At 40.2% G+C, this 72,089-nt stretch overlaps 1 protein-coding gene and 1 pseudogene across 5 annotated transcripts; one reads left to right on the top strand and one right to left on the bottom strand.

Annotated features, from left to right (window-relative positions):
• Positions 1–36,292: 36,292 nt before the first annotated feature.
• On the bottom strand, positions 36,293–39,926 carry LOC148030494 (putative serine/threonine-protein kinase PBL11). Of its 5 annotated transcripts, XM_087686838.1 has the most exons (9): positions 39,383–39,926; positions 38,877–38,994; positions 38,590–38,768; positions 38,169–38,273; positions 37,960–38,067; positions 37,726–37,861; positions 37,371–37,513; positions 37,155–37,278; positions 36,293–36,986 (listed from the first exon to the last, which is right to left on the bottom strand). In XM_087686838.1, exons 4-9 carry the CDS (start codon positions 38,196–38,198, stop codon positions 36,382–36,384), a joined length of 1,146 nt encoding a protein of 381 aa, XP_087542964.1. In that variant the 5' UTR covers positions 38,199–38,273; positions 38,590–38,768; positions 38,877–38,994; positions 39,383–39,926; the 3' UTR covers positions 36,293–36,381. The 5 variants fall into 5 exon arrangements, with proteins under 5 accessions (XP_087542964.1, XP_087542961.1, XP_087542962.1 ...); XM_087686835.1 differs by having other exon boundaries at positions 37,960–38,273; XM_087686836.1 differs by lacking the exon at positions 38,877–38,994 and having other exon boundaries at positions 37,960–38,273.
• Positions 39,927–44,135: 4,209 nt separating this feature from the next.
• LOC148030493 (protein translation factor SUI1 homolog pseudogene) lies at positions 44,136–44,809 on the top strand (annotated as a pseudogene).
• Positions 44,810–72,089: the final 27,280 nt, after the last annotated feature.

The raw sequence follows: 72,089 nt of genomic DNA, 5'->3' as shown, positions 1-72,089 counted from the left end.
CTTAGCTTTAGCCAGACCCCTCCGAAGCTTGGCCACCATTTTTTGCAGCCCTAGGACCAGCATTTATAGTTGGCACAATCATGCAGCCCTCCCATATGTTTCTTCAGCATTGATAGTCACAACAACAGCTCTCCCCCTCCATTGGCACTTGGAAAGGCTCTATTTCGGGCATATGAACATGCTTTGATGCTTGGTTTTGATGGTTGATGTGTTGGCATAGCTTTTGGACTAATTTAACGCTATTTTGGGACTGTCATAACAATTCGCAGGCAGCCTATGACAGTGTTACACTAACATTTGATGCTACAGCTTGTTTGGCATTGTCATTTGATGCGCGGTTGGTCCCGTTTGATGCCTGGATGTTAGGGGAATGTATGCCTATTGTTTGGCAACCATTTGGAGCTGATTTTTGTGCTGAAATTCTCCATTTTGAACAGTAAATCACTGCTGTACACAGTTGTGCTGAAGTCATTTTACTCATGTATGCTTATGCCTATGCTTTTCGAGCTATGTTTCAGGCGTATATGGTGATGTATTGACACTTGGGGCTCGACATAGAGATTGGTTTTGATTCGAGATCATTGGTTGAGCTTGAGCTCACTTTGCAAAGTATTTGGATGCTTTGTCTTGGATGTACTTATGGCATGTATGCTGCTTATGTCTGACCGGTCTTGACATGCTTAGCCTATGCCATTACTACATGCTAATTACATTGTTTGGAGCCTATTGCTACTGGAGCTCGGTCTTGGCTTGACCTTGGATTCCTGGAGCTTACTTGAGCTATTTATTGGCTTACCAGAGTTATATCTTGGGATGTACTTGATGTCTTACATGCTTATGGATGCTACATACAAATACTCTACCACCTACATGTCTGGGATGTACCATTGATGCTTGATCTTGGACACTCGTCACTGGTGCTTGTACATGCTTTGTTCTTTTGTTGCTTGATATTTATGGCTTTTGTGCCAATGGAAGCATCTTTGGATGCTTGACAGCCATTGAGCAGACAGTCTATGCTCTTTGAGATTTTGAGACTATTTGGGATCTTTTACCCTTCAGGATGATGCATGGTTCATATGTCTTGGTTCCTCTAATGCTTATGATCTGACTCTTTGCTTTGGGTCCCTCTCTTTGTGAGCTGACACCTACTTCTGTCAAGTCTTGGTAGTGGCAGGAACACTTTGCCCCATTAATTGGGGGTGTGCCTACTCAGTGGTAAATGTTTGTATGACATGTTTGGGTGTTGGATTCATGCTTATCGACTGTCATATGTCTATGTTATGCCCACATGATGTCGGCTTTGGTCTTGGCAGTATCTGATTGACTTGGGATCCGATTTTGGCACTGTTAGCTCTCATTTACTGAAATCTGTAATTTATTACAACAAGCATCTATGTATGGACTGACATGGATTTTTCATGCTGAAATATTCTGAAATGATGTACTTTCACTAGTACTTGGTGGGCAGCAGCTTTGGTTACACTTTTCTCGCCATTTTCTCTCGATTTTGGTGATTTTTTTGTCATTTTCTATAGTAAACAACAAGCAGTTTTGAACTGTCTACAGTCTTCTAGCCTGCATTATGGCGAGTTCATCCACTGAACATGCTATTTTCAATATCACTAAGCTTGATGGTAGGAATTACTCTTATTGGAAGAGCTAGATTTTGCAGGTGTTGGTGCAAAAATCGCAGATCAAACCTTTGAGGTTGAGCAGGCATCCGCCTGCAACTATGCCAGATGAGGAATGGCTTGAGCTTAATGAAAGTTATGCAAGTCCACTATTGTATTATCTCTCACAGAACAGGTTCACTACAATGTATTTGAGGAAGAACGGAGTGCATGGTAGTTGTGGGATAAAATCAAGAATCTCTATGACAAGAAAAGTCCAGCGAGTCATATGTATTAGCTAAAGCAGCTTATGGATCTGTGCATGAAGGAGAATGTGACCATGACTACTCACTTGAGCTAGTTCCATGCTATACTCAAGAACTTGACTTCGTAGGACATCACTTTTACAGAGGATGTCACTCCTCTTTTCTTGCTTGGTACTCTTAATGAGTCATGGGATGTATTTCGCACTGTATTACATGCCTCTACTCCTACCTTGAAATTATTTGATGTTGAGAGTGCTCTTCTGTAGGAAGAGATTAACCGTAAGAATTTGGATGCCTCTCGTGTGTCGCATGCTATGACAGTTAGAGGTAGAAATGATAGATATGGAAAGCATGGCAGTGGCAGTGATAGTGGCCGTGGATGGGATTCTCGGAAATCTAGGTCCAAGTCTCCTGAGAAGTCACGTAGCAAATCCCGTGGCAGGAATGCAAATGTTACTTGTCACCATTGTGGGAAAAAGGGCCATATTAGGCCACAATGCCATGAACTGCATAATGAAAGGCACAAAGATAAGGGGAAAGACAAAGTGCAGGATAAGTCTTCTGATCGCAGCATAGTGCCTGCAAAGTCCAGTGTTAAAATTGAAGAGATCAATGTTATGCAATCTGAGGATGCTGATGATGATGATTATATCCTTGCCGCTTCTTCTAGTGCTTTACAAATGACAAAGTTACACTCTATGTATGCACAATGTTGGCTCTTGGACTTGGGTGTGTCCTTTCATGTGACACCTTGTCGAGAGTGGTTTCATTCATACCATACTGTTTCGGGTTCTATGCGCTTGGTTTATGACAGCTCTCTTGACATTGTGGGCATTGGTGATGTTAGGCTGCAGTTTCCTTCTGGCAGCAGTTTTGTTATACACGATGTACGTCATGTACCTGCTTTGACACGTAGTCTCATGTCAGCTAGACAGCTTGATGATGCAGGATATCATGTATGTTTTGGAGACTCTGCATGGAAGATCACTCATGGAAGACTTGTGATTGCGAGAGGTCCCAAGGTTGGCAGCCTCTATCCCTTGATTGTATCAGCTTCTTCCCTTGATCATGTTTTGTCTGTGGGCTCTATCCCACATGTATCTCTTTGGCATGCCCGTTTGGGCCATATGTCTTTGAAGGGAATGAAAATTCTTTCTGGTTTGCAGTACTTACCGCCCCTTGATTATGCATGTTTTAATTCATGTGAGCATTGTCTTTATGGTAGACAGACTAGGTCTACACATAAAAAGTCTGGTAGGCCACGCATGAGTGAGCCCTTGGCATTGGTACATTCGGATGTCTGTGGGCCCGTGCCTTGTTAGTCTATGGGTGGTGCCAAGTATTTGTTACTTTCATAGATGATTTTTCACGGAAAGTTTGGGCTTATCCCATTAAGCTGAAATCCGATGTTTTGGCTTTGTTTCAGAGATGGCTTGCATTGGTTGAGAACCAGTCTGGGTATAGGCTAAAATGCCTAAGGATAGATAATGGGGGTGAGTATGTCTCACGCGATTTTGAGCAGTTATGTGATGAGAGGGGTATTAAGCATTAGTTGACTGCCCCCTACACCCCCCCTAGAATGATTTGGCTGAGCGGATGAATAAAACCATCCATGAGCATGTACGTAGTATGCTTAGCCACGTAGGCCTACCACAGAGCTTTTGGGGTGAGGCAGTTAGTACAGTTGTGCATATCATAAACAAATCACCTTCTAGTGATTTGGATTTCCAGGTTTCCAAGGAGGTATGGAAAACCTCCCTCTTATGCGCATCTCCGTGTCTTTGGATGTGAAGCATTTTTCCAGGTGCCCAGGGACAAGAGAAGTAAGCTGGATCCTAAAAGTGTCAAATGCATTTTCCTTGGTTATGGGGATGCAGGCGAGATGGGTTACCTTCTCTGGGATCCGCAGGCACGGAAAGTCATCCACAGTCATGATGTAGTCTTCCATGAAGACAAGATGCATAGGCATCCTGAGAGAGTTGTTGAGATCCATAGGGTCATATTTCAGGAGGAGCCGAGAGCTCCCGCACAGCCAGTTGGACAGCCTACAGCTGCAGTAGATGCTCATGGTCAGGGTGTTGGACAGATAGCTGGGCAGGCAGTAGAGCATGCCATGAGACGGTCTACTAGAGACAAACATCCACCTGATAGATTTCAGCCCTCGATGCATTATGTCTTGGTTACAGATGTAGAAGAGCCTTTCACTTATGATGAGGCTATGCGCACGGGTGATAGTCACTCCTGGGAGAGGGCTATGCAGTCTGAGATAGACTCCTTACATAAGAATGAGACTTGGGATTTGGTTTCCTTGCCTAAAGGCAAGAAGGCTTTGCCATGAAAGTGGGTGTACAAGCTGAAAAGTACCCCTAGACACCCCAAGCCAGCATACAAGGCTAGATTGGTAGCAAAGGGTTTTAAGTAGGAGCATGGTGTGGACTTTGATGAGGTCTTTTTCATGTGGTTAAGATGACTACCCTGCGCTTAGTCTTGGCTTTGGTTGCTCAGCTTGACTTGGATTTATACCATATGGATATCAAGATGGCTTTCTTATATGGGGACTTGCATGATGAGATTTATATGGAGCAGCCTAAGGGCTTTGCAGAACCTAGCAAGGAGCACCTAGTGTGCAAATTGAAGAAAAGTCTTTATGGCTTGAAACAGGCACCTAGGGAGTGGTATCATAAGTTTGATGCCTTTATGCAGTCACAGGGCTATAGCAAGAGTGCTATGGATCCGTGTCTTTACACGAAGAAAGCCCGTGATGGTTCTTTATTGATTTTGGTACTCTATGTGGATGATATGCCGATAGCAGGGAAAGCTCATGATGAGCTAGATGCTCTTAAGGCTCAACTCAAGAAGAGCTTTGAGATGAAAGATCTGGGACATGTCGCTCACATACTTGGTATGTACATTAGACGCGACAGGCATTAGGGACTCCTCTACTTGTCACAGAGGGAGTACATTCATAAAGTCCTTGAGCGCTTCCGCATGCAGGACATAAAGCCTATTGGCTGTCTATTGCCTTCTTATGTGAAGGTATCACAGGCTAATTATCCGCAGACAGATGAGCAGAGGGCCGAGATGGCCAAGATTCCCTATGCATCTGCAGTGGGAAGTCTTATGTATGCCATGATAGCCACTCATCCAGATATTGCCTTTGCAGTAGGTGTTCTAGCACGCTATATGGCTACACCTGGCAAGAAGCATTGGGATGCCGTGAAGGGTATCATGAGGTACTTGAAGGGCACTGTAGATATGTGCATACGCTATGGCAGCCAGGATACAGGAATCATGGGGTACACTGACTCTGATTATGCAGGACATGCAGACAGTAAAAAGTCCACTTCCGGCTATGTATTCACATATGCTGGAGATGATGTTTCTTGGATGTCCAGGGTGCAAAAATGCACGGCCCTTTCTACTACAGAGGCCAAGTATGTTGCCGCCACTAAGACTTGCAAGGAGGCCATTTGGTTGGGTCGTTTGGTTGCTGACCTTGGTATTGATGCTATCCCTACACTGCATTCAGATTCTATGAGTGCTATTCAGTTAGCCAAGAATCCTCTGCCGGTCTTCCATGCGAAGACGAAACACATTGAGGTGAGGTATCACTTCATACGTGGGGTCGTTGAGGACAAGTCTGTTGATCTTTTCAAGATCTCGACTAACCAGAATCCTATAGATCTACTTACGAAAAGCCTCTCTACAGAGCGCTTTGCCTTCCTTAGAAGGTTGATGGACGTGGGATGAGATGACGTCTTTCCTCATCCTGTTGTACATGTATACATGTTGTACTATCTTTTTTATTTTTCTTTTCACTCCTCACTAGGGCATATTTGCCTTTAAGTGGGAGGTTGTTGGGGGTAAAGGTGCCTTCGCCTAGCAGCCTTTGTATTACTACACTGACAGTCACCGCCACTGCACACTGCAGGTGGTAGGCGCCCGTCACCATCACTTTATTCTTTATTCTTTTAGTGACAGTTTGAATAAAGGAAGGCCCGGTCACACATTTGTGACTGTTGGAGTTCCCATTTCTTGCCTCTCTCTTTCTTGATCTTGCTGTCCCGCCATAGCTCTCGAGTGCAAGCTTCGATCCTTCTCACCTTTCAATGTAGTAGATGAAAAGAATGAAGAGATGGATGCATACAGTTTGTTGCAGACCATATTGTGGATTGTGAGAGGATTTTGACACATCTAGAAGATGTGCATTTAACTCTTTCTGGACAAAATTCTGTCTTTGGAGTTGAAGAGGTTTTGATTATTGGGCATATGTGTGGGCCTTATGGGCGAAGGTCATCACCAACAAAAATAGATGGGATTGATAGAATGCAAGATGTATGCACAAATGTATCAGAGGTGTGTAGATTCTTGGGTGCATATGTGTTCTATTTGATATAGATTCCTCACTTTGCATATGTAGCCGATGCTCTTTATCAGCTTCTAAGGAAAGGTCAAAAATTTCATTGGGAAAGGAAGCATCATAAAGCAATGAAGAAATTGAAGCAACTCTTAAAAACTGCTCCTACATTGAGAAAGGCTGACTATTCACATGGAAATCCTATCATTATTACTGTTGATACAAGCCCAATTGGGATTGGATGGGCAATTGGGCAAGATGATGAGGAAGGGCAAAGATATGCAATTTGCTTTGGTACTAAAGTATTGACAGAATGATAGAGAAGGTATCCACAGGTTAAAAGAGAATTATGGAAAATTGTGACAGCCCTTAAATGTGACAAGGATTATTTTATGGGTGCTCATGTAGTCATTGAGACCGATTGTTTGCAGGTATTGGGTATGATTACTAGTTGTGCTACTCCAGACATTGCTATGCTCCAGTGGATTGCATACATCAAATCTTTGAACCCTAAATTTGAGCATATTGCAGGAAGAGATAACCCAGTGGCAGACATGTTATCTCAAGCACGTTATGAGAATGAAGATGGGATGATGGATGAGGAGGAGGAAGGTGACTTTCTTATGGTTGAAAATGATGTTGCAAGAGTGAATTTAGCAATGCAAGGTGTTGCTACAGCATTAACAGAAGCTTGGACAACAAAGAGGAGACACTTTAGATGTTTTGCATCTTATGTAGAAGTGCTTCTGGAAGACAAATATATAGGAGACTGGCTGAGAATTGGTCAATACCTTAGTACATTAACAAAGAGAGATGAATGGTTAGATGAGGAGTTTAAGAAAATCAAGAGGAAAGCGTATGGGTTTTTCTTAAAAGATGGATACTTATGGAAACATGCTAAAAAGAAACAGGGTATGCCATTGAGAGTTTTGGGCGACAGAGCTTCACAAGTAAAAGTAATGCAAAAATTTCATGAAAGCTTGTGGGCTGGTCATAGAGGTGTTTGGGGTACTTTTACAAATATCAAAGAAAGATAATGGTAGCAGGGCATGTATAAGGATGTTGCTCACTTTGTGGAAACATATATGACATGTCAAATGTACTCATCTGTGAGACATCGGGATGGATTGCAACCCACATATCCATTGTCTCTTCATTTTAAGTGGGTGGTGGATTTGGTCACAATGCCTACATGTCTTTGGCATATGAGGTATCTTGTGCTTGCTCATGAAGACTTGACTAATCAAGTGGAAGGGAAAGCTTTACGTACTAAGATAACAAATGCTATGTGTACTAAGATAACAAATGCTAATCAAATGGAAGGGAAAGCTTTACGTACTAAGATAACAAATGCTATGTGTACTTTTCTTTTAGAAGAGATCTTTTGTTGGTATGGCTGTGTGGGAAAAATTATAGTAGATAGGGGTAAGTTAGATGTAGATGAAGCTCATAATTTCTTTGCATGGTTGGGGATAAAGCTTGCTTTAACTTCAGCCTATAACCCTCAAGGAAATGGAAAAAGTGAAAGAGGTCATCCACCTATTGTGAAGGCATTGGCAAAAGCATGTGGAGAGAGAGTAAAAGAGTGGCCACGATTACTCCCTTATGCTTTGTGGGCCGACAGAACAACTCATAGTACTGTTATAGGATATATGTCTGCAGAATTTATGTATGGTCAAAAACCTATCATGCCGATAGAAGAGATGACAGTCACATGGAGTGTGTTACCTTGGGAGGAGGAGTTGAATCGAGAGGAGTTGTTGGCCTTACGCATTAGACAGTTGGAAAGAAAGTCAGAAGACATAGAGATAGCAATTGTAAAGTTAAGGGCAGCAAGGATACAGAACAAGAAACGGTTTGACAAAAGGCAGAGTGAGACCAAAAACCATACAAGGTGGGGATTGGGTATTAGTTTATGATAGCAGTTTAGACAACCAGCATAATGCCATGCGTAAAGATTCCAAAAGATGGTTTGGACCCTATGTGGTAAGACAAGTGTTTGATAATGCTACTTATGCATTAAATGAATTGGATGGGACAGCCATCAAACTTTTGGTAGCAAGGAAAAGAATCAAATTATTCAAAAGGTAGGAATCTACTGCCTATGAGTTGCCAGAATTGGAAGAAATAGTGGTCATGACACAGGGGCTAGCCAAGAAGATATGGAAGATGAAAAAGTAAAGGATATGGTTACAAAGGATGAGGAAGACTCAAAATCTAGTGACAACTAGGATTTTGGCACATACCGGAGGATATGCAGGTTCAAAGAGGGTGGATGTCGTAATGTTATGAGGACACAGTGTGAAAAAGTATGAAATACATCATCATCTGGCTTCTTTATTGATCTAGAGAGTCAATGTGATCTGAGCCATTAGTACTAGTGTGAGTTGCATGGATTATCCAAAAATACTAGATTTTTGGATAATTTTAGCCTATTTTTATATTATTTATTGTAAAAATTTGAAAAAGTTAGAAAAAGCTTCTAGATTAGGATGGCATGCAAAAAGTTAGTTGCTTTTTTCAGCCAATTATGGGATTTTCACAAGAGGGACAGATTGATGAAATCGCACGCGTCGCAATCGCTGTAAACAGGCTAAAATTTGTAGATTAAAATGAAAGAAGAAGAAAAAGTGATCTGGGAGATCCGTGACCAGGAGTCATTGGGTTTTACCCCCCTTTCGGAGCCAACGGAGCCATCAGATTTGGGTTCCGAGCAACAAAGAAGGAGCTGTAATTTTGATGCACGTTTTGTTCTACAAAGAAGATCCACGAGATCTAATGCTTGGAGATTGCTTTTGAGTAGTGTAAAGATTCCATGTTCTTTCAATACATATTGATTCAATTCATTGTGCTTTGTCTTTGTAGTGTTTACCACTTGGGTATTCTCTATCTTCTCTTCCATCTCCTATCTCTACTTCTGATCCCCGATGGATTCGACCTTTCGACAAAAACCCCTCCGACAATGTTTGTAGTGAGGAAGACTCATGAGGATCTACAAAAATGTTTAGAAATGATAAATTAGGAAGAGAATGAGGAAGTTTCTAAATTTATGTTGAGAGTGGAAAAAGATTGAATTTCTGATTGATTTTTGTTGTTTTTGAGATCTGAATGATAATTTTTTATAGATTTAGAGTAATGTATGGTTGTTAATGGAAGTGTTTGAGAGTTTTTTGGATGATATTGATTATGTTTTGGAAGTTCATGATGATTCTCAGTAGAAATATGAGGCTTGGTTATGATTCTGATAGGTTCTGTTAAGGTTTTGATTGGTTCTGATACCTTCTATATAGCTTCTATTTTGTTCTGATTTTCTTCTGTATGAAGCATGGATTGATGATTGATGAAGGTTGAAATCTTTTGAAAGATTATTGAATAGTTTTTGATAGTTTGGAATGGTTTTAGTATGAGTTATGAGGATTTTATATTCTCTGATGACCTTCTGTAACCCTTTGTAAACCTTCTGTAAAGCCTTTGTCTCTGTTCTATCTCTGCTCTGTTCCTGTTCTATTCTGTTCTGTAGATCTTTTGTAAGTGTTCTGTAGAATGTATGTGTGACTTTGGAAAATTTTTTAAACTTTTGAAAAGGATGAATCTAAGTTCAAAAGAGCTAAAACAAATGGAAGAAGCAGCTGACTGAAGACTGAAGCGAAGACTGAAGTGACAGTGACAGTAGTGAGCTATGAAAAGACATTGTAGTGGCTATGGTGCCTCTTCGCATCAAACATACCTCTTGTGAGGTGTATCCAAGACCTAAGAAGTATTATTGAGAGTCATTATTAGAGTATTGTAGTGAGGAGATGATGTACTATTGAGAGAGAGAGAGAGAGAGAGAGCCAGAGATAGTCAATTTCTATCAAAACAATGTATCTGTATATGAGAGATTGAGAGAGAAAACTATGAAAACATTGAAGATGAATACTATGTGATTGATTTTCATTCAAAAATGGTGTATTCTTTTATTTCCTTGTCTTATTGATGGATTCTATGAAGATGTTGAAGATTATGGTTGATTCTATCAAATCCGTGGGAGATATCTACTATGATACTACGTGAAGAATTGCTATTTTCTTTATTTTGGTCATCAAAAGAATGAAATAAAAGCTTGTTGATGTTACAAGATAGATTTTCTTGCAGTAGAATCCTCTTTTCCTTGGTGTTCCTCTTGGGGCTCCATGTTTTTGGTGCGCAGTCAGGGAAACTTTCCATCAACAAGCATCAGAAGAGGCTGAAAATGAAGGAAATGGCATTGCCAAGAAAAGAAGAATTCAATGGATGCTTGCAAAGTTCCTTCTTCCATTGAAGAGTTGGAGATTCTTATTTCCAAAGCCGCTTTCCACAAGAAGTTCACCCCACATTGGCGGAAACATATTACCATCATGATTCAAGCTCTATGCGATGGAGTGTTTCCTCTTCCTGTTGAAGCAACATAAACTTGCATCTTGGTGGCAAATTGTTTGGGAACAAATTTCAAGAGCAGAAGCAGAGAGAATGACTATCTATGGAAGATTTGATATTCATTGAGAAGTTTCCATATATCATCAAGTGGGAGATCGTGAAGAAGCTTCAGGAGTCGTGGTCTGTGGAGGTTCACGAAAACAAGAAGGAAAAGAGTTGGGATTTGTTCGTGGATGCTCAACAGCAAGGTACGTGGGATGCTTGGTTTTTTTACAATCTTCTGTTTGTCCAATTAGCAATCCACTAGAAGTTGGTGGACAGAGTGTTTTTCACAACATACACTATTGAAACCTTCAGAAGCTAGCATTATTATAATGTTGGCACAACAACGATCCTAAGAAGAATGAGTTGTGATACTTTCAGAATGGAATATCTCCCCCTCTGTAGTGGTTTGAAAGCCAAATTCAGAGATGTTGAAAAGAAGTAGAGGAGATGTTGGCCAAAGAATCCCCCAGAGACTGAAGCCCTCTCTGATTCTATTTTGTTGAGTATTGAACAACTGGTTGGAGCCAAGCCCTTGATGAATGACGCAATCAAGAGGCAAGCGTTAGAACGAGTCCAGAGGTATGTGAGAAGAGAGAAGGCAAAAATAAAAGCTGAGAACGAGCTCGCAGCAGAAGCTTCCTTTGACGCCCTAAAAGCACTCTTTACAAAAGTCCCCATGGCAATTCAAGGTCCCCTTCCTAGTCAAATTCATCCTGGAAATATTGATGACATGCCAACAAATGTAGTCCCATTGCCAGTTTTTAAGGGAGAGTACAATGAAGACCCTGATCTTCATGTAGCAAAATTTATGGTAGCATGTGTTGCTAACAATGCTAGAACCCCTGAGCATTGGTTAGCAATATTACCCGCCACTTTCAAAGGCGCAGCATTTCAGTGGTATGAGAGACAAGAAGCAAGAACTTTTGGCACATGGGATGTTGGCCTTCCTCACTAAATTCGGGCATAAAGGTTTTGAAGAGCGGATGCGAGAGGAGTTCATGAACCTAAGTCAGTCCTCTGGAGAAAGAGTAGAAGCTTATGTCTCTCGAATGGAATCCATCATGAAGAGATGGACTAACCATCATTTGGACGAAGGCATTCAGAAAGGAGTGTTCCTTAGAGGCCTACAACCAGAAGTTTGCAAGTTCGTGGAATTGAGAAGGCCAGTCAATCTGCAAGCTACAATGGAAGGTACAAGATTGTATGACGAAGTTGAAGAAAGGTTGTCAATGACTCCAGGTAGATGAGTCTTACCTCCTCCCATGCCAGGAATGGTATATCCACCAAATGCAAATCCAGGGACAGTTCCCTACTCCTATCCCCAGATGCAAACAGTGCTACAGTATAGTGCACCTAATCCATTGTGGTCACCATAGATGATAGTGCCTCAAATGACGGTTCAACCACAACAACAGTGGCCTCAAACAGTTCCTCCAATGGCAACTCAACAACAGTGGAACCCTACCAACTGGAATCAACAACCCCAAGTCTTAGCAGGAGCTCTGAATCAAAACCAGAACAGAGGACCTTCTGGATCAACCCAACTAGTGTATGAAGTAATTATAGAAGCTTCAAAAAACTCTACTACAAGTACTTTAAGAGGTGAAAATCTGAAGGACTACTTATCCAACTCTATTGTAATTATCAAGAAAGATCTTATGGATGTGATTACAGAGCAGCTACAGACGCTGAAGGTGAATACCACCAATATATCCACCCCTACGAGAGCTGAAAGAGATGTGATGTGCTCTAATACATGGTGTGAAAAGTGTCATCAAGCAGGATATTTAGCCACTGAATGTACCCAAAAACCAACCATTCCTGGAGCCTTCTGTTCCTACCATTTGCGGAAGGACCATATAGAGGATATTTTCTCTCTAAAAGAGATGCATGAACGAAGACAGAAGGATGAAAATGTAAGATTCAACTTGCTAGAATCCAAAATGACAACACAAGATATTAGACCAAAGCCTAGGGGGTTTGGTCCTAATTTCAATCCAAGGAGGTTTTCCTCTCAAAGTTACAGAGGACGACAGTCTGGCGATGGTCAGAGATCAAAGGTGGAATGTTATAGGTGTGGAGAAAAGGGTCATATCTCCCCAAATTGTCCAAATCCTAGACAATCTGTGGATTACAAGTCCTTATGTAGCCATGCAAAGAAGAAGGCCACACTACAAAGGACTGTCCAAGTCCAGCCCCTGTCAAGGCCAATGCTACTGATAGCCAACAGAAGGCACAAGAGCCTGCCTCCAATTTGGTAGAATTGGAAGTTGTCGCTATTATGCGCGCCAAGAAGAAGGAACCAGTTGTTTAGAACGAAAATAATTCTCCTTCTAAGACTATGAAGTTCAACTTGTCAACAGAGGGACAGAGCACTACAGGACAGAACAGTGCAATACAGAGCATTGTAGTGCCATAGAGAGTCACAAAGACAGTCCCAGAAACCGGACTAGAGGTCCAAGAGATAGACGATGCAAAAGCACCTCCAGAAACAGAAGAAGTGCCAATGCTGCCATTGTTAGAAGAAAAATGAAAGATAAAAATGGGTGTAGCCCCATTCCCTAGTAGGCTGGAGAAGCCTGTGGATCCTATCAAAGATTATGACTTGGCAAAAGACCTAGATACTTTTAAATCTAACTTAACATTCCAACAGCTCTGCTGATGCTGTCTTCCAGCTAACCGAAAGAAATTCAAAAGCATCTTGACAAGAAGACGCGGACTAAGGATTATTCCCCAAACAATAATAAAGTCCAACAGAGCCGCAAAACCTGCGAACGAAGTAGATGTGGCTAACGCATGTTGAGATATTGAGCTCCACTCATGATATGCCAGGGTGACTGTTGTGCATTTATGTCACCGACTTGTCAATTGCAGATGCGGTTGGTACACCGCCCATGAATAATACCTAGATGACAGCTATCCTTATCTACTCTAGTTCATGGCTCAGTTAGTATGCCACCTTAGTTAGTTGAGTTTGGTTTGAGACCCATATATAGGGTTCTTCTATTTCTATGTACTTGAGTTCTTTTTGGCTTACACAACTAAGAAGAGAAAAATTGTTTTCAGCCTCCACCTTTTGTGTGTATTCCCCCATTGTGCAAGCAAGAAAGCTACAAGTGAGACTCCTTCCTTCTCTCCCACAATCTTGACATGGTATCAGAGCCTTGTTTGTGGTAACGAGCTCAAGAAAGCAAGCCAAGTTCGCGGTGTTCTGGTAAGAGGACCAGTGTTGCTTTCATTTTTCTGTTCTGGGAGCAAGTCTCTGCAGGTAGCACAGCCGGAAAGTGCAAGAGTGCATTGTCTCAGATTGAGACGCCCTTCGCTCTGTTTTTTTGATTTGAGGCCATTTCGAGGCCTATTTTGGAGGCAGAAGTTTTCTGCACACACTCAAGAAAAGGCCCAGTTTTATGCTGTGCGACCACTGTTCTACAGGTCGGTGAAAAGTTATTGTAGAAATTGCATCGTATGCTTGTGCGCAGAGACATTGGGAGTTACAGAATCATCCTTGTTGCCTGTTGATGCAAAATCGTCACTAGGAAGTGACTGTGTGGTCAAATACCACTTTCGTCAGTTTTGCAGATTTGCCCTTATGAGCCTGAAGCTATGTTCTTTGTAGTGACAGAATTTTTTGCAGTGTTCTGTAATGGCGTCTGATTCTCTTTCACAGATTGTCAGTGAAAAGCTTGACAAGAACAACTTCCAAGCATGGAAGTTTAGAATGACGAATTTCCTTATGGAAAAAGGATATTGGGAATTCGTTGCAGGAAATGAAGAAGAACCAGTTCTTCCTGATGTTCCCAATCAACAGCAAATGCAGGCATTTAAAGCATGGCATGAGAGAGCCAGGAAAGTTATGTATTGGCTGTCTATCAGCATTTCAGACTCTATGATTGTGCATATTCAAGATGCAAGTACACCAAAGGAGGCATGGGATACTTTGTCAAAAATGTATAGCACAAATACACAAGCCAGGAAAATGCAGCTCAAGCAAGAGTTGCACAATGTGCAAAGAGAAAATATGAGTATCAATGACTACAATCATACACATGGTATCTATCCTTGGCATGCATAGCAAGTGGTTGAAGTATAAATGACCCACGCTAGAGAGAGTAAGGCACCCAATCTGTAGGTCTAGACGATGGGTCCAAGGGGACAAGTAAGTGAGGACTGGTATATTCCTGGAATGATGTAATAGTGGTACCAAGAGTGGAGTCTGTTTCATATGTGTTATATGTGTTAGCGACGCATCGAGGGGCCAATCCCCAAGGTGTAGGAGGGTCGCAGTGGGGCTGTGGAAATCGGCCGAGGGGTGCCTCCTATGTTGTTCTACATGGTGAATTACACCAACATGTGTAGGGTCTCCCTCTAAGGAGTCTGAGAAGGTTAAGGGTTGGACTATAAACACGATACAAATGCAAAATGTACGTATGATGGTAGGGCAATGTGTCTTGTAGATGCTCCTAGCCGTGAGGCCGTGGGGTTGTCTTGTGCATGTTAGAGGTCTAGCTAGTGCTTTAGCCAATGCTTGCCCATTGTAGGTCCCATCAAATGGTTGCCTCCTATTCACTATAGTTCTCACTAGATTTTAGGATATATATGTATCTTCTTGTTTTAATGATTGGGTTGTAGTTTTTGATTATTCTTGTGCAAGTTAGGAAGTGGATATGGGTTAATGTAGCTTTGATATACTCACCAATGTGATAGTTGGCTATAAGTTTCCTAGTAGTTTGGTATTTCTCAATCAGGCTCTCGAGCTTGGTCAGAACTCAAAACCATACTAGGTGGCCTACCCCCACATGATTGCTTCCATTTTCTATTATTGTCTCTACTGGGTAGAACATTGTCTCATCCATGTTTAGTGGACTTTGATAAATACGGGCAACGTTATCAATGAGAGGAATGGGGCATGTGTGATTGCCATCTACAAAAAAGAGGGAATATCAATTAGATTCATTTGTCAAGAAAAAATCAAACCTTTAAATTACATATATCTTATTTTACCAGTTTTAACCTTTACTATAAACAATTGTTGTCTCTATTGATGGTCACTTGTGTGGAGGAGTTAAAGGGATTGAAGATCATTGAGTTGGAAGAATTGGAGAATGCTTGAAGCTCTTCTCCCCCTGTAGAACAAAATGCAAGCTTTCGATCTTGGAAAATCGGTTAAAAAGTGTGGTGATTTTTGAGGTTTTGGTCAATTAATAATGACAATTTTATCGATATTTACATCAAAGTGATTTTATTTATGTATAATGGGTTATTGGGGAACCCACCAATGGTAGAAATCTAGATTGTAAAGCTCAATGAGGGTGTCTAAGTCTGTAGATTAAACTATTAGCACAAGTAGGACGTAATGTCACTAAGTAGAAAAGATCCATTGAAGTAACTGGTAATGTGGAGTTCCTCTTTAGTCATTTTCTAGTAGTGGGTAATCTAGCAACTCCTTTGACGCATCAAGATTGTAGGATTCAAGTATAGATCATAGGGATGTAGATTTCAAAAGGTGGAGTCACTTTTTAGCAAACTTAATTCCCGACATTACATGGTGAAAAGGTGGTTGCCTTGAGTGGCCATGTCATGGTGCAATTAATATCACCTCCACATAAAATGGCTAGGAGAGACATAGCGATTTGTGCATGTCAACCTTGGATTGTTCTATAAGCTATGTAGTCATTGCGTAAGTCAAAAGGATTCAATATTTTTGCAAGTATGTTTCTAAGAGTTCTTATGAGAGTTGCTCTTGAATAGAGATGCTTTTATGATATAAATACTATTGCTCTTCCCATGTGGAATTCCATTGGGATGTGAGTATAATCATGTCAATGTTAGCTAGACCTAGATCAATCATGATGAGAAGTCTCGCCAAAGTACCGAAAGTGGAGTCTAGTTGTAAAAAGCACTCGATGGGAGATAGCTTAGTCTATTACACTAGTTTCTCCACCATTTTATAAATCGAATGTTGGTGTTGAGTCTTTTTTAGATGGCTTGAAGGAATTGGCTTACATTCACAGATCTTGAAGGGAGAGAGAAGGGAGATTTATTGAGGTCATGCCCATGAGGCAAAATGGTTGAGGTTGATGGCATTGACTGATCGAAGAATATCATGGTCTGATTGTTGGTAGCTAATGCTAATTGTTCTTTTGAGTGCATAGATGTGAGTAAGGCAGACTCCTAAGAGAGAACTAAAGGGTTCACTACGGGGTGTTTAGATCGGTAAACCAAGGTGAGCCTAGAGTTATCTTTCAACATAACATTTTTGGGTTTTCTAGGATGCATCTAGTGTCGATGTTTTCTATGGTGGGATGGATTGGCTTGATTGTCCTGTGATTTCTTGTTAGGGGAAGTAGTGGTATAAAGTGGCTTTTGGTGTGTTTTTTTATTCTAAGAATTTGTGCTAGATGATATAGAGAAAGGCTTTTGGAAATATGATTTCAAGGACAATGTTTACTTGGGGAGACAAAGGTATCTATAAGCTTGATAATATGCTTGGATGTGTCAAAGAGCCTTGGAGACCCATCGAGGTGTGGTCTACAACTTGCAATGATAGTGTCTATGCTTATGGCTTTTCTATCAAGAGGAGACAATTGTCTAATTAGAGCAGGATCCTGATGGGACTTTTGCCTCCATTGGAGTTGAGCTGGTGAGGTGTTGGCACTTACACAAGAAGTTGATTTCGAGCTTATGTGATTAGGAGGGTTGTTTCAATTGTGGGGATGCTTTGTTGAGGCTATGGTGTCAAAGTTCTTTTTGGAATGGATCATATAGTTAGTTCCCCTAGGCTAAAGGCTGAGGTGACCCTTGCATTTGGAAATTTCAAATGTATGCACATGTCAATGTAGTTGACATGGCAATCCATGATGAATTTAAATGAGCATTCAAATAGGATGTTGGTTCCCTGCTCCTTTGGTGCTCATGAGAACATAGAAGGAGATAGGAATGGTCTTTGTTTCCACACTCAATTATATTTTACACTTTCCCAATAATAAGTAAGGTTAGCCTCCATAGGGTTGTAGCTTTGTGGTAGTGGATTGCAACATTGGTTGGCCCAATTCTTGCTAGTACAAGTATGGGAAGATAATGTAATCAACACTTCATTAATGGGTGTATTAGCTATGAGGTCTTTGGTAGTTGGAACAAGCATAAGTGGTGGTTCCATCTCAATTTCTTCTATGCATTCCTACTAATTGCAACAAGGAGGAAAGAAATAAAAGAGGCATGCAAAACTTTAACAAGAAAATAAATTTTACAACATCTTATGCAATTATTTTAATGAGAGTCAGGCTCCTACCGATTCAAGTTTTAATAACCCATTGATACTTTGAAGTTGTCAAGTGCATTACTTAATTTTTTGTCATAGAATGAGGTTGATAGGCATGTAAAAAGAGCCATGACTAGCTAGAAAAACCAAAAAGGGGTAAGATGACCAAGGGAAATTGGAAAAAATTAGCCCTAAATTTTATGTATGTAAAGGATGAGAAAGAATGGAATAAGTTATTCATGTGTGTGCAAACTTGGTATTCTTGCTTTCTTGTTCTTGCTTTTGCATCTTGAGAGAGAGAGAGAGAGAGAGAGGGACCATGGCAAGTGAAGCTCCTTTCGTTTCTCTTAGAGCTCTTTAATCTTCTCTTATGCCTTCGTTGTGTGGAGCGAGAAGAGATGAGAAGCGAAGGGGTGCACACTTGAATCGTGGAGTTTGTAGCTGTTGTATGGCAGCAAGCTTACTACTACAAGCGAATTGTGGAGTTGATCGATTGTGTGAGTGGCTAGGTGAGAGCTAGCTTAACTACTTCGTAGGTTGAAACTCTTGAAATAATAGAGTGTCCACTAGTCGCAATGGTTGAGCTCATGTAGCACAACATTTTGGTTCCATTGCTACATGTTTCATGTTGCATAGTGGTAGAAGGTACATGTATATAAACTCTGAAGTGTACACAAAATAGTTAGGACATGTATGAAATGGTTAGATCTTGCATGAAATGAGGATTTTTGTTGGCCCGGTTTAATTTAATAAAATTCATCATTTGGAAAAGCAAGCATTTTTTCTCATGAGGTTGCACTTACAACAATTGTCATAAGCACAACACCTATGTTACATGTGTATACGAATGGAGAGAAACACAAGAATTATCAATGAAAGGATTCAAGGAGAGACATACACGGAAAAATGATTCAAAGGACAAAATATTGAGTATAACAATAATACATTGAGTGATTGGAAAGATCCCCTCTTAGAAGAGAAGAGAAAAGATAATTGAGGTCGAGACATCCCATGTTGCATGTGTGGAAGGTGGAGGGGATGGGAAGTGAGCTCATTGTGTGAACAAGGGGCTTAGCCCACATGTATTTGTATTTATTTATCATTTAATATAACAAAAAAAGAAGCAATAGGAAAGCCAAGCGGGAGTTCCAGGGAAGAACCCCCCCTTTCTTTTTGTGGACATCATCAACAAGTTGTTGTTCGTCCTCCTCACCATCATTGCCAACATCGCCATCTCCTACTACCTCATGCTCTTCATTGCCATGATTATCATCAACATCTGCACATGTTGTTGCTGTTGGTCAATGATCACCACCATCACCTTCATCATTGTCATAGTCACAAATCGTGCACACCACTCTGTTAATTATATTGCAGATCGTCCTCATCATGGTCATCACCATCTCCGTTGCTAGTAGTATCTTTATTAGCATCATCATCATCATCATCATCATCTGTATCAACAAACATGGTATGACGTGTCTTATGCCTGGATTTGGAATTTCTACCCTTAAAGATTGCACCTACAACCAGGATCTCATTTTCATCCTTTGCATCAGGCTTGGTTTATGTCCATGATACTATAAAAGAATACATCGGATATCATCTTCATGGCTTGATTGTTATCCACGCTACCTACAAATGCAAGCCACCCTATCACACTCATCATTGTATTCAACATTGCGCCCAATCTGTACAGGTTTTCAACAATGCCATCATCATCATGTTGCTAGATGGGGGGTGATACCCAACCGTCTTTACTATCTCTACCTTTGGCCCTCTTCTCTTCTCCACCACAAGCTTCATCCTACCCACCACTTCTTTCACAAAGGAAAGCCACACTTGGCTATTCTTACTCCCAATGATTCAAAGGGAGGGTGGCCTCAAGTTCATCGATTGTTTGACATGCTTGATTAAGGTCAAGAATATGGTTGGTTGGCATTTTAAATTCCTCTGAGTTTTGAATTTTTTTCCTTTCTAAACATTGTACATTGCATAGTTCACATGCACATTAACTAAGAGTGCTGCCACACGACGTGCCTTCGACTAAGGAGAACCTGAAATTGGAGGAGTTGCCACATGTCCATTGGCATTCTTCAAGTTTACTTGCACTCTCGGCCACTCTCTTTCCTAGGAAATATTAGGCTGGGATGTCACCTACAATAGGTAGTGAGCTTGATTCCTACTTGCAAGTCACCAATAATGGGTGGTAGCTCTCATGCAGCTCAACACTTTTTAGAGTTAGTCTCAGAATGAAAGACTCTAGGCCGCACATTATGACTTTGATGAACAAGACTTATAAAATTTCTTGTTCATCCATGTGTGGCAGCACTCTTACTGCACACTAACCTAGTGCACTTGCACTTACACACTTGTGCACATGTAGTAACACATACACTGTATACTGGTACACACACCAATACACACATTGACACATGCACCAGGCCTACCACACACCACCATGCACAGACACAACCGTAGGTGCCCACATATTGACTCAAACTCTTGATCGGTCCCTCCTTCCTATTTTTCTTTTTTTCCAAGCACCGCCCTATTCAGGTGGGGGCTCTCGATTGGTCCCTCCTTCGTTTTCTCTTTTTCACTAGGCCCCCACCCTGTTCTAAAGAGGGAGTTAATGATCGAAAGGATAAAGAAATGAGTCGCCTCATAGTTCCTGTGTATTATCCCACTATACATTCTAGATCTAGCACGTAGATCCTTTTACTCTAGTGCACTCGTGTGCACTTGTGTGCATGAGCACTTGTGCTAACACTCCCATGTACGCCTATGTGTACTATGCACACTTGGGCTTGCACCTTGCATTGTGTACATACCCCATCCTTATGTAGATGCACCTTCTACCTTAATGCACTTGTGTGTGCTTGAGCACACTTGCACTGGCACATGCTCATAACCCAACCATAGTGCATTGTGTGCACTTATGTGTGCTTGTGTGTGCTTGAGCACACTTGCACTTGCACATGCTCATAACCCAACCATAGTGCATTGTGCCTAGAGCATAACATCACTTCACACGTAAACCATGTCCCCCCTTGCACATAGCCCTAATACACAGTGCATGTGTACCATGCACTAAACCAACATGCTAACCTTCATCCCTAAATGAATCCTAGTACACCCTCCCTCTCAACCCACATCCACCTATCTTAGTGCACATTAGGAATCCCATGATCAACCCTAGTGCACTCACACTAGTGTACTACATTGGCGAAACTACTCTAGTACACTCACAATATGCACTGATTTCATCCTCACATGCTAACCCTTGTACACTACGTAATATTGGTGCACCACACATATTTAGTCCATATTTGTGTGTTCACCTTGTCTCTTGATTATGACTCACACACTCCTTAGGATACATTGCATAGTACACTAATGCACTACCCTTGCACACATGCATAATGACATATATACTAGTGCCACCCATAGTCCAACCTAGTGTGCATATGCACTAGAACCAACCTTGTACCTTGCACTTTAATTAGTGCACATCACACTTACATAACATTTCATTTCTTTCACATAGTGCACATGAGCACTTAGCCTTCCATCCTTAGTACACCATAATTTTGCACTACCCTAGTGCACTATAGTGTCAAATCCATGGTGCAGTTGTCTCATCATTGCACATCAACCCTGGTGCATGGCATCATGCATCTTGGCTACTAAGAACACCCCACTTAATGAATTACATATGCAGTGTTTCACATGATACCTTAGTGCACACATTGCATCATGCATCTTAATGCACTTACCTAGACTTGCATACTAATCCATTATTGCATTTACCCTATGATATACTTACACTAGTCATATCCTTGCACATTAAGCTTAACCCATCGTTCACCTACATAAAACCTAGGGCACGCCATTTCATTCTAGGACATAGAAACTCAACTCTAGTGCACTTGCATTAGTGGCTACTTAGCCACACTATTATAATACACTTGAAATGTACACTAACCTCACATACTAGTGCACACCTAGTCAATACCTTGGTGCATTACTCTCACACTTGTGCATAAGTGCACAAGTGTATTAGTACACAATAACCTTTGTGTACCTATCCCATTGTCCACCCCTAATGCATGTATTCTTAACAGGCAACTTAGCTCACATTAGTAGTAGCACACATGCACATCGATCCACACTTCCATCCTAGGATACTCGTCCTAGTGCATCCCTACGCATTCATCTTTGCATACCACACCTACATGCATGGGGCATGTAGGTTGAATCGTACCATTGCATACATGTACACCTTTGTGCAAGAGAAACTTTGAGGAGTGTACATAAACCAAAAATTCAAAACACAAGAACAAAGGGAAACAAGGGAACTCACTGCCAAGAATGAACCAAAACCATTGAACCAATATTCCTAACTTGAGTCTAGATCGTCTAAGATGTTGTAAGTTGATTGTTTTGTGAATTCACAAGTTGTTGAAAAAAAGAAAGCCTATTTATATCAAAGTGTTCGAGAATATTTCAAATAGATTATCCAAGGTTGCTATTGTTGATGGGATTCATTAAAAATGGCAACTTTGAGCTATATTTTGTTTATAAAAGGCTACAGAAAGCTTCATCATTGATTTCAAAAGTGATACTTACATTGCTACCACCCTTTCACAAAAGATCGCATTGATGAACAAGGACTTTAGTATGGTGAGAAAGCTAAGGTATAGGTTTAACAAAGTTTTGAAGCCCTTACCCTCTATTGATCATAAGGCCTTTGAGATCTTGAATGTTCCCCCCAAAATTGTCTAGAAAGAAGAAAAAGCCTATTGTTGAAGATGTTACTCACTTATGTCCTACAACAGGTGCACCTCAACCATCATAGAGGAGAAAATTAAAGAGGAGGTTAAAAGTGAGGATGTGATTTACAAGAGAAAGTTCAAGTCTCTTAGCCTAGTTAACTATGAGAGTATAAGCAAAGTATTTTTCCATATGGTTGTAAATGTTTCTCGTGATATGTAGAGAAATAGGACTATCTTAGCATATCTCTAGAAGCCAAGAGCATGTTGTAGAGGAAAGATATTTAGTTATCAGATTCCGTGGTTTATTATTGTTTGAGGTAAGGCCTCTCTTTGTTTTTATACCGTGCATACATTGCTTCTCTTAGCAATGATATTGCTAAGAATATGTTTATTATTGATCTACTTCTCTCCATGGATTTGGTTTCAAAATCAAGTTCAAAAATTGAAGGCTTTTTGAAATTTTTTTATAGTGCCACATACTTCCATATCTTTTTTTGTATGTTGAAATGTATGTCCCTTATATACGTACTTACTTTTGGTGATAGTATTTTCATATTTGTTGCTAACTAATGTTTACTTTACATAGGATATTCGAATCTAATCTACACCAAATTTCTTGCTCGAAATGTCATCCTTAAGAATTCTCTTTCTAGAATTCATGGCATGGCAAAAATGTATCGTGAATGGTTTCCCTCATTTTTTGGTTTTTCCTTATTTGCCAGTTTTGTTACATGTAGGTTCATTAATGTTGGCTAACAAGATTTCATTTGCAGTGGTGCTAGACTTGTTAGTACCCACTTGGACACCAATTTTGAAGACATTGCTAACTCTCAAAGACCTTTCAAGTTTCTCCTTCAAGAGGTTCTACTACAAAGTGACTCACATAGTTGCAAATGGAGAGTCATTTCAAATGTTTGTAGGACAATACATTCAAAGTTGTTGAACATATATGGGGTGAATGTAACTCGATTTTCAAAATTTGGTTCAAATATTGAACGCTTTTTTAAAAATTTTGATAGTGCCACACACCTCTATATCTTTTTTCTATATGTTGAAAGGTATGTCCCTTAGATGTACTTAGCTTTGGCAAAAAAAAATTATATTTGTTGTTGATTAATGTTTCCTTTATAGAGGATATTCAAGTTTAATCTACATTAGTATTCTTACTCAAGAGGTCATCCTTATGAATTCTCTTTTTGAAATTCATGACATGGCAAAACTATGTCATCAATGGTTTTCCCTTGTTTTCTAATTTTGTTGCAAGTAGCTTCTTTAGTATTGGCAAACAAGTTTTTATTACAATGTGACTAGAGTTGTTCATACCCACTTGGACACCAATTTTGAATACATTGCTAACTCTCAGACCTTTCAAGTTTCTTCTTCAAGAGATCCCACTACAAAGTGACACACAGTTTTTACATATAGAGAGTTATTTCAAATGTTTGTAGGACAATAGATTCAAAGTTACTGAACATAGATGGGGTTAAAGGCAAGCCTTGTATCTTTCGCTTTCAAATTGAAAGTCTCTTGTAATTTCAACTTAGATGTTGTCACTAAATTAATTGTTTATTACGCATTCTCTATTTAATAAATTCATGTCAATAAATTAATGACTCGCTTTTCTTTAAGTGTTGATGATGATCTAGCATGGCCATGAGACCATTTAGAGACCAATATTCCTAGTGCATCACTTAATGGGGTGATCAGAGCACTATGACGGGGATATCTAGTACATGCAGTACAAGTTATGAAGGGGGAAAGAAGTGTCTACCAAGTGTAAGAGTGTACACAAGAACCAAGGAGTTACACATAAATGAAGATGGATTAAGTTTTAAGAAGAGGAAGTGCATTAGCATATGTGTGCATCCGGGGATGCTTGGGAACGTTTACTTATGTGTAATGAGCATTACATTCATTTGGGATCATCCTCTCCCTTACAAGTCAAGGTTTAAGGTCTTTTCTTTCATTAAGAAAGACAAGAGAGGTAATTTTCTCACTAAGAAAGACAAGAGACATGATCCTCTAAAAGTGAGGAGAGAAGTGATTTTCTCTTTCTAAGGTCTAAAAAGACACAAGCTTTTATGTGGAAGTTAACCTTAAGGTTGAGGCCCAAGGCAATTTAATGAACTCTCCTTAAGGTGGTTGCATGGACCACAAGTTAAGAGTACAGTTTGAGAAGCTGTTCTTTTTAAAAAAGACATGGTGAATCCATTTTTAAAATATCTCGCGATAGAAAGACGATCCCTAAAAATGGGCCGCGAGGGTTATCAAAAACAGCAAGATCTACAACTTTCGTGTTGGGTTTTTTTTTCATCTGAATAACGCACAGAGAGATATCTCGAAATTAGTGCTGCAGAGTAGGTCCTGGAACAACCACATCTTGCATGAAGATCAACTCAAGTCTCTCTCCAAGAAGAGAAGCTCTTGAAAGACTATAAAAGAGGAGGCTCTCCTTGGGTGTGAGGGAAAAAAAGGAAGCACCACTTTGCATCCATCCAAGAGGAGAAGAGAAGGTGCAAGTGCTACGGAAGCTCTACTGAAACCAAGTTCCAAGAGGAGAAGAGAAGGTGCAAGTGCTGCGAAAGCTCTGCTAAAATCAAGCGTCAAGAGGAGAGCCCTACACATATTGTGTAGGAGAGAAGGAGGCTCAAGAAGGATCAAAAGGTGCCAACTTCCTAGTTGTGCAGGTGTTAGCCGGTTGTATATCATACAAGGAACCATGATTTTGTTTCCAAGATCTACAAGTAAGAACTGGCTTATGTGTAAAGGAGGAGCTTGCTCCATGTCAATAATATAACTCCACAAGGGGGAGGACTAGCCCATCTTCCAGTCCCTAGTATGTCTCTCTCTCTCTCTCTCTCTCTCTCTCTCTCTCTCTCTCTCTCTCTCTCTCTCTCTCTCTCTCTCTCTCTCTCTCTCTCTCTCTCTCTCTCTCTATTCTCCCTCTGTGCCAGCATAATATTCGCTATATATATTTTAAGTATATAAGAAAGTCGAGCGTGTATCTCAAATCTTATAACAGTTGTGTGCTCTATTACACTAGGTCATACATGGATAAGGGAGAGGTGTATTGAGTTAATTTTCGATAGGGCAATTACATCAATTCACCCTAACTCCCCACTTTCACCTAAAACTTCTAAGGGCAAAGCCAAGGGGCAAATAAAGGCAAGGCCAAGTCAACCACCAAAAAGACTACCATAGCCTCTACAAAGAAAGGAATGCCCAAGCTTTCTCCTTTTAAGTTTGATCCATCTCCTTTGAAGCCTCAAGAGAAAAGGGTGATCGTGAAATCAGCAATGAAGAAACAACCTATTGTAAGGAAACTAGTGATAATTAATGAAAGTGATGAAGAAGATAACATGCCAAAGAAGAAGAAAAGTTCATAGGAATGAGAAATTGAACATCAAAAAGAAGCTAAATACTAGCCTTGTATTTATCCCTTTGTACATTTGTACTACATTAACATTGCCTTTATACATTTGTACTTCAATATTGTAACCTAGATATAATGAAATTTTGGATCTTACTCACATGAATTGTGTTTTTCTTTATAGAGTCATATTAAAATTTAAAGTTTATGCCAAGTGTTTCTCTACAATGCTTACATGTCTATTGATGAACTAATCACCGTGATGATGACCAGCAATGATAAGACTAGCAAAATTGATGGAGAGTGGTAGCTTTCAATGTGTGAATCTAGGTCAAAAAGGAAAAGAAAGACAAAAATAGCAATGTTGCTTTATTGTTGACAAACATAGCCTTATGGACTCCCGATAAAATGTGAGAAGAAAGCTTAGTAAAATCATAAGCTAAGGAAAACTTAATTGTTTTTTTGGGCACCCCAATTAGTGTATATGGAAATGTTGTTATTGCTATTTGAGGGGAGAGGAAGAGTGAAGACTACAAGAAGGTGGAGAACTATTGAAAAGGAGATGACAAGAGGAGTGTGGAAGCACTACGATTGGTGGAGACAAATGTGGGCTAGGGTGTCAAAGCTAGAGAGTTTGAATATCAACATTGGAATAGAAAGAGTTTGAGGAGTGAAAGGGTTTGAAGAAGACCATGCATGCTCATGTCAAAGGCCCAATAAGTGCTAGCTTGATGATGGAGATTTGGAGGTGACTCACAAATTTGTCCTTTTGGATTGTGAGATTTTGGATTTGAGTCTACCTAAAGGCAATCCAAGGGCTTCTACTTGCCCACTTGCTTTGGAATTGCAAAGGATTGTGATACTAACGCTCTTAGTATGCAAGCCAATGAGTATGAAGGTGTTATTACATTGGATGTTGAGAGTTTCTTTGTGTTCACTATGCTTGAAGAGAAGACTTTACTGAAGAGTTATTCTCCCAAAGTTATAGACATCAAGTTGATTGAAGGGTGAACTATATTGTGGGCACACCCTTATGCATTGCATTCCACTCATCATGGCCTAAAGATTGCGATGTTGTACCCTTTTTCAAGCTACAAGGATGATATGCATTTTTCTTTGATTAAAGCACTAAGCTTGTTTAGTTTCCATTGGTTTTTGTGTGTGGTGTAGATATTGACTAAAGAGTCTTTGCAAGTGCTTGTGCCTTGGATGGTGCTCTACATCTCTTTTATTTTCAATGTCACATCTTTTTGTGCCTACAGTCAAGGATGTTACTGTAAAATTCAAGTGGAAAAGATGGAAATTGAGTTCAATATGTTCTTTGGGAGCAAGGAATATTGTCTTATGCAATTTGTGGAAGACTTTGAGATTACATGATTGGCGGGTGGAGTAAATAAAGAGAAGTGGCTAAATATATTTTACAAGAAGATCTATAGAGTGGCTAGAGAATGGTCAACCACATTATGGTTCAATTAAATTCTTGGAAATTGCCAATGGAGGTGGACTATGGGAAAATAAAATGCCTTTGATTTAAAAGTTGACCAAGATGGAGGATGCAAGTGTGTTATGAAGGTAGTTAATTTTATGAATGCATAAGGAGAATCATTGTGTGGAGCAATTTAGTCAAGGATTTGAAGCTTTGTGGAACTTTCCAATGGAACGATTCAAGAGAAGAGAGGCCCCTTCAATACTAAAAAAGGATCGGTTTATACTAATTTGAGAGTCCTACTCCATCTCAAGCTAGAGTTGAAGTTGTGAAGATTGCCAAAATGAGAAGGAATGAAAGATCCTTAAACTAGGAAAATTGATGTGGAACAACCCCCCAAATTCTCTCTTGTGGTGCAAATTATTTTACCCACTAGCGAACCTTCAGCACGAGTACCCCAAAAGAAGGAAACTTTAATTATGGATAGGATGGAAGCCATCTCTAATAAGTTGCAAGATTTGAGGATCCATGTTATGGAAGAACTAGGAGAAGAGTAGGATGGAGACCATGGGCTCAAAATGGATTTGGTAAAGATATGAAGTAGAAAGGAGGCACATGAGAGCCAAAAACATACTACAATTGCAATGAAGTGGGTCATTTGAGCCCCTACTATTCATATTCTGCTAGAAGAGGATGAGACATTATCCAATGCCACAAAATGTCTCGACAGGAGGAATGATTATACAAAAAAGATCAAGGAGGAAGCAAATCCTATTAAAGTGAAAATAGATTATAAAAGGAAGATCTTGGTGAATTTAATAGGTATGTAGGAGGTAATAGTGACCCCAATGAAGAGAAACACAACAAAGAGAATAGATGAAGAGGAGAGGTCTCAAAGACATAAGAAAAAGAGATTGAAAGAGAGGCTACTGGGACAAAGAAGAGAAGAAAACCTAGAAGGAAATTCAAGGCATGAGATTTTCCCATAAGAGAAGGATTAGAGTATTATGACTTAAGGAAGGACTTTCTTAAAAAGTCCGTGGATGTGACATATGGCGAGGTAACTGAATAATATCCTAAATTGAGAACATCATGGAAGAGGTTGGTAAATCTAGCAAGGATAGAGCCAAAGAAAGGCATTGTACATGTGCACAGTGTGGAGGATTTTCTCTAGGCACATGCCTTAATATGGAGGGTTGGCATCATGGAGAGAACATTCGGGGAGTTTTATGAAGATGACAATGCCCAAGTATGTGTGATTACATAGGCTTGTGTAGAAATGTTGGACTTGGAAATGACACTAGTCTTTCAAGATTTTGAATCAAGCACACCAATCATTCAAAGATCAAATGCCTTGGAGAGAATATTTGGGGAGTTTGAGTGTTGAATTTGGAGATGACACAAGTCTTTCAAGATTTTGAATCAAGCACTAGCACGAGTTTCCCCCACTCCCCCTAGGAGCCCCAATGGGACTTATCCAACTTAGCCCTATAATGGATAGCATGGTATTCATGGCCAACATGGCAACAATGGGCAACATGGTTATTAAGGGTAGCATGGGTTCAATGCACAACATGGAGTGCATGGACAACATGGTATGTATTTCACCAATCATTCAAAGATCAAATGCCTAGGAGCCCTTTGTGACTTAGAGTTAAATATTTTTCATATTTCCACAACAATAAACTATCATGTGATGCCTACAAGGTTAGGAGCTTGTCCATGTATTTCAAAAAGACCAAGGCTAAGATTAGTCAGTGCCATCCAATATTAGGGACATGGCATGATTACTCTGTATGATAAGAGGACTTTGAAGAAGTTCTATGTGGTGACCAATAAAACCATTGGAGGATGAAAGTGAAGAGGAGGGAGGAGGAGGAATAGGAAGTGAGTCATCCCTTTCTAACAAATGGGGGAAAGAAAAGACATTAGGATCACAAGATCATTCTAAGCACAAGGTATCTACTATTCTCTTGGAAGGAGGGCAAGCTTTTCTCAACGGTGTAGTGGAAGAGGGAGACAAAGATGGTACAGCAAAAGAGATATAGGAACTACTAGAGATAAGCATCCCCTTGATCATAAAAGAAGCTTTGATGGACACAATGCTTAGCCCAGATTTGACCCAAGAAGAGAAGAAAGCATGGTCTTTTCTAAGCAAGTAAAATACCTCAACCAAGAAAAAGGGAATGAAGAAGAGATATGCATGGAAGATGATTGGTTAATTGATCAAAAAGATAAGAACACCATATTGGGGAATATGGGAATTTTTCATAAGTTTGGGACACATGGTCAAATCTTTGGATTTGTCATAACTTGAACATTATGACTCCAAATCGAGCGCTCTATAGCTCAATAGATTCCATTTTTCAAGCACTTTCCAATAATAGGTCACATCATATGGTTTTGAGAAACTTATGGGCATGTTATCCGGGTGCCACCTTTTTAGTATTCAAAAATGGGAATTGGGAGATTCCCAAACTCACTAATATTGTGTTTAAGTCATTTTCAACAAAATGATTTCATGGATGACATGTTTGAAGATCTTAGTTCTATCACAATGAGGAGGTTATTGAGAATGAATTTCATGGATGACATGTTTGAAGATCTCGGTTCTATCTTTGAGGAGGTTATTGCCACAATGAATTCTTTTTTCTCCTGTTGATTTTGAGCAAGATAATGCAGCTCCCAAGTTGAATTTGATGATATACATGAAGTATTGATGCTTGTAATATAGAATGCAATACCGGTCTTTTTTTTATAAAATAAATCCCACGTTTTAGGCATTCAAGATGCTATTTCAAATTATTGGACCATTCAACTAGAAGTAATCCATCAAATTTCAGTTATAGTAAACATTCAAGTTTGGTGCCCATATGTAGATTTTTCCGGATAACAACAATTTGGACAACGACTTAAGGATATTTAGTAATCTTTAAAACTACAAAGCATGCAAAACAACAAAGCTATGTGAAGTTGCATTCATGTCCTAAACATCCAAACATAGTATGTTATTTCTTTGAATGTCCACCTAAGGTGATTAGTGATGTTTTATTAAAGCTTAGAAGGGAGCAAAATGCAATAGAAATTGTAGCAATTAGAGCCCTATTTATAATCAATGGGCTTCAAGAAAAGGAAGCATTGTTGCAAAGGGAAGTTTCTCAAGTTAGGGATTCAATGGTTTTGAACTTATTAATGCACTTGAGAAAGTCATTTGCAACAAGATAACAAGGTTGCATATTTGTACAATTAATTGGAATTGTCTTATGTTCCAAGCTAATATATTATTCTTAACTATCTAAATGCATCAAATGATTTGGGTGTTGATTTTTCAAGTCCTTAAAGATACTCAACTTGTCAATAAAATTATAGAAAATGCAATTATGCAATTCTAGGAAGTGGATCTTTATGCCATTCAACATATAGCAAAAATAGGTAAATTTATTCGGGTCAATTAGCTTTTAGGGTGTCAAAGCAAGTCTAAGATCATTTGGATAACAATAGTAGTTTCTTGTATTAGGAAATGTCACTCTCCATACCCACACGATAAGTTTTAAGGTTTGTAGGAAATTTCACAATTTTAGGAAGTTTCAAGACAATAAGATTTTACAAGATTTCAAGAGTGTAGCTTGCAGGAAGATGTAAAACCAAAAGTTCATGTGTTGGAGCATAATAGTTACAAGAATCTAAGAATAGGCATAAAAGTAAGAAGAAAAATGCAATTTAAAATGATATGAATGCAGGTTATGTTGAAAATTATCCTCTACTACTTGAATTTTTCCTATTTTAGGGCAAACCAAAGATTGCAATACATATACATGTAGTAGTTTGAGAAACATCAATTTGGGTTGATGCTAAAAGGAGGTTGTAGATGATATGACGTAGATTGAAGTTTGCAAAAATATGATGATGTACATGCAATGGTGTATTTTTTTTTAATGCATGTTCTCTTCGATTATCTTACATACATTTTTTGTGATACGATGTTTTATTCTATATCCAAATTTTGTGTTATATTTCCATACATCTATTATGTTGCAGATGTTGGAGCATCATCAACATTTCCTAGATGGATAGACATGTTTTTTCCTACATGATGATTGTTCATTATAATGGAGCCATGATTTTCTTGTTCAGCAACAATTTTCTCTCTTTATTCCCCATGATATTCTATGGATTTCACTATATTGGATGGGTTTTTGGCCTTGGTATGTTACCTTAAACTAGTTGCACTATACATCACTTTGGGTCATGGCTACCAAGCCATCCATCGAGCCATGCCATGTTAGTGCCCATAACTTACTAGCACACTTTACTTTTTGGCTTTTTTTGAAGTTGTGATTATGCAATTTCATGTGGATGAAGTTTATGAGAGAGTATGTGGATTCTTGTACTGTCCATTATAGCTTTTCCTAAATGAAGATATCGAAGATTATGCAAATCTGGTTCTCTCTCATACTTTCGTTAATGGCAACCTATTCTTTATGCATGTTCCTTATTGTTCTCATTTGGGGATGTTGAAATAGTCAACCATATTCAAGTGAATTTGTCGAATAGAAGATAGATAGCCAACAAGGCATCTGTATTTGTGCAAATTGCATGTCCACTTAGTGATATTTGTGGCTTGATATGTGCAAAGTGGATATCCTTGCATATGAGTAGCCAAGGGTGCTTGATTTGGTAATGGAATTCCAATCATTGGATAGGCAAAACCTACTAGATATATGCAAGGAACAAGATCCCTTAATGTGGTGTGATTAGAAATATGTGAATGAGTGAATGAAGTGGATTTTGAGTTGGGGATGATGTAATAGTCAACCATATTCAAGTGGATTTATCAAATGGAAGATAGATGGTCGACGAGGCATTGGTATTTGTGCAAAGTGCATGTCCACTTGAGTGATATTTGGGGCTTGATATGTACAAAGTGGATACCCTTGCATATGGTAGCCGAGGATGCTTGATTTGGTAGTGGGATTCCAATCATTGGATAAGCAAAACCTACTAGGTATATGCTTAAAGGTGGAATTTGAGGTGAAGGATTATCAAGACCTACTTTAATGGCTTCAAAAATCCATGTATTGGTACTTCCATGTACTTTAATGGCTTCAAAAATCCCCATCTTAGTACTTTCATGTATGCATTACAAGTCATGGCATAGTAGCATGGAGGATGCTTAGCTTTTCCCTTTCAACCATGGACGATGATTCAAGATATCACTCCCTAGAGCCTATCATGATGGGAAATTGGTGTCATGGAAAGCAAACTCTTAAGGTGCTTACTTTGGCAAGGTTGATTGAGCCATCTCTAAGAGTTTTTGTCTCTCGAATGCCAAGCTTTTTGGATGATGATAGAAGTGTTAGTCAAGAGCACCAAGCTTTGATGCCATCTAAAGAAATGCTAGGGCAAAAATAAAGAAACACATATGTATAACACAATGTGATAAATGCTCAACAAAGATAAGTCATATAGACAAGAAAAAAGACACAAAGGGCATCAAACCTCCTTGCATCAAGTATCATTGTAGAGTTGAGATCAACGTTGATAATGTTTAGAATGGTTGTAAGGGCATGTCATACTCTAGATAAATTCCAAAAAGTAGCAACAATCTATTAAGAATGATGATTATTTGGACAATAGTGGAGAGAGTGAAGCACAATCCTCTATAGCAACATGTTAATGGAGACTCTTAAGTAGCAAAATGCAAGGTCAACTAGCTGAAACATGATCCTCTAGGTAATAGGTGATAACAAAGATGATAACATCAACAAACTACTTACCAACTAAAAACGTAGACTACAAATGTGGAGATGCAAGTTTTTGCAATTGCAAACATTGATGGCGTGGTAGAATAGCAAGGGCACATGAGACAATTGGCAATTATCACGCAATGCAAAGTGACAACTCCACCAAGCTAGCAATAACCCCAAAAAAACAAGGGCACAATAAGGCAACAACATCAAAACAAGGGAATAGCTACGCAACATAACATCTCCTCCAACAACATGGCAACAATCCCCAACAATGGGTGCAACGCTTGAGAAAGTATGGGCAACTAGGGAGAAAAATGATGGTTGATGGCCAAGTTAGGCAAATGATATGGCAAGGAATGGGGATGGTTAGTCTAAATAGGGAATTTTTTGTCACTTGCTCTACTGTCCCAAATAAAATGTATTTTTTAAACAAACTTGTTTTTTAGAATATTTTCTTAGAGTAGGGGAGGAGAGTGATGGTTGAAGGCTATAGTAGACAAATATGATGATGGGGATGGATACCCTATATTGGGGATTTTACGCCATTTGACCTACCATCCCAAATAAATTGCATTGTTAAAACAATTATATTTTTAAAAAGTTAATCAAGTCAAAATACATGGCCATTGTGTTAATTGAGACCCTCAATGTTACTTGCCCAATACCAAAGTGCCATGGTTTGAGATTACAAATGTACCACCCCCTTCATAGACCTAATAATGTCACAAAAACATTGTTTATTTGAAGCTACAATTAGCTTATGATTTATTTGCGTCATTTAGTTGTAAGTTCCCATGGAGCATCAAATGAAGAGGCAACTCTCTTGAAGGAGTTTGACTTCATAGAAGCTATGCAAGGCATGATTATATTGGCAAGGAGTCAATCTTAGCATATATTCGTCCTTTAGTATAACAAAAGCCAACTTCTCTTGAGATGTATCAATGAGGTCATAGCTCAACAATAGAGGTGGTTAATAGATGGGTGCATTCAAACCCTGATTAGACTTTCCCCAACATTGCAATAATCTTTGAATTTTTTTTAACCAAAAAAACTTCACTTATGATTCATGATGTACAAATGAAATGATAATTGACTTTAAGATCCAATATATAAGACAAAACTAAAATTGTTAATGTCTAGCCTTACCTTATTGATTCTTGACAACCTTTACTAGGATTGTTAATCTTACCTTATCTCATCAATTCTTGGCAACTTCATACTATATATGATTGACAAAGGCTTGTATGTCATCCATCTAGACTATCAAGCTTCATAAAAACCACGAATTAAGGACATTATTTTACATTATCAGCAAACTACTAATGTGGCATAGATAATCAAAACAATAATATAGAGGTGAAAAAGCCCTCCCAAACTCACACATACATACATACCAAGTTTGCTTTACACCCAACAAAGGATTGTAATATTTACCACTAATAGGGCAATTTGAGCATAGGTATGATTACCATGTAAGAGCACTCCTACTCTCATCCCTAATCAAGTAATTGGCCTAATGTGAACAAGGCCAACACTCTAAAGCACGTCACTCAATACTTCATAGTACTCCTATCTCGACTCCCATTGCATCTCACCAACCTGTAGTTTTTGGGTTGGGGTGAGAAAGAAAGAGAGAGAGAGAGAGAGAGAGAGAGAGAGAGAGAGAGAGAGAGAAAGTGGAAAGCATATAAATAACCAATTACCACCCACATTCACACACAAGGTAAAATACTATGCACCAAACCTTGCCATATGAGGTGTTTTGACACAAACATTAGATATACAATACACAATACATAACGAGACCTGTACATTAAAATGAAAGGGAGGCTTTTTGGGAAAAAGTAAAGGCTGTTTGGCTTACAGGTGTTTGAATGGTAACTTTCAAGATGCACTTCAATACTAAAAACTGGTGCATTCCAACAAAGAGTAAAATATGACACTACATGCAAAAATATGTATTCTCAATCCCCACACTAATAGGAGCACAAGATTCTATCATATATGGGCTCTTAGAGAGTCTACAACATCCAAAGCAACACGTAAATGACCACTTCTGAAGTTCTTGGTGGTGATGCTCCCATCTTAATATCAATAGTCTTCTGAACTTGCTCTGGAAGAGGAATACTTGGTTTGCGATACATTAACATCAATTCTTCACAAAATGGTTGATTCACCTGCTTGTTTCAAGAAACCATTTTTGAAGAGTACTACCGACTCCATCAAACCATGCATGACATAGTATGTGCCTTTTCTGAATGGCATGCCATCTTTGGCAGCCAAGAACTGCACCACCTCTACCACTTCCACAAGAGTAAGTAAAGGCTTGGCCTTAATAACATTGCTGGGGCCTAGTTCTCACCATGTTTTATCAATACCTTGCTTGATTTTTGGTCTAATCGCCAACATTGTCAAAGAGGTCTGATTCTTTTGCTCCACTATGATTTTGGAATGTCATATGGCATGGCTATCTTCACTGAATTATATTTATGAATTTCATTAACTACAAGTACATGGTTTTAACTTCTTATTGAGATGCCTGTAGATCTCTCACCACTATAGCAGCTTTAAACTCTTTCAAACTGGGCTTTCAGAAAATCCAAGTCAAAATCGTTCAATCGTATTAAAAGTGAGAAAGATCACACTCTCACAAAATTATAATAATCCAATGTATGACTCAGTCAAGACAAAGTAATAAAGTGGTGCAAATGCTAACAATTTGCATGCAGCAGGCTTCTCAGGAGGTATTATACCCCCATGCATCCAATAATGCCACAGATAGATGTCAAGACTTAACCAACTCTGCCAGGAGGGATCTAGTGTGTCCTGCGTAAATCTCATCACTTCCTACTGATACCAGCCCCAAATATAGCTACACTCCAGCAGCTAAATCTTACTTACCTCGAGAAAAATCCAGCTTTCTAGAGACAGATGTGAAACTGAAACTTCACCTAATTGGACAGCCTTTGAGCCACTGTTGCTTCCCTTTCCTCTTCTGCTACCTAACATGCAGGTCACGTTCAAAGAAACGAGCTTTTGGTTTCAACAACAATGACTAAAGAGAGGTAAAATAGAACGTACATTTGAAGCTTGGCTAAATTTCAATCACAAAGTACAAAATAATCATGAAGGTCCTGCATGTGCACCCTGCACACGTGGCAATCGAAGTGCAGGAAAGGCAGAATCATCAGCCCTACATGCTGAGCCTCTATGGTTTGAGGATGGATGACTAGCACAGTGCAAAGAAGGTTGGTTTCTTTTACTAATTCCAGTACCCTGTTCCTTCACTGCCTGATAGGAGGGACATGCTGATCCTTTATGATGCAATTTTCCAAAGGTATTCTGATGCTGCCTTTGAGCAAAAACACTCGATTGGGGTCGAGCTACATGCACATGAGAAGAGTTGTTCTTTGCTACTTCTCTTACCTTTAGTAATGGCTCAAGATACTCAACCACGTCTTTCATCAAAGGCCTGCACTTTGCTTCTGGGTTAAGACAATCAAGAGCTAAAGCTCCAACCCGCTGAGCTCCCTTCAAGGAGTATTGGCCCTCCAATCGAGGGTCAACCAAACGGAACACCTTACGTTTGTCGTATAGAAAAGGCTTTGCCCATTCCACAAGATTCTGCTCCCCATAAGGCCTGTTTTTGTCAACCGCTCGTCTTCCTGTGAGAAGCTCAAGCAGAACAACCCCAAAGCTATACACATCACTTTTGGCAGTCAAATGCCCTGTACACAACCATTTCTGCTAGTTAGATACCTTCCCAAACCTTTGTAAGATCTTCTTCACCAACCAAAAAGCGAGTTCCCATCAGCTTGTTTTCACAGTAGGAATATTTCATTTCAGAATCAAATCTCCATCCCCAAATAAAAGTGAAGAAGAGAGTAATTACTTACCTGTTGCAACATATTCAGGTGCAGCATACCCGTATGTCCCCATCACACGAGTCGACACATGAGTGTTATCACCTGTTGGTCCATCTTTTGCTAGCCCAAAATCTGAGAGTTTGGCATTATATTGCTAAGAAAGAAACAAAGAACAGGAAAGGCATGTCAAAACTTTTAGGAAGCACAGCCAGCTTGCATTATTTCGTAAGCATACATAATACTGACAGAATCCAGTAGAATGTTTGATGCTTTAAAATCCCTGTAGATAACAGGACGTTCTGCCTCATGCAAAAAGGCAAGGCCCCTGGCAGCACCAACAGCAACTTTCATACGGATTGCCCAGGAAAGGGCATGATTGTGGTTGCCACCTGATAAGACCAGCTGCACATTAGAATCAATGAAATCTTTAAAGCTAGAGCATCAACCCACAGTGCCGCCCTGATCAAGCCTTCTGAGCACTACCTGCCTACCTAGAAGTTGCAGCACAGCTTCCATGCTAACTCTATAAGCTTAGTCAACTTCCTGATTCATTCTAAAAACTTCAAAGTTCACTTTGGTAAGCTCGGAGAATGCAACATACGCCTGAAAAGGTGGTTTTCCAAGCTGCCTCGCTGCATGAATTCATAAACCAGCAATCTATGTTCATCCTCAGCACAGAACCCAATTAATCGCACTAGGTTGATATGATGCAGTTGTCCAAGGAAGTTAACTTCTGCCTGACAGCAAAGACAATGCACGTTACTGTCCAGAGTATCTCCACAACTTTACACAGCCAAGGTGAATACAAGCAGTACATTCAAGAACAAGAAATTACCAGCCATTCCTTGTGCCCTTGTAACCCTTCAAGATTAAGTTTTTTGACAGCAATCACGATTCCGGTTCCTGGACGAGTAGCCATGAATCCATGCTCATCTATCCAGCCCTTGAATACACAGCCAAAACCACCCTCCCCAAGAACACTATCAGGCCGGAAGTTGCGAGTAGCAGCCTTGAGATCATTAAATGAGAAGGCTCGTAAGCTACTGTTTGGAGATCTTTGTAAAGGGTCTCCATGACTTGAAGATGAAATCTGACTACTGCCACTACAAGACTCCTTATGAGAAGTGTTCCGGGACTTTGCTGTGTGACCTGTAAAGTTTGGAATTCAGTCTTACCTCTTTAAAAAAAGCATTTGCAGAACATATGCAGCTGCCACATGGGCAGTGACATAAAAAGCAGCTAACTGCAGTTACTATACAGGAATAAAGCTTACGCAAACTAGGAAGAGGCTGATTGCATGACAGGCACACAATTATGCTATGGCACACAATTAATTTATCTATCCACCACTACATTACTATCCAAAAAATATCTTAACAATGCTACCCCAGAGATGATGAAAGAGATATAAAGTTTGGTGAATTTACAAAATCAAAATGGTCTGCATGAGGAGACCTGTATGTACCAATTTTTTCAGATGTCCAGAACAGAGGCATGATTTTCACATGTCCAGAAGACGAACATGATGGCAGATAATCACCAAGAGGCACACAAAGAAGTGACGACGTCAAGGGCAATGCTCAGCACCAAATGCTAAGCCTTAACAGATAAACATTCACCAACTGAGAAGATAAACATGAGAACCTGCAGTTAAACTGAGAGGTATAAGATACAATTCCCAGCTGGTACCCAAGCTGTGGGGCACCAGAGGAATTTTCCCTAAAATCACGTAGTGAACTTGCATAGTGCAACCTGGCCAACAGCTTGATCACACAATTCACCACCAATTCTTGAGACGGGATCTTATACTGATTTCTTAAATAACCAGAGCATCTAATAGCATCTGCAGCCAGCTCTGTCGATCATTCACCTGAAAGATATCTAGACTATGGTAAGATCATGCAATGAAATGCAGCCCACGTTTAAGGGCAATGATGTTACACACCCACGGACAACTCTACCAATCATTCAATCGGCAGACTTCTAGTATCCAGCAGGGAATAAAATGCACCCCTAAACCACATGTGACCATCAATTGATACATATCTAGTACACGCCACAGGCAACAAAATGAAACCCTAAACCACATGTGAGGGCAATTGCGTAGCGCAAGCATCTGCACCTTGCAATCATTCAAGAGATAGAAATCTGGCTATGTTCCTAGAAAATGCAAATGGAATGCAACCCTAAACCACATGTTGTGAGCATGATGCTACGCATGAGAAGACAAGGCAAAAAAAAAAAGAGGGGGAGCTCACCTGAGGAGTCATCAGCTTTGACACGAGCGACCCAGCAGTTGCCCATACAGACGAGAGAGGCGCATGGGCTCACATCAGAAGGAGCAGAATTTCAAGGCAAACCAGCCAGCTACGGTTCTGATGGAGTGATGGATTTCCCTCAGTCTGACTGACCTTGGGTGACAAAGAGGAAGATGCTCGGTATAATGAGGGGAAGCTGCTCCTCATGAGAGGCGCTCCCTGCTGTGCTTATCGTTGGGTCTCGGGCCTCGGGAATGTGGGAAGGAAATCAGAGAGAGGCAAGGTTCCCTTCCCTCTCTCCCTCTTTCTCATAAGGCCCCTGCATTTGCACTCATAGCTGGGTAGCTGCACATGGAGAGAGAAAAAGCAGAGCCGCAAACAGGCTTGCAAGACAAGCAAGCACGTAAACCAAGGGGCACAGTGCACGCACACAAATCCCCGCCCCTTTCTCTCTCTCCCCCCACCTGGCACCGAGGGACACAGCACACAGCCTCCTCTCTCTCTCTCTCTCTCTCTCTCTATGTGTCTATGTCTGCCCGCTTGTGCAAGTGTGAACAACACAAAGAACACCCAGGACTCACCCTATATAGCGACAACCTCATTGGCTTTGAGGTTAAGCGCCTTGTCACATGATGCCACATACTGCTGACGACCAATGGAACCGATGGAACACCTAGCATCCCCCAAGAACATATTTGAGATCCAGCACAAAAAACTTCAGCTTAAAACTTTGCAAATACTTTGCCAATGGGGCTGTAACTCAATTGATTTGAACACAAATTGAGTTACTTGGGTGCGTGAGTTCAAACCTTGCCCTACACTTTGGCGGCATGATTTGTTTGCATCCAAATTTGCAAGCCTTTTTACAAAGGCTTCGAATGGCTTTTTTTTTTTCTTTTGGGAGAATGGCTTGAAAGTTTGAAAGGTACCTCGAGGGTGTACCCAAGGTTTGGATTCACACACCCACTTACTCAAACCACTTGAGCTACAACCTATTGGCGCGAATGGCATTTCACTAAAGAACAACTAAAATAAATTTAACTAGATCAATTCCAAGCCCTTCTCACTAGAAACATTACCCCTCCTCAAGTGTGTGGTTTGAAAGTACATAGAGATCTAAAGTTACTTGTACAAGCGATTTCATTCCTCCACAAAGGCATGCATGTTTGTGTCATAATCTTCAATGCACTATCCTTTTGAGGTGGTAAGTGCTTCTAGCTATGGTGGCATGTAAGGGATATTGAAGAAATGTGTTGCAAATGAAATGGAAGTTGACTTCGTTGCTATTGTTCGAGGTCATCAGCTAGACATAGCAAAGGTGGATCATGTGATGCAAGACAAATCTACGATGATAAATAAAGATCTATGTTGGTAGAAAGCCATTTAAAGCACCCACTATTATATCCTAGCTAGACTCAAGCAAAGGCATATTAACTATCCCATATTTGGTGTTTGGAAACCCTTAGTTTTTTGAGAAATTGATTGCCATGAAGCATGCAATGATTATGGCTTGGGGAGAAACCACTTGATAGGCTAGGGTAGCCTTGATCTTGGACCACCACATTGAAACTATGAATATGTACCATAGGTCTATACATCTGAATTTGGGGTGCTAAGATTAGGGAAACAACCAATGTAAAGGCCTTTTAGCAATCTTTTAATGGAAAAGATGCCAAGTAAGAATGAACTTGAGACATAGTTCAATACTAGGTATTAGTAGCATGCTTCACTCCAACAATCTAGGTTCGAAAGGAAAGGGTTTTATCTACCAATGGTGGTCAATTCTAGCACAAAGCACAAGTCAATCCTATTAATAGTCTTGCTAGATTTAAGGGGAAAACAGACTATGTTTTGTCATGATCAACCAAATTTTTAACTTGAAGAAGTGATGTTATTTCAATGCCCTATTCGGATTGCATTCCTCTCTTTGCTAAATTTGCTAGATGGTGATGTGTATGAACTTGTGAAATTTGCTAGGTGGTGATGTGTATGAACTTGTGAAAGTTCATAAATGGATATTGTATATTCCTCTCCAACATCTAATGGTCTTGTACATGCATTCTAATAGGAAATTAAAGCCATTAATTAGAACTTTATATATATCAAGAGAAGTGGCAGCTTCAATTAGGAGGAGATTGAAATTTAATCCTCTACTTAAAAAACCTAGGCCAAAGAAACCCATTTTGATCTCTATGGGTGCTTTAGAAGCAGTAACTCCAACACCACCACCTCAAAATCCTATGGTTAGGTCACCAAAATTCAAGGGAAAACCCAAAGAGGACCTTGATTGCCACGTAGCACAATTCCAAAATAGATGAGGAGGATAGTGGCTACGAGAGTGGCCATAGAACCTAAATGTAATGGAGGGGAAATACTTAGGTCAAGTTGACCTAAGTATAAAAGGTGTAAGGGACACTACATGGGCACCATTTGATGAATACACATTTGTCCTTTCACCTTCTTCCCTGTCCTTCCATGGCTGCCAGCCATTTCTCTCTCCTCTTCTTGCCTTTCTCTCTCTACTTCTAGTCTTTCTCTCTCCTCGTCACCCTCTTACTCTCTCTTTCTCTCTCCTCTCTGTAGTCTCTCCCTTCTCCTTCTCTCTCCTAGGTCCCCGTATCAGAGCTTAGTTTTTAGATCCTTCCTTTCTCTCTCCTTTCCCTCAAATCTAGTCTCATTTTCCAACAATAAACCCTACTTTTCAGGTACACAAGCAGAGATGGCAGCTTTCTTGGAAGACACACAGGAGCTATGGTAGGAGGCTTGACCGAATTTGGACTTCAAAAGACAAAAATGGCAACTCGTTTTCAATGTTGAGGTGAAATTTTAGGGGTTTTTTGGGTGAAGGAGGTGACTACAGGACGTAGCAGAGGTCTTTTAGAAAGTGAATCTTCTTCTTCCCTCAAGCTTCTTCAAGGCTCCATGGAAGAACTTCCCTTCTACCCTCCCTCTCAAGCTCGTATGGCATCCCAAAGCATCATATCTTGCTTCTCCATGGGATTAGCCACCAAGCCACAACCCTTCTTGGCTAGGTCAGCATGTTTTCTAAGCCTCTAAGGCTGTGCAAACTGTGCTATGTACAACAACAAGTTTTTCCACTTGCAAACATGGAAGCGCAGTATTACGGATAGTGTATCCGCATGTTTCTTGAAAATACTCTACCACAGACTTCATTGTCCCTTGCTCCTTGACTGAAAAGGTTAATTCTTGGGTTGGCTGTAAGGTTAATCCGGATATCCAATACTCCCTCCACATTGATCCAAGGAATAGGCACACTCCTGGAATCATTGTAGACGATTACACCTACATTGGTATTTTTTTCCAATTGTATTTTGCGAGGATGACCGCAACCACAGGCGACTTCTAAGAGCTCGTTAGATCGGCAATGTCAGTGGTCTGAGCAGATGAGGAAGATGCAGTGGTAGATGCAGAAGCTTGGGGTGTAGAGGGTCGGGAGATAAGTTTACTATGATATGAATTTGGGCTTTTATTGGCATTAGACAGTAATACCAGCACACAACAAAGGCGTAGCAGTGTCCATAGACAAGACGGCACCATCAGAGTTGCCAAGAGCGGCCTTGGTTTGCAGGAGGGTGCTGACGTCAATGCTCAGTGTCTGGCTTGAAGCTAGGGCTATAGACTGAGTCTCTAGCTAGGGCTGTAGACTTTGCTACGGGCGACAAGTTGGCTCTTATCAGCAATGATCCCTTCATGGGGGCACCTTCTGCCATACATGTGAAATTTTTTTTTTTTGAGAAGGATCGATCTAAGCAGACCAGTGACTCTTTACTCATTATCACGGGACCACAAGGCAGAATCACTTCGTTCAAGAACTCTGGTTCTGTCTGACCACAAATGTTTAGGAGAGCTTGAAAACTTGGGATTGCATCTACATTGCAAGACCTGCCATCATTATGCCCCGGATCCGTGCTCTGTTGCTGATGATGGTCAAGCTATTCTTGGCAATTAAGCCCTCTGAATTTCTCAATGAGCCTTAATGAGACTTCATCCTCAAGACCACTCTTCTCCATCCTTTCATCCAACCGAGCCATGATGAGTATTTCTCATCACTAGGAGAGCAAACTGCTTCTGCTCCATGATTCTTTCCCTGAAGCAGCTCCAAGCACCTTGTCAAAAGGAGGAAGAGGAGTGGACGTGCTTTTCTGCTTAGCAGATTTCATCAGTGTGGCAAAGGCATCAACTGTACCCTCAAGATGGCCATTTTCAAAGACGATGATTTTCCTCTTTAGCACCAGGATTTTGAGGCATGGAAGAATTACAGTTAGCATCCAGACCTGTCACTTGAACTGGACATGATTGCAGGCTGTACTTGTATGCAGCATCTTCCTACTTTTGTGCCATTCAAAAGTGAAATGGCCTTAGCAGCCCCTTTGGTGGAGGAATAGGTTATGGTTCCCCACTTTTTACTACTTTCTGAGGACAAGTGGCTTGGCAATTGTTCTTATCAATCATCCATTCACAGAAGCAACAGCAGGAAATGGCATCTACTGTACTGAGATTTGCATCTCTTTTTTAGACTCAGCAGAGCTTTGCATCACTCTGATCACATCAAGTGGTACGTTGGATCGGCATTATACCCTTCCTGTCATGGGTGGATGTTTTTCTACACCCAAACCCAAAGAAGAGCCTCAGCAAGAAAAGAAGCAAATTGAAGAGCCAAAACTAGGTTTGCCATTGTTGTTGCTGTTGTTGTGGTTGTTGGTGTGATGCAACAGTCTGATCCATCCGAGAGGAGAGACGACTCAGAGACCTTCTTGCCTACTTGCCTGCCTTCTGTCGAGGTTGATCGATCTTGGCTTGTGGAAGTGTTGACGGCCTTTGATCAGTCAAGGTTCATGCCAGATCTAGATTTCCAGACCCCTAGTGCTTTTGATCCCTTCGTAGAGGCAAATGCTGATGATTCTAGTGTTGGATCTAAGGATTATGTGCATGTACGCATTCAGCAGCGGAATGGTAGGAAAAGCTTGACAAAGTTCAAGGACTGAAGAAAGAGTACAACTACAATAAGATTCTCAAGGATTTCAAGAAAAAGTTATGTTGCAATGGTACTGTAGTTCAGGATCTAGAGCTGGGTCAGATGATTCAGCTTCAGGGAAATCAACGGAAGAATGTTTCCCAATTCCTGGTGCAGGCAGGAATTGTTAAAAAAGGACCACATTAAGATCCATGGGTTTTAGAGACTGCTGGCATCCTCAGATCTATTGATGACAAAAGAGTGCATTGTTAGAAACCAATTGAGCTGCAGGTTTGAGGAGTGGTCAGTTATGTGTGCAAAGACTACTCACTTCTCATCAAGAGGAGCACCAGATACAGTGGCTCCTGATCATGTAGTGGATGTGGATGGGATGTGAAGGCTCTAATGAAATAATTAACTTGTCTATAGTCTTTTGTGAGCTGCTATCTTTGATGAAATGGTGAGATGGGTGTGACAGGAGACAAAGGGCCAAAATTAGGAACTTCGTGGCTTACAGAAGGACTAGCATTTGGATGTGATATTGGTGGTGCAGGACTGATCATCGACGGATTACACCTGAGAGCCCTGAATTGAAGAGCTAACAACAGATGACCGAAAGTTTCGAACCACTTGCAAAGGTTGAGGGATGGATTGCAAACCAGGGCCACTCTGTGGTGGAAAAGGGTGGTTCATATGGGCACCAAATGGACAATGTGCAGTCACACTACTTTGTCCCATCATTGGACCTTCTAGGATCGTATCTGCAATTGGCCTTACATTAAGCTGTTCATTTTTACTTTGGATTCTACATTTTAAAGTATGCACAAATCAGTTCCCTCATTTTTGTCCTTGGAGTATTTTGATGGAGCCGGAGGAGATTCTTTTGGCAATCATGGAAGCTTCAATCTAGAGGCCCAGAGAGATGTGTTAGCAAGGTCGAGAAGAGACATTGCTGAGCAGTCAGGCTCTGTATTAAGGCAAGGACATGGAATGCATGATTTCTCTCAACAGATCAGTCAACAACCGCAGTCTAGATCAGCTAATTGGGACTGGAATGTCAACAATGGCAACAATGAGCAGCAGAAGATGGTGTATACTGGAATGTACGGGGTAGATGAATCTGGTGCAAGGAGCTTCCATATGAGGGCGGATACTTACGGTGCTATGAGCCATTCTGCTAATCCTGGTATGGAAGTGGTCAAATCAGATATAGGGGGCTCTTCAGGGCGATATATGGCTGAGGTTGCTGGCTCTCAAGTTGTCAGAAGTCAGCCTCGCAACCAACTTTCAAATGTACAGGGGTCTGAAGCCTTGGGACCAACCTTTCAATGGCTAGAACAGAGGTACCTTGGAAAGGACCAAGACCAGGAACATTTGGACAACCATTAGGAGGACCTCAAAGGCCAGTTGGACCTAATGACCTTCAGTTGCTTCAGCAGCAGTCAATGTAATCACAACAACTTCATGAGGTGCAACGACATCTTTTAGCTCAACAGCTTAAACAACAATTAGAACATTACAAACAACAGCAGTTGCATCAAGAGTTCACTGATACCTCATATTCAGCTCTTCTGCATGGACCTGACACACCACCTTCTCAGCCTGAACCAACTGGGGGTTTGCCAGGCGGTGAGCTAGAAACTGAAACTGCACCTTTGTTGTCATCAAATACTCCCAGTGCAAGCTTTATAGGTCCAAGTTGGCCCTTGAACGGTGTATCTTATTATCATGGGTTCCCAACTAATGGTGCCATGGGACAAGATCCTAATCTAGCTTTGCATTTGATATCTTCTAAGGGTCTGCAAGTGGACCATTCTCCTTATGCAGGCAATAGGGATGGAGCTCTACCTGGTGCCTCCTTTCATTAGGAAAAACAGAATGTTGAACCAGAGCAATATAATGGAGGTCCAAATGTGCCACTAGACCAACATATGGGGAAGTCCATGCATCTTGGGCATCATGTTTATAGGCAACAATATGGCCAAGGTTTTGGTAGTGGGCAACAGCAAATAGATGTATTTGGGCAGCAGCATGAACATTTTTGTGACATGCATTCTCATAGAGATTATGGACATCATGACCAATGCTATGGGATTAATGATCAAAGACAGCATGCTTATGACGGTTATGCATGTGATGCGCAGCAGGGCTACTATCACCACATGTAGTATGGACAACATGAGTATCATTATGAGCAGCAGCCACATTGCTACGACCATCCATATGGACAGCACGAGCATTATGGTCGTGAGCATGGACAGCCATCTGTTGTATATGAGCAGCATGCTTATGTACATGAGCAACAAACATCAGTGGAAGAAAATGCATATGCCCAACCACATTGTCCCTCTGATGCGCAGCAGGGCTATTATCACCATATGCAGTATGGACAGCATGAATATCATTGTGAGCAACAGCCACATTCGTATGACCATCCATATGGACAGCATGAGCATTATGGTCATGAGCATGGACAGCCGTCTGTTGTACATGAGCAGCACGATGACTATGAGCAGCATGTCAGAACTATTACTGAGTTGACCAATGGTGATGAGCAGGTGTGTAAATTGCTATCTAAGGCTAAACGGATTAGACACCTTACTAGTGATACGATACGGGAATTGCATGCTGCGGGCTTATGCTATCGATGTGCTAAGCCAATATCTTGTAATCATCAAGAGACTACCAAAATACTCTTGGTATTAGAATATTATGATGCAAAGGATGGTGAAGATCTTGTTGAAGACCATTTTGGTATGGGTCCACAACAAGAACTTCAGCTCAAGAAAGAAGACCATGGGCAGCATGTGAATTTGGATGATCATAACCCCATGCGGGAGCCCCGTCAGTCCACAGACCTGCAGTTTAAATGCTTGGACATCACTAAGAATGCAGGGTCCATGAATATGCAGCACTTAGGGGTTAATGTAGTCCATGCAATGGTGACTTCAGCCTCATATGCTTCAGTCATACAGAGCATGGTGATGCCTGAGAGGCTTATGGAAGAGCTAGAGAATACCACCATGCTGATCATGCTTCCAGCTGTACTTGACTTTGACCTTATGAAAGCTGATCCAATGCATGGCATCGATACCACTTTCCCTTTTGACCCGGGTGGCTACAAGCTGACCTTGACCCTCTGCATAGACTAGTACTACTCTTGAATATTAGGCAATCTTTTACTGGGTCTATGCCAAGAACCCCCCTCCCTCCCCCCCCCCCCCCCCCAACTACCTTTTGCCACTTGTAATGCTGTACAGAGTAGTACTCTGCAGCCCACTACTTGGCTATACCAATAAGTCTGATCTTTGTTTTTGAGGACAAAAACTTCATTTTGAGTGGGGATGGATTGTAATGGAGGGGAAATACTTAGGTCAAGTTGACCTAAGTATAAAAGGTGTAAGGGACACTACATGGGCACCATTTGATGAATACACATTTGTCCTTTCACCTTCTTCACCTTCTTCCCTGTCCTTCCATGGCTGCCAGCCATTTCTCTCTCCTCTTCTTGCCTTTCTCTCTCTACTTCTAGTCTTTCTCTCTCCTCGTCACCCTCTTACTCTCTCTTTCTCTCTCCTCTCTGTAGTCTCTCCCTTCTCCTTCTCTCTCCTAGGTCCCCTTCATTACACTAAATGGCCTTGATGTGAATATGACACTTCCAATTATATGAAGTGGGCTTTCTTGGGAAGATTTAGAAAAGACAAGACGCCCTATGATATTATTGGCAAAAGCCCAATTATATGGAAGAAAAGGATAATTCAATAAAGGATTTTGCTTAGAAGTTTAAGGTATTAGTAAGAAGATTGGACCGACCTACCATATGAGCCTCCACTAGTCGGCCAGGGAATATTCTAGGCCATATGAGCTTTCGTGGCCCCCGGACCCCAAAATAGGGGCCCCTTTTAACTCCCTTACCTCGCAACTCGATGCAATGCGCCTCGAGTTGCTACCAGCTTAACCACTCCATCTAACCCAAAGATTAGACCCACAACGGTCACCTTTTTGCCATCCGATCACATAGACCTCATTTGATATACAAGTCAGGACTCAATCAATGTCCAAGCTCACATTTGGCTTCTCCTCATAATGGGAGCCTTACAACTTTGAGCACCATGGATAATTGGTGGCACCTAATGAGGGTGGGGCATTGATCATATCTAACATGTGCAACAACGTATACATTCCAAAGAAAATTGATTTATGTTGCACATTTTAAAAAAATACTAGCTCTAATTATGAAAATGACTCTTGTTATGAGGATAATTATTAATAATAATAAGGTATTATATGTCAGTTCATGGAAAAAAGACTTGGGAGACCCTCCCAAGACTAGCTTATTAAAACTATGTTTGTAGTATAGAACAACAAAAAGAACTAGCCTAGTGGATAGTCACTTAGCAGTTATGTGCACTTGGGTGACAACATTGTCAGGATGGGTGTCCTCCCGGGAAGATTTTCCTACAAACTAGTGGGAGCTTCTCGCACGCAGGCAACAGCACCAATGAAGCCTTTGTAGCTCGTTGCCAAGTATGCCAAAGCCAAGATGCCAAGGTCTATGATTTGGTCGTTGCCTTAGTCGTAAGCCTTGGAGTGATGGCCGCTTGACAACACGCCACACGGTGCTCGCCCATAGATTCGTAAATTTTTATGGTGTAGCTCATATTTCTAATGAGATGAAGGCATCTTGTTTCTAATATTTTTGCAATAGTTAGCAATTTTCAAGAGTGTCTACCAAATTAGACTATGCCTCCTTTAGATTTGGCTACTTAGGGGGCAAGTTTTTACTAGAGATGGGATAGATCTAAATTTTATTCAATATCAAATTAATTCGAAAAAGGATGTAGTGCCAATAATCTAGCAAAGATATAGGATGAATCCAAACTATGTTATATGTGTCAAAGATAAAATTAACAAATGTTAGGGCTCGAATTACACCATTACTTTAGTACTTTTTACCCTAGTATTTTTGCATGTATCTAAGTGCTTGGAATTAGCATGTGTGTAGTGTACATCATGTGATTACCTGAAAGGTGGCGATTGTCTTGATTACTTCGGTTGTATCTTTTCATATCTATTATCATCTGAAATGTGAAGATTTGCAAGATAGTGCCTCCCAGGGGTTGTTGATGTTTGGTTTTATCATTTTGTGTTCATTTCTTGAAATTTAATGATGCCTATGATGAGTTATTTGTTCAGGAATACTTTGATGGATACTTTTCAAGAGAGTGATATTTTGTGAACCATTGTAATGTATTTTGTATGTTTGCATATTAGTCCTAAAATTAAATGTTGATTATGATTGTAATCGATTCAAGAAGTAATGCTATAGGACGGTTATTTCACGAAGATTATTGTGTTTTTTGGTCATGAAGGGCAATTTCACTTTGGCAATCTTGCCGATTTCATGTGCATGCTACTCAGATTTAGGTGTCAGCCTTGAAGAAAATCTAGTTTAGGAATTTTTTGTGGTGTACATGACTGTAATGGCAATGATCATGATAGAAGTGCTTTGGGGTTGCAACATTTATGTCAGGGCAATACCCTTAGCAAGGGGGTTGGATTGTAACAAGAGCAAGAGCCCATCAATTTAGAGAGTATTTGAGAAGGGAAACTCAACAAATTTTATATAAGGTAGAAGTTGAAGTACATTTGGATGAAGAAGTGTAGACTGAAGTAGAGATGTAGTTTGATGAAGATCTAGAGTATCAAGCAACGCCGAAAGATTTTGCTCTTGAAGATGTTCCTCTATAAGTACATTAGTGGTTGGTGCCAAACTTGAATCAAATATAGATGTTCAAACACCCCTTGATGATTTCAAAAGGAGAGTATGAGATGTCCTCCTAGTAGGAACCACGCTTTTGGGTCCACCTACACAGAGACAATTGCTATTTAACCAGTTTGGGACTTAGTATTAAAACAAAGAAAAAGATGTCAAGTCAAGCACCACCACCGCACAACCCTAAGGTTCAGGTAGCAAAGTTTTCAAGTAGAAAGAAGGAAGATCATGATTGCCATGTTGCCCAATTTGAAACAAGATGGACAACTACTGGTTTCAATCAATTATATGGAGATCAAGTTAAGAAACAACAATTTGTAGCAATGTTTCACAATAAAGCCATGGACTAGTTTAGTAGTTACAAGATGGCTACTTTCAATACATATAATGATCTAAAAGTGGCATTTTTGGGAAGATTTAAGAAAGATAAAACTCCATGGTATATATTAAGGAAGATTAAGGATATCAAATAGAAGAATATGCTATTTGAAGACTATGCTTGAAAGTTTAGGAATTTGCTAAACCAACTGACTCAAGCAGATACACCATCAATAGAGATGTAGATTTCTTATTTCATGAAGGGCAGGATCAAAGGCTCTATAACTAATGTGGAGTTAGCACCTAATGATACATTGGATACCATGATCAAAGTTGATATGAGGGTGGAGAGAAGGCTTGGTACTTCTCATTTAAGGAGTAGGAAGGATGAAGATTATTCAGATTCAGATATAGATATAGACTCGAATAGTGATAGTGAGGATGAAGACAGTGATTTAAATTTCGAATCAGAAGATGAATCCGATGATTCGGATGATGAAGAGACAAGAAAGAAATGGCATAAGAAGAAGAAGAAAACAAGCTTGGAAAAGAGTAAGAAGAAGAAGGCAAAGGAGAGAAATAAGATAAAGTCCAAGGATAGTAGATTGGATAAGAAGATTAAGTAGAACTTGAAAGACTTAGGTCTTCTAACATTCAGAGAAAGGAGAAGTACTATGAAATATGTCAAAGGAATGTTGGTCATGAACCAGAACTTGTTGGTACAACCCTAATGTTGGGATGGCAGAACAGGTGTCAGTGATGCAACCGAGGCCAAGAGTTATACAGCCTACTAGAGTTAATTAGGTAACTACTAACACAATGCCTCAAAGACCCTTCAGGGACCTAGAAGAATGTTGACAAGATAGCCATGTGGAAATTTTCAAGTAGAGCAGCAAACTACTCAAACAAGAGTATGCCATTACAGTGGAAGTCAAGGACATTTTGTAGGGCCAAACTATGAACTATGGGCACGGCATAGGACTGAAAGAGAAATGCCAATAGCAAGGACCCGCAATGATAGAAGACCTGCAGGAGCACCTCATCAATAGCATCCACCTACCCTAGTAGCATTAGTTCTTTATAGTTAACTATGGATTAGATCTTAGACTTGATGCTTGGGTTCAAAGAAAGGTTCTCCAAAAATCTGACAAATGCAACTAGAGGTTCTTGAAGGCAAATTAGTTTAGGATCAAGTAGTTCTTGAATGTCGACTGGTCATAGCCACACAAAAGGAAGTTGTGGACTATTAGGTTTTCCCACTATCCAAGTTGAATATGCATGAAAAAGAAGCATGATGATGTCCTTCTTGATGGTGGTTCTAGAATGAATATACTTTTTGAAGAGACATATTTAGCTAGCAAGCACAGAGAACCTCTACTAGCCCCATTCCAAGTGAAGATGGTAGACCAAAGGAGGCTATAACCATTAAAAGTATACTCAAGAATCAACAAATAAAGGTGGCTAGATTGAAGTTCATGGTAAGTTTTGTTATAGTGAGATTGTTGGGATAAAGGGCAGTGCCCGTGTCCGCCTGTAAGGGCCAAGCTGTACATAGTACATATACCTATCTAAAATCATTATTGAGGTACACTCTTTAGTACCACAAATTGTGTATCTCTATCTCTTCTCTCTCTCAACCTGCATCTCTACACAGAAGCTCCATTACAGTTAACTCAATAAAGTGGTATCAGAGCTTGGTTCAAGCAATCAGAAGCTTGGCATTTCTTCAAGTGCAAGAGCTTGAAGTTGAAGAATTCACTGTGAAGAGTCTGTAGTCAGGTAGCAAGGTTTGAAGCTTCTTCTTGAAGCTTGAAGCTTCCCTCTTCATTTGAGCTTGTTGCCAGCCATCATTGGCTACTTGAGGACCCTCCCCATCATCTCCAACACTTGGACCAGCATTCCAATATCTTCAGGGCTGAAAGCGTCATCAGTGTGGGTATGCAAATCTGGGTTTCAACATACTTAGGGCTTACATCAGCTACTCCTCTTCATTTGGCATCATGGTTGTGCTCTAGACTTTGCATCTAATTCTTAGCATTGAGCATTGAAGTGCAGTATTACACTTGGGGCTAATATACATTCAGCTTCAGGTCTGAAATACACAGTATTCAGATCTGTAATAAATAGGGCAACAACTATTTCTTGAGTGAATAATGTTTAAGATTCACTTATGTGATGACTATCTGATGCCCATTTGGTACTATATGACTTAGAGTCTTAGATGTTATGTCCATGATTAGAGATCATTTTGGGGTGATTAGAGTCATCATTTTGCTTAGTTTTGACATAGATTTGGATGCTAGAATAGCAGGGCTAAATGAATTTTTTATTGTGTATGCATTATGTCTTGCTTCTAGACTTGGTCTCTAGCATTCTAAACTAAGTATTCACACTTATGGTTGATGTTACATGCTTGGATTTGATTTCGAGATGCATTTGAGCAGTGATTAAAGCTCATTTTTGGATTAGCTTTACCTATAGGTCTATTGCTATACATTCAGGACAGTTTCCTGCATATTTAGGACAACATACCTCACTGTCAGGAAATTTGATATGTTTCTATGCAAGAACATTATCGTGATGTTTTGAGCAGCTTTGCATGATCTTTGGAGCTCATCTCAATGAGTTTGAGAGGTTATTTAAGTTTTGAAATTTCGGGATAGATTTTTCCCGAATGTTAGGACTACACTCTTGAATTGCAAGACAACCACCTGTATTATTAGGAATTTCAGGACTGTGCTCCTGAATTGCAGGATAGCCACATGTATTTTCAGGAATTTCAAGACTACACTCTCTTTTTGTCAAAAAATTGGTATGTTTATTGTCATTGAATGCTTTTGAGGCATTTTGGGTGCAATAAATTGATGTATGTTCCCGTTGCTACATACTTGGGGATATTCATAAGATAGTACTGAGAGGATTTTGGAGCTTCCATGGCTTGGCATTAGCTGTCATTTACTATCATGCAGTTATTTGGTTGTGAATCATGGCTAGCAACAGTGACAATCATCTTATGCATGTTATGAAGCTTGAAGGAGCATGCAACTTTGCAATTTGGCAAATGCATTGCTATAATATCTTGTTGTAGAAGAAGCAAGCAAAGTTGATTAAAGTAAAGGGAACAAAACCAGTTGATGTAGAGTAGGACAACTGGGATGAGCTGAATGAGCTTGCACGCTCGACCATTGAGCTATCGATTTCTGATGCCTTGCTGTTTAACATTGAAGGGTTGGATTCTGCTTATGACATTTGGAAGTGTATAGAAGAATTGTATGCCCAGAAGAGTGCTCCAAGCAAAGTCTACTGGCTGAAGAAACTCATGGATTTGCGTATGAAAGAGGGTACTGCAATGTCTACTACCTTAGTGAGTTTAACTATATTTTCAGCCAACTTGTTGCTTTGAAGTTCAATATTGATGATGAGTTCAAAGCTACGTTCTTGCTTTCCACTCTGCCAAAGAGATGGGATACCTTCAGGATAGCTATGAGCAATTCTAATGCTATGCTTTTGTATGCTAATGTAGAGAGTGCTCTACTCATGGAAGAAATGAATTGACCGAACAATGCATCCGATAAGTCTTCCAGTGCTTTGCATACTAGAGGCAGATCATAGCAGAAATGCAAAATTGATAACAAGGGACGCAGTAAATCACGTGGTAAGGATGTTGAATGCCATCACTCAGGCAAGAAGGATCACTTCAAACATGACTACTATAAATGGAAAAAAGAGAAAGGGAAGGGCAAGAAGACAGATGACAACACGGAAGAGAAGAAAGAGAGTCAACCTGGTAAGAAGAGTAGTGTAAAGATTGAAGAGGTGAATGTTGTTAGCCATGAGAGCGATAGTGGGAATGATGTACTCTTTGTCTCTTCATGTTTTAGTGCACATGCTTTGATAGCCAATATGGATGATGACATGCACACTTGGATTTTGGATTTAGGTACCTATTTTCATGTCACCCCTCATCGTGAGTGGTTTACAGACTATACAGGGGGTTGACATGGTGTTTTCCATCTTGGGGATAAATTATGCGTGTGACATTATAGACATCTATCTTCACTCTTTAGAATGTAAGGCATGTACCACTACTTAAGAAGAGCTTGATTAGTATTGGACAACTAGCTGACGATGGATTTCATACCACCTTTGGCGATGGGAAATGGAAGATATGTAGAGGATCTAGGGTTATTGCTAGAGGCTCAAAGAGCGATACTTTGTATCCTCTCCATGTATCTAGTGTGCGTGACCATGTTGTTGCTATGACCCAGCAACCAAGTGTTTCCTTGTGGCATGGCTTGGGACACATGATTCAAACATGAATGAAAGTACTTTCTCATTTGGGTTACTTGCCTTGTCTTTCTTATGCTGATTTTGAGCATTGTGATCATTGTGTTTATGGTAAGCATACGCAGACATCTCATAAAAAGTCTCTTTCATTAAAATCTTTGCCTCTAGAGTTAGTATATTCTGATGTATGTCAAATGCCAGGGTCATCTCTAGGAGGAAAGAAATACTTTGTCACATTTGTTGATGATGCTACTCGTAAGGTATGGGTTTACCCTATTCGTAGTAAGGACGAAGTGCTTGACAAGTCTCATAAATTCTTGGCATTGGTTGAGAACCAAACTGATAAGACACTTAAGTGTCTTTGCTCTGACAACGGTGGGGAGCATGTGTCCAAAGCCTTTTAGCCATTTTGTGATAGCAAGGGGATAAAGAGGGAGCTCACTGCCCCTCATAATCCATCCCAAAATGGAGTTACAAAGCACATGAATCGGACCATACAGGATAAGGTCCATACGATGCTGTCTCATGTTGCATTACCCCATGGCTTTTGGGCAAAGGCTATTATGATAGCTGTTCATTTGATTTAATAGGTCACCAAACACGTCTTTGGGGGGGAGATTCCCTCAGGAAGAGTGGTCAGGCAAGCCACCTTCTTATGCTCATTTGCGAGTGTTTGGCTATGCGAGGCTTTTGTGCACATATGGAAAGAAGAACACAACAAACTGGAAACAAAGTCCTGTAAATGTATATTCCTAGGATACAGTGATGAGGGTGAGATGGGATATAGACTTTGGGATCCCAAGAAAAGAAAGATAGTACGCAACAATGATGTCATCTTCCATGAAGATTGCATGCATAAGCAGTGCGATGGGACTGAGGAAGTCAAGAGGGTTGCTTTCAAGAAGATGTACCTTTCAGACAGTCATTTGTGCCCAATGTGGACAGTAGCATATACCTATTATAAATACTCTTGAAAATGCAGTAAATGGTGCTAGAAATGACCACCAAGGTATTGCCCATGATACACCATAGTTTCAACTTGAAAACATGCAATTAGGACAACAAAAACTGTCAGGACAACATGCTGGAATTCCAGGATAGCAAGATGTATATGCAGAAGTGCAGGCTCGTATTTTAGGATAGCAACCTATACATGTAGAATTGCAGGCTAGTATTTCAAGACATCAACCTATAAATGTAGATTTGTAGGCCCATGCTAGCAAATGCAGACTCTTCACTACATAGGTCAACCCGACCTTCAAGGCAGCCAAATAGGTTTGTTCGTGGTGTGCACTATGCTACTGATTATGTCATGGTTACTAATTGTGGTGAGTCTTCATGCTTCAAGGAAGTAATGACTAGACCGGGCATCAAGAAGTGGTTCAAGGCCATGCTGTCAGAAATGGAATCACTTAATAAGAATGGTACTTGGGACTTGGTGTAGTTTCCTAAAGGGCAAAATACTCTTCCATGCAAGTGGGTTTACAAGATGAAGGTCACTTCTGGTTCTTTGTCAAAGTACAAAGCATGGTTAGTTGCAAAGGGGTACAAGCAGGAACATGGAATTGACTTTGATGAGGTCTTCTCTCCCGTAGTCAATATGACTACTCTAAGAACCATTTTGGGTTTGGTTGTAGTTGAAGATATGGAGCTCATACAAATGGATGTAAAGACTGCATTCTTACATGGTGATCTGCATGAGGACATATATATGCAGCAACCTGAAGGTTTTGTTGCTACAGGAAAAGAGACGATGGTTTGTAAACTAGGACGGAGTTTGTATGGGATGAAACAGGCACCAAGGGAATGGTATCATAAGTTTGATACTTTTATGCAGTCTCAAGGCTTTCAAAGAAGTCAAGTTGATCACTGCTTGCACACCAAGAAGTGTCAAAGATGCGGATCTAGAGCATGGCTATGGTGGCTTGTAGACATAGACTAAACTCATGATGACATTGACCAAGGACTGAAGACCAACTGCTACACAAATGACACTACAAGGATATGAGGGTACAATGATGGCGATTTGCGACGAGAAATAGCGGCGTCGCTATTTGCGTCACAAATAGCAACACAAATAGCGATGGTACTTAGACAAAAAAAACGCAAGCCGAAACCCAAGCGTGTTATTTTGCGCGCATTAACGAAAGAGAGAGCGAAAGGGAGAGCGAGATGGAGAGCAAACATCTTGCATTTGAGAGGGAGAGAAAGAGAGAAAGAGGGAGAAAGAAGGCTTCCCATCACTGTCGTTGCCGTTCATGAAGAAGAGGAGGAGGTGTACGGAGGGCGAAGAGGAGCTATCGTTGCGAAGAGGAGCCGCCAAACCCTTCTTCGAGCCTTTACGGTGAGTGCATTGTCCATTCTTGCTTTGCTTTTGTGTTTTCTCTCTCTCTTTTACTTGTTTTTGGTATAATTCGTGTGTATTGAGAGAGGGAGAGGGAGGGAATAGGAGAAGGAGAGGGAGGGAGAGGAAGAGAGAAAACAAAATGAGAGAGGGAGAGAAGAGAGAAAAAACATTAAATATAATAGGGAAAGAGGTGGTTGTGGTCGTTGTTTTTTCTTCTTTTCTTGTTTATTATACTGGTGGTGGTGGTGGTAGTCGTAGTTGTTGTCTTGGTCATGGTCATAGTCGTGGTCGTGGTCGTGATCGTGATCGTTAAAGAAAATGAGAGAGGGGGAGGAAGAGAAAAAAGAAGAAGGAACGAGAGAGAGGGAATAAACATACAACATAATAAAGAAAGAGAAAAAGAGATAGAGATGGAAGGAGAGGAGATAATGAATGGATAAAAAACAAAGAGAGAGTGGTGGCGAGGTCTGGTGCAACACCATGAGACGAGAAACACTCCGACATATATACGTTAATTTGTGGGTGGGTGGGTGGAGACTTTACATACGTTAATTTTTGCTGAGTTACAAGAGAAAAAATCCATTCTCAAATAATTTAAGAAAGAAAAAAAGAATGATAACAAAAACAAATTGTTTGTCGTAACATAGACAAAATGGAAAACGATGAGGGTCTTGTTGTTTCCATGTCCTTGCTCTCAGTGCAAGCTGGCAATTAGATGAAAACGTTGATTGTCTATAGAACACGTACGACGCTTCGGCGAGTTTCAATTTGAGATCATTGATCAGATGATCTTGGATTTTCAGCAAACGGTAAGAAAAGTTAATATCAATCATGCATTGTACTCGCAAGCTAATTGAATACCATATACAAGAAGATTGAGTGTGGCTTGCAAATTGACGTCTCGTCCCAAGAAGGAGTGCACCCTTTGAGGTCAATTAGAAGAGTTCATGGGCGTGTGATGAATGGAGTGCCTGAGCCAATCCACCACTTGGAAGGTACTACCCAATCTATATCATCAATACTAGAGGAGACATGCAGCCTTCCATACCTACCTACAATCTTGGAGCCTGAGATGAAGGCAATGATAGATGCATTGATTCCCATGGATGTCGAGACCTCTGATCCGCTTAGAGAGGAAGCATCCATACCATTATATGATGGGTGCCGAGTATCTCCCCTAAAGACACTGCTTACACTCCTAAGTGTGCAAGCAAAATACGGGTGGAGTGATGCGAGTGTGACCAAGTTGTTCAGGTATCTTGTACGTATGCTGAGTTGATTTCTTATCGGCACAATCATTAAAAACATTTGTGCTTTTTCAAGGTGTTTTATGATTTTTTTCAGGTTACTAAAATATCATATATATTACCACCTGCAAATATCATGCCTGAGTCTCGTGATGATGCACGACATGTTTTACGAAAGCTTGGCATGGACTACAACAGCATCCATGCATGTATCAATGATTGCATACTGTTTCAAGGAGAATACGAGACCATGGAGACATGTCCAAATTGTGGTGCTACCATGAAGAAGATGGTATATCAAGGACACGCCGCTTTCTTGCAGAGGGTCGTGAACTCAGGGAAGGTTTTCTTGGACGACCTCCAACACGTATGAATGTCGCAAGCTGGTATGAGCTGAAAATGGTCCATGCAGAGTCACATCCAAACGGAATGCGATGGTTCTCAGTTTTCTACGAGTTGCCATATTGGACCCACTTACAGATCAACCACTTGTTGGATCCCATGCATATTTTCAAGAATGTGGGCAGCTTGCTATGGAACCACATCACAGGAAAGAGAGGCACTATAGGGGTATGAATGGATTTGAAGGAGGAAGGCAAGATGGAGGCGGTTTGGCCGCAGTCGAGTGCTGATAGTCGCGTGTAGCTACCTCGTACTCCTTGGGTTTTGTCCACTAAAGAAGAGCGCATTGTGAAGCAAATAGTCAAGTCTATCGCACTCCGACGAGTATGATGCGTTCTCTTAGGTCTACATTTTCTAAATACGACTAATTATTAGGGCTAAAATCCCATGATTGGCATAAGATATGTCAGGTTTGTACTACGAATGGATTGTAATTGGCGTGCGCATTTTGCTATTTGGAGTGTAGCCATTGTTCATAATGCTTTCTCATTTGTGGCAGTTTGTACTACTGATCGCGATCGCAGGATGCCTTACTCCAGAAATACATGGGTCCATTTACAGGTTGTCAACTTTAGTGCAATGGATCTCACAGAAGGAGATTAAGAAGTCCTCTATTGAATCCGTGAGGCGGGGAGCAGTGGAGACGGTTTGTCTCTTTGAGAAATACATGCCTATCAGCATGCTCACGATACAAATCCACCTTCTTGTGCATCTTGTAGATGAAGTGGAGATTGCTGGACCTATCCATACACGATGGATGTTCTTCTTGGAGCGCTTCATGAAAACCCTAAAAGGCTTTGTGCGACAACGAGCTCGGCCAAAAGGTAGCATGGCTAAAGGTTGGTTGGTGTTTGAGGTGCTAGTGCATATTTCACAATGGCTACCAATGGTGGATCCAGACAACAAAATGCTATGGTCGTTGAAGGATGATGATAGACTGACCAGAGATGTGGTGGTTGGAAATGGGGTAGAAAAAATAATGGATGCTGCAATGGAGGAGAAGGTGAATCGCTTTTGTATGTTGCACCATGCCTCTATGGAGACGTGGCTTGCCAGGTACCAGCAAGCTAGGCAAGATTGAGAGGAAGTGCGATCTGAATTTTGATGTAGTACATGCCATCGACCGATTCGATATCCCAAGGGCATGGAGGAGATGCTATGGTTCATGTCAACGAGGTGGACTCATCCTTTTGTGGTGATATGTCTATCGACCTTCCAGTGTATGCGGAGTTGTGTCAGGAGATTGACATGGGACCATAGGATACTTCATACTTGAAGCATCCACTTACTCAATTCGTTGACTAATCACTTATAAGGGTGCATAAGATATGTATTTTAAGTGAGATCATTTTTTAAGGATTTATATTATTGTTCTTTGTATGATTTAAATTGATTATGCTAACATCATTTTTTGTCTGTGCAGGTGACCTTTTTGGATACTTAGATCATCAAGATGAGTCGAGGGATGAGCAATGAGGAGTTGCAGGATATCTTGACATGCATGTCTCTAGATTAGATAGCGAGATTTAGAGACATGGCGGACCAGGAGCTGTCTCGGACATCATTAGGTCACTCTATTAGATATACTTCGGCGTGATCAGATGCTTCAGCTTCGATCATACGAGGTTGACGCTCTAGACTTGGGCCAGAGGGAGGGAGTGCTTTAGGGTCAGGGGGATGCTGCAGAGATATGGAGGCAGTGAGCCCGCAGTCGGCATGGGATATAGGTGCTACTCCTTGCTCTCGTGGCGATTCCAGGGAGCGTGGCTCAGGTGGTTGCTGTGGAGGCATGGACACGGTGTCTCTGTCTCGTCTTTCTGCTGGAGTTGCATCACCTCCAGGATTTGTCACACCTGTGGGGACATCTACTCCAGTTACTTCGGCTTTTGCTCAGCCATCTGGAGGTGGCACCCCTATGGGTGCTACACCGATAGATACTACCCCGGTCGGTACACTAGATGTACAGGGGTCTCCTAGATATGCCCATGAGCATGGTCGTAGGTGGGAGAGGACCCATCTTAGGCATACCCCAGAGAGATATGCCTATCTTGTCGATGATAGGCCAGGGGCCATCATCATAAATGATGAGGGGAGGATGGTGATGGCTCGCATGAGAGAGTTGTGCCAACAAGTTTTTCGGCACAATGTCTTGGATCATTGGAAAAACATACTGGAGGGGAGCAAGGACTACATAGTAGCATCCTTGCATGAGGAGTTTCCGGTTCTAGCCACAACAGATAGATTTTCTATGGGTTGGATGATGGAGTGCATGCGTGCATATATGGCACACAGACGATCGGATGCATGCAAGGCACTCAAGTGTGGGGTTGCAAAGCCCGAGTGGCTAGACGTGGACGATTGGCGTCGATTGAGGGAGGATGCTATAGATTATCCAGGATGTTGGAGTCAGCAGCGCGAGGCAGCGAGGGCACAACTAGAGGCCGGAGTGGTCCATCATCTTGGGAGTGGCATCTAGAGGACTTTGTAAGTTTTTCTTTTGTTCTGCTTGCTTATTTTTTTGCAATATCCTTTGAACTGACAATCATGTTTCTAACATTTAGTATTTTGTTTAATTTGCAGCACTCCATTACAAATCGCGATGCGACCGGCCTTGAGACTCAATATGCAGAGAGGCACGGTCTCACTGCATTGATCGATCGATTGTATAGACGTGGCGGCCCTGTAAGTCACTCATCTTTCTTGTCTATAGTTACCATGTTTAATTAGAATGCATTATTGTATGGTGGACTGATGTGTAGTTGTTTCTTTTTTTGTAGAGTCCGTTCGATGCTCCTTTGCGGCGAGACGAGCTTTCGGATGGCGAGGATATATAGCTCGCCCTTGGATCCCTGGAGCTCACACACCCTTCTTTTTTGGTCGCCTGATCTGTATAGACATTTTCTATGTAGTAGTGATATCTTGCCATGATTGTACCAGTCGCTTTCATCATGTGATCATGTATTTATTTCATGTATCAGTGTTATGATTTAAGTACACTTTGTCTTTATTTACATGAGCATTGTACACAGTGCAGAAACTATTTTCTATGGCCCAAATAAGGCATATAGTGCCACAATTTTTCCCCCTGTTACTGTCGCTATTAGCATCGCAAAATTACTTGCATGCATCATTATTGGCATCGTTATTAGCATCGTAGAGCGTCATTATCAACGTCGTTATTTGCATCGGTATCAGCGTCGACGCTGATACCGACACAAATAGCGACGTTGATAACAAGCTAATACCGACTATTCTATGGCATTGCCAATAACGACGCTTTTTGTGATGACGGGAGTTTTTTTATTTACATTTTTATCGCTTTTAACGTCGGTATAAGGCCTATATCTTGTAGTGTGAATTAGGTTCCAAGATGGTAGCTTGGACTCATAAATACAATCTTGTATATTGGACTAACAAGTACAAGACTGACACTAACTGATAAAGAAAAGCATCATAACGTTCATTCATATGAAAAGTGGTAGTCAAGTACAATACTTTATAGTTGTTGGATGGGTATAGTTTTTCCTTTTTGTGCATATGGGATTCAGTCTGCCTGCATGTCCTAAGCCTAGAACTTCCTCATACAAAGAGGCTACAATAGGTGTGATTGCAAATATCTCAACAAGAAGGTAGTAGATGGTAGCCTGATTATCTTGGTTCTGTATGTTGATGACATGTTGATTGTTGGCAGGGATACTCATGCCTTGGATTCATTGAAGCAAAGTCTTCATGGCAACTTTGACATGAAGGATCTTGGTGATGCCAATCACATTCTTGGGATGTGGATACTCAAAGTTAGATCGAAGGGGTTACTCTATCTATCTCAACAGAAGTATGTATCCAAGATTTTGCAGCGTTTCAATATGGAGGGGGGGAAAGCAATCCGAATTTCATTACCTCCATATGTGAAACTCAGTGCAGAGAAAAGCCCTACATTTGATGATGAAAAGGCTAAAATGGCCAAGATTCCATATGCTTGAGTTGTTGGCAGTTTGATGTATGCTATGGTTGCTACACGTCCAGACATTGCCTTTGTAGTGGGAGTGGTTATTGGTAGGTACATGGCAAACTCTGGCAAGAGGCATTGGGAAGCAGTGAAAGGGATTATGAGATACCTCAAGGGCACAAAGGATTTGTGCATCTGCTTTGGTAAGCAAAAGACATCTATTGTTGGCTTTACAGATGCAGATTATGATGGACATGTGGATTGCAGGAATTCCACTACAGGGTATGCGTTGACTTCACAAGGGGATCTGTCTCTTGGATATCCAGACTACAGAAGTGTGTTGCACTATCTACTACAGAGGCAGAATAAGTGACTACCACTGAGGTATGCAAAGAGGCCTTATGGTTGTCATGTTTGGTTGCTGAGCTTGGGATTAGTGAGGTTCCTGTTCTCCATTGTGATAGTCAAAGTGCTATCATGTTAGCATGGAACCATGTCTTTCATGCAAAGACAAAACATGTACATGTGAAGTATCATTTCATTAGAGAGGCACTTGATAGCAAGAGCATTGAGCTCGTCAAGGTGCACACTGATGATAACCCTGTAGACCTTCTCACGAAGGGTCTTTCCAGTAGAGAGGTTTGCCCATTGTCAGCAGATGATGGGTATTGGGGATAGGTATAGTCTCTTCAGCTTTGTACATACTTAGACTTAGCTGATTCTTTTCCTCTACCTTTGGGAACATTGCCTTTAGGGGGGAGGCTATTGGGATAAAAGGTAGTGCCCATGTCCCCCTGTAAGGGCCAAGCTGTACATAGTACATATACCTATCTAAAATCATTATTGATGTACACTCTTTAATACCACAAATCGTGTGTCTCTATCTCTTCTCTCTCTCAACCCGCATCTCTACACAAAAGGTCCATTGCAGCTAACTCAACATTGATAATGTCAAAAGTTGGAGATTCTTATCATATGCTCTTAGGAAGACTGTGGTTTAAACTTGCCGAGTTGAGGCAGGACTAGAGGGCTAATTATGGATGCATCCCTAGAGGATCCAAAGAATTAGATTATCTATTGTTAATAAAGTAATTTTGATGAATACTTCCAGGCCTATGGTAGCTCAGACAATCAATCTGGTTGAAGAAGTGGAAGATGATGAGGGGCTATTATTTCTTTAGACAAAACCTTCAGTAGTTCTAGTATTTGAGATAGATGTTGATAGTATTATTCAAGGGTATCAAGAGCATCCTAAAATTGATGGAAATGCACTTTTTGAACAACAAACTATTCAATCTCTTGATCAAACTAAGTCAAGAGTATAGCATCTTAAACGTGCTTTAGCAAGAGAAGAGTAGTCTAAATTTCAAGAGAAGTTAGGAAGTGAGGAGTTTCAAGTGGTTCAGGACCCTAAAACTAGCTTTCCTAAAACTGGGTAGCAAGGGAAACCTAAAAATCACAAATTGAGTAGGATCAATGTATAGATAGTTCTTATGTGCAAGATGAAGAAAGGCAAAAGGCTATTATTTTGGCTAAGCAAAGGTGTGAACACACCATGAGCAAGATTGCAATAGTGGTGGAGGATGAAGTGTAGGAAGTTAACTTGAATTTGGAAGGAGAGTCTAAACCTATTAAGGTCAGCATACATGTGGAGGAAAACTTCTAGCAAGATCTCATTGAGCTGTGCAAGGAGTTCCACAATATCTTTGATTGGAACTATATTGATATGAAGGGGTTTGCTCCAGTAATATGTCAGCATAGGATCAACCTGAAGAAGGATGCTAAACCAATAAGTCAAAAGAGGTATAGGATGAACCCAAACTATGCTAAGCCATGTTAATTAATGTTTAAGAAGTTGTACTCCTGACCGGGTTTGAAATGACATTATTATCTCCTATTGTTGTGGTACCTAAGAAAAATGGGAAGATTTATAGTTGAATGCATATTATCACATTGTGGACTGTAGGAAGTTGAATGCATCCACAATTTTAGATCCTTTTCCAATATTGTTTACTAATTCTTTGCTTAATGATGTAGCAAGACATGAGATGTATAGTTTTCTAGATCAATTTTCAAGATATAATCAGATTAGGATGTATCCAGATGACATGGATAAGACTACTTTCATCACTGAATGGGGAGCCTATGTTAGTATTGTAATGAATTTTGGCCTTAAGAATGGACCTTTAGAATTCCAAGGAGCTGCACACAAGACATTCGACCCATACTTGACAACTTTCATGAGAATGTTTATAGATGACTGTTGTGTCTTTGGCAAGAGGAATGAGCACCTAAAGCATTTTAGGCTTTGGTTTGAGAGGTGCAAGAGTTTGGCATGTCCCTAAATCCTTTCAAGTTGGTTTTTTAGCAAAGTGGGGAGTGCTCTTGGGCCATATATTATTTAAAGAAGATATGGCAATAGATTTGAGAAAGATAGCAGCAGTACAAAAGGCCAAAGTTCCATCAAATGTGTAGGAAGTCATGAGATTTTTTGGCCAGGTGAAGTGGCACAATAGATACTTGAGGTATTTATCACATATTTGTTCTCACCTTACTACTTTAACCAAGAAAGGGATGTGGTATGTTTGGAGGGAAGATCAAGAGAAAGCGTTGATTGTGCTTGGGGAAATGCTAGTGGTGGCTCCAATACTACAGCTTCCTGCATGGGACCCACCCTTTCATGTATTTGTCAATGCTTTTGATGTAGCTATGTGACCTGTGCTCACGCAGGAGAAAGTACTTGGTTGGTTTAGATCGATATATCATGAAAGTAGAAGATTAAGTATTACTAAAAAGAATTATTCAGTAACAAAGAGAGAAGAATTAGGGATGGTTTATTCTTTACAAAACTTTAGGCATTACTTGCTAGGTAATAAGGTGGTATTCCATGTGGACCACTAGGCTCTTTTGTTCCTAATCAATAAACCTCAATTAATAGGCAGATTGGTTAAATGGATATTGCTATTATAAGAGTTTCACAAAAAGTCATTCACACTTGAGGGAAAGAATATGCAATGGCTGATTATATCAGCAAGTTGGAAAATGATGATATAGAGGTAGGGGTTCTTAATCAGCTACCTAATGCTAAACTCTTTGAAGTTCAAGTTGTAGACTTAGATTCATACTATGACCACTACAACATTTCTTGCCAGAAGGAGTTATGCCAACACATCTTATAGTTGATCAGAGGAGGAAGTTAGCATTGAAGAGTACATCATTTGGGGTTATCATGAATATATTATATAGAAGAGGAGTTGAATGTGTATTGAGGAGGTGTGTGCCTTAGCATGAATAGCTAGTAGTCCTTCATGAGGCCTATGGACAGACTATCAAGAGGACACTTTTTTGGAGAGATTACAAGTAGGAAAATTTTGCATGTAGGTTGTTGATGGTCCATTATCTTGAAGGATGTCCACCAATATGCCAAAAAGTGCCTATAATGTTTGAAGAAGGGTCAATCTCTTGATAGGGATAGGATACATAATCATCTTGTATTACTACTTGAGCCGGTTTAGAAATGGGGGATAGATTTTGTGGGACCTATTAAGCCAATTGCAAAGGGGATAGGTAATCTAGTCCACATTGACTACTATACGAAATGGGTAGAAGCTCAGGCCTTGAAAGATAATAAGGCAGCCAATGTCCAAGTTTTTATATTCCAACATTACTGTCTACCCTATACCATCCATAGACTAATGGGTAGAGTTCCAATAAGATTTGCTTCGTATCTTGAAGAAAATAGTTGAGGATAATAGAAATGATTGGGATGCAAAGTTGGATTTTGCATCTAAGTATAAGGTCACAATTGGATTCACACCATTCAAGTTAGTGTATGGATTAGAGGATGTTGTGCCCATGGAGTTCATAGTTCCCAGCTTAAGGGTTGTTGTAGAGCATAAGCTAGATCTTGAAAAGTTAGTGCAACATAGGCTAGAATAGCTCTTGAAGCTAGAAGAGGATTGGGTATTAGCTACCTATGTATTAGGAGTCACACTGTCTAAAAGGCAAGCATGAGTGAATAGGAATGTAAAGAAGAATATCTTTGAGGGGGAGATTGGGTTGTGGTGTATAACTCAAGACTTAGGAAAATTTTTGGTAAATTGAAACTAAGATATGTTGGACCATTTACCATTTTTAAGGATTTGGTGGGTCAATGAACATTTTTGTTGAAGGATTTGAAGGGGAATGTCCTTAAATTTATTGTTAATGGGTTTAGATTGAAAAGAATGGTACGACCATATTATACCCTTGTTGATCTTATTATTCCTAGTTGGGGTCATGCTTTAAACAATGACATATGTTTGTGTGAAGAGTCATAAGACTATGAGAGTTAAGTGACAATTGGAACAAAGGGGGAAAACTTTCAGTTAGACTTGGACTTTACAAAGCAAATGGAGCATGAAAGTGCTTGTTCCTCCTTCTCGCTTGCAAGTCATGCTACTGTTGTCGCCATGGCGCATACCTAGAGATCATCTATGCACCAACTTGCTATTTCTAAATGTGCCAAAGTCAACTTCGACAATGAAGAAGATGCTAATGTTGGTTAATGATGCTAAGCAAGGATAGTTCAAGGAAGGAAAAGTAACATTGAAGAATGACAATATTCTTTCCAGTGCAACCAATATGGTAACTTTACTTGTTGATCCAGAACTTGTACCTAACATCAATGAGGCTGCAAATTGTGAATGGTTAGAGAAAGTTGGATTATTGTCATATGCTCAATTGCAATGGGATGAATGGTTAGTGAATATTCATGCATCTATCGAGTTGGATATTCTTAGGCAAACCAATGGTTAGATTGGTTAGATTGCAAGCAAGATAGACTTGACAGTGGAAATTGTGAGCAAGGTATTTGCTTTGGCTTTGAATTCTAATCCAACTTGTTGGAGATGTTCCTAGGAGAAAATGCATGAGGCATTTGGGGATCCCACTAAGGCCACGAACTGTCTATGTCATGAAAAAGCTTGATGCATTTCACACGGAGAGGTTTATGTTGTTCATTAAGATTGACAGCATTGCATGGGAAACTTATGGGATCATATACTATGCTAAGCATGTGGCATGTCAAATTGGTTTATGTTGTTCACACGGAGAGGTTTATGTTGTTCATTAAGATTGACAGCATTGCATGGGAAACTTATGGGATCATATACTATGCTAAGCATGTGGCATGTCAAATTGGTTAGGCTTATTATTGGATAGCCTTATGGCAAAGATTAGAGTGTCTAAGTCAAGAAAGTTGTTTCAAAAATCGAGGATGGGTTGCTTTTTGATTGCTCTTTACAAGTACGCTAGATCTCTACATCCTGAGCATACTCTTGAGTATCTTTTGAAGGCCAATTATAATGATATGCAAGGTAATGTGATTGATGTGGATTCTAGTGTGGATGGTCATGAATAGGAACATCATGTTGATGTAGTTGAGGATATGTTTGATGGCGATCAAGTCAAGCAAGCCATTTATAGGGATCTTGTATAGGTGGGATATGATGCAATCTATGCTAAGAAAATTGCTTCTAAGTTTGGCTTGGATACATTCATGGATATTATGAAAGAGTGCAACTTGCATGAGGTAATAGGGTGATGAGCTTCATGCAAGGAAGGATGTTAAAATTGGCAAAATTTTGATAGATAATATGCATCAAAAGGATACATTGCAAGATTATGGTTCTAAAGCTAGTGATGTTCATGTTGGTTGTGATACTCCTATGGATATTGATGTGGATGCCACAATAGGTAGTGTTCCTTCCACCTTTGTGACTTCTATGTTTTAGGACTTAACACTGATTGGTATGTTAGATGTATTGGAAGTGATGCATACACTTTCAGGGTATTTACAATAGCATGACAAAGATAGTGTCATGAAAGGGATAGCTGCTAAGAGTTTGCAGGCTAACTTGGTTCTGGAGCAATAAAGGTCTTTAGGAACTTCAAGTACATCAAGCCACTACACATGGTGCTTTGATTGAACACTAAAGTTTCTTGGGTTATTCTTGTTGAATTGTAATGCTTTATTCATCAAAGTTACACTAACTCTTTCAAGCTTTACTCCCTTGACAATCTCACTCCAATTTGAAGACAAAATATAATTTATCACTATATTTCTTAACAAACATATCATAATACATTACCATTGCCAACTACACTTTGTATATATCTAATACTTATTGTTGAGTTTGGTAAACTTAACCTCACATGCATTTTTTCTCCCAATATTTAGGGTTTCCATGCCAAGGACATGCATGGAATATCCTATTAGCTCAAAAACCTTTGTGATAAGTAGCCCTCCAACCTCATTAACTTTGAAGATCTAAGAAGAGGTATGATTCTATTTCTCTTCAACATACAATCAAACCCAATCTTCACACCCTTGAATATTTTTTAGTAAATTTGTGTGCTAATGTCGGTGGCCCTATCACAAATAGATTATACATCCATAGCTAAGAACTCATTTGAGATATATTTTAGCATGGACTCAATCATCTTCTTCTTCACACCCATGAATGTTAGATTGCTCAAAGCATTCTCCAATGTACTTGCCTTTAGCAATCTTCGAATGGGTGATCCAAGCTCATCACCTAGGTTTTCATTCTGAGCTACCTTGCATGCTTTAATGCGTCGCTTCCATTAGATGCTGCTCACAATTAACTCATTAATGAGCTTTTTCTTTCATTTGTACTCCCATATTAGCTTGCTATTGATCTTTCTAAGGTCATCCAATTCTAGCTTCACCTCCTCATAGAAGATGCCAATGTCATTAATAGTGTCTTGCATTGTGATAACCTATTATTTTTTGTGTTATAATTTCATTCAATTGCTTCACTTGTCCTATGGTCTATTGTATTTGAAGTTGATGTATAGTGATCACATCATGATAATTTTTTATAGTTTCTTTGGTAGGTTATGAACACTTTGAACACATGATCATTGAGTTGCTTAGCGTAACCAAGCAATCCATTTTCATCCTCGCATAGATATTTTAGGAAGTTTATAATTCTTGAGGAAATCAGAGATTTATTGGTTAGGAGACCAATTGGATATATTCCTCCATTAACCCTCAAGTGCATGTGCTTCAATCCCATATGCATGTAACTTTGTAGAACTTGAGGGTTAACATTGATATGCTCTATTCTTTTGAATAATGGGGCATATTCTAGCTCTATCTCAGTATGCAACTCCTTTTTACTTATATTTATTTTTCTTATTGCTTGTGCCCTAGTTGCAAATATATGAATTGATAATATGATTTAACTGAGAGTGTGTGAAGATACTTTGCATCAACATATAGAGATCCTTATGAGAACAAGGGGTTTGATATTTATGGAGTTAGACTGAGAGGAACATATTGACACATGGATATGTTAATAGAAATAGGAATGTTGAGTCTACAAAGGTAAACAAGAGTTGCAACACTGAGATAGACACATATAGAGGTTAATGGAAATAGTTGGTTTGGTGTCTACTACAGAGATAGGATGAGGGGATGCACAAAGATGTTAATGGAAATAGGAAGTTAGATATAACAGGACGTAGATTGGAGATGCATAAATAAACACATAGAGATATCAAAGGAAAGCAAGTAGCTTAGTATATAAGGGAATATGGAGAGAAATTAGAGAGTGCACAAATACATATATATTGCATATATTGGTTATTGATGTTGTTGATTGTGAGCTAGAGAGGTTAAGGTAGTTCACTATGTAAGGAAGGTTGGATAGACATAGAGAAGAGGTCATAGTGGAGCTATGAGAGAGTAATGACATAGAGCAAAATAGTTCAAAGAGAAGGGATGTGCAATAGTTTTTGGATTTTAGAAAATTCAATTATGTCTCCAGAAACACTTCCTAAAAATGAAAAATTAGACTAGTAGGTTTGTTTTTCACCGAAAGTCATATTATAAAACATCCCCAAATTATCTTTTAAAAATATTTCAAAATTTTATTTATTATAAAATAAATTACCTTATATTATGGACCAATCATTTTTCATTGAAAATCAAGCACCACGCTCCCATAAATAACTCATTTTTAATATAAAATTTAGTTGAAAAAGGATGCTTGAATAAGGAGAGAGAAGCAAATTTAGAAAATCCTTTGTGAATAATATAAAAAGGCAAAATGAGATTGTAAAAGTGGAGAGAGAAGAGGATTATTTTACCATTCTTCTATCCCCTTTTCCTTGTTTTAAGGAGTAGAGAGGGGGGCTAAAAGGCCCATTTCTAAGTTTATTTTTTCCTAATTATCGGAGTAATAGATGTGATATCAAGGTCTGCAACTAGAGAGCCTAACCATAGGGCCTCCTTACAAGCCTCAACGGCTCCAATGTACTTAGCTTCAATGTAGATAAGGTAGTGCATTTTAGCACCTAGGACATCCAAGAAACAACACCTCTAGCAAAGGTGAAGACATAGCCAGAGGTGGACTTTCTACTATTTGCATATCATGCATAATTTCAGTCAGTGTAGCCCATGACTCTAGTATTCTAGCTACTAAAAAGACTTATTCTATGAGATATGAGACCTTATATTCCCATCTCACACAAACACTCACGATTCGTGTACCTACAAAATCTTGGCATCTCTAGTTAGGATTAGGATTTTGCAAGCTACAGAAAATTGTAAGAACTCACGTAAGTTTTAGCACGTGCTATCTTACATTAACTATACCTTAGGTTAACCCATTAGTGCATTAGGACCAAAGGTGATTTAGGGTTTCCACCCTTGGGGGCTAGCTAGTATCAAACATATGGAGATAATCGCACAAGGAAGCCAAGACTCAAATTCCATTGAGCTTACAACTTTAGCCCACTAAGAAACCCACTTGCACTTGAGTCCATTGGCATAAGCAAAAGGTGGCTCTTTGCTAACTATAGAATTGAGGCAAGTACTATGCAAAGATATAAGTATGTAATGCCTTTAAGGTATCTTGCAATACCCTTCATGGCATCCCAATGTTGCTGACCAAGTGTCGCGACTCGCCATGTAACAAGCCTTAACTGAAAGGTGAGAAGGATCGAAGCTTGCTTGGAAGAGCTATGGCGGGAGAGCAAGAGCAAGAAAGAGAGAGATACAAAATGGGAACTCTAATAGTCACAATGTGTGACTGGGTCTTCCTTTATTCAAACTGTCACTAAAAGAATAAAGAATAAAGTGACAGTGATGGGCACTTGCTAGCTGTAGTGTGCAGTGGTAGGTACTGTCAGTGTAGTAATACACATGCGACTAGGTGGAGGCACCTTTACCCCCAACAACCTCTCACTTAAAGGCGAATTTGCCCTAGTGAGGAGTGAAAATAAAAAAGAAAAGATAGTACAATGTACACATGTACAACAGGATGAGGAAAAATGTCATCTCATCCAATGCCCATCAATCTCCTGAGGAAGGCAAAGCACTTAGTAGTGAGGCTTTTCG

This window comes from Lygodium microphyllum, chromosome 10 (genome assembly GCF_053477565.2).
Source record: "Lygodium microphyllum isolate KBCC chromosome 10, Lygodium_microphyllum_v1.1.10, whole genome shotgun sequence".
NCBI classification, from domain to species: Eukaryota; Viridiplantae; Streptophyta; class Polypodiopsida; order Schizaeales; family Lygodiaceae; genus Lygodium; species Lygodium microphyllum.
The sequence above is the reverse complement of the archived record's forward strand: the minus strand, read 5'-3'. Positions and strand labels throughout refer to the sequence as shown.

Excerpts from the sequence above, each read along its gene's own strand:
- LOC148030494 (XM_087686834.1), bottom strand. The coding sequence starts at position 39,428 with ATGGGCAACTGCTGGGTCGCTCGTGTCAAAGCTGATGACTCCTCAG. Across the intron at positions 38,274-39,382 it reads CAAAGCTGATGACTCCTCAG|GTCACACAGCAAAGTCCCGG; the intron begins GTGAGCTCCCCC and ends CAAACTTTACAG. Across the intron at positions 36,987-37,154 it reads ACCTGAATATGTTGCAACAG|GGCATTTGACTGCCAAAAGT; the intron begins GTAAGTAATTAC and ends GGTTGTGTACAG.